Source organism: Maylandia zebra, linkage group LG11 (assembly GCF_041146795.1).
Source record: "Maylandia zebra isolate NMK-2024a linkage group LG11, Mzebra_GT3a, whole genome shotgun sequence".
Lineage (NCBI taxonomy): Eukaryota > Metazoa > Chordata > Actinopteri > Cichliformes > Cichlidae > Maylandia > Maylandia zebra.
Genome location: NC_135177.1, coordinates 24479092 through 24547949, shown reverse-complemented (window position 1 = coordinate 24547949; position 68858 = coordinate 24479092). Strand labels below are relative to the sequence as shown.

General features: G+C 40.4%; 6 protein-coding genes and 1 long non-coding RNA gene across 21 annotated transcripts in view; 3 read left to right on the top strand and 4 right to left on the bottom strand.

Moving 5' to 3' along the window:
• LOC101487547 (uncharacterized) overlaps positions 1 to 3265 on the top strand; it is a 4150-nt gene extending 885 nt beyond the window's left edge. Inside the window, exons 2-4 of the long non-coding RNA XR_001167556.3 lie at positions 196 to 345; positions 658 to 833; positions 928 to 3265. This is a non-coding gene — a long non-coding RNA (uncharacterized LOC101487547). The remainder of the gene's footprint in view (positions 1 to 195; positions 346 to 657; positions 834 to 927) is intronic.
• Positions 3266 to 7647: 4382 nt separating this feature from the next.
• Positions 7648 to 10304, bottom strand: LOC101487258 (uncharacterized). Its single transcript, XM_004550828.4, has 6 exons — positions 10080 to 10304; positions 9493 to 9521; positions 8949 to 9107; positions 8723 to 8860; positions 7863 to 8105; positions 7648 to 7781 (listed from the first exon to the last, which is right to left on the bottom strand). Exons 2-6 carry the CDS (start codon positions 9518 to 9520, stop codon positions 7669 to 7671), a joined length of 681 nt encoding a protein of 226 aa, XP_004550885.3. The 5' UTR covers position 9521; positions 10080 to 10304; the 3' UTR covers positions 7648 to 7668.
• Positions 10305 to 10356: 52 nt separating this feature from the next.
• Positions 10357 to 24168, bottom strand: usp5 (ubiquitin specific peptidase 5 (isopeptidase T)). Of its 4 annotated transcripts, none has more exons than XM_004550825.6 (20): positions 23890 to 24168; positions 23202 to 23330; positions 23035 to 23098; positions 22805 to 22932; positions 21456 to 21601; positions 20185 to 20369; positions 19981 to 20075; positions 17479 to 17672; positions 17185 to 17256; positions 16319 to 16406; positions 16033 to 16158; positions 15599 to 15752; positions 15299 to 15461; positions 15118 to 15206; positions 13650 to 13835; positions 13194 to 13337; positions 12960 to 13102; positions 12138 to 12288; positions 11919 to 12003; positions 10357 to 11194 (listed from the first exon to the last, which is right to left on the bottom strand). In XM_004550825.6, the coding sequence occupies exons 1-20, from the start codon at positions 23995 to 23997 to the stop codon at positions 11101 to 11103; spliced, it is 2544 nt and encodes an 847-aa protein (XP_004550882.1). In that variant the 5' UTR covers positions 23998 to 24168; the 3' UTR covers positions 10357 to 11100. The 4 variants fall into 4 exon arrangements, with proteins under 4 accessions (XP_004550882.1, XP_004550881.1, XP_004550884.1 ...); XM_004550824.6 differs by having other exon boundaries at positions 23035 to 23101; positions 23890 to 24167; XM_004550827.6 differs by having other exon boundaries at positions 13707 to 13835; positions 23890 to 24167.
• A 517-nt stretch (positions 24169 to 24685) lies between these two features.
• Positions 24686 to 34588, top strand: p3h3 (prolyl 3-hydroxylase 3). Its single transcript, XM_004550823.3, has 16 exons — positions 24686 to 25026; positions 26341 to 26525; positions 26754 to 26912; positions 28290 to 28482; positions 28565 to 28696; positions 28801 to 28943; positions 29155 to 29244; positions 29336 to 29388; positions 29477 to 29556; positions 30429 to 30556; positions 30630 to 30725; positions 30797 to 30947; positions 31089 to 31206; positions 33123 to 33198; positions 33287 to 33427; positions 34214 to 34588. The coding sequence occupies exons 1-16, from the start codon at positions 24732 to 24734 to the stop codon at positions 34379 to 34381; spliced, it is 2208 nt and encodes a 735-aa protein (XP_004550880.3). The 5' UTR covers positions 24686 to 24731; the 3' UTR covers positions 34382 to 34588.
• A 4305-nt stretch (positions 34589 to 38893) lies between these two features.
• gnb3a (guanine nucleotide binding protein (G protein), beta polypeptide 3a) lies at positions 38894 to 45142 on the top strand. 2 transcript variants are annotated; one of them, XM_076890077.1, is made up of 10 exons: positions 38894 to 39163; positions 40700 to 40881; positions 41678 to 41786; positions 41903 to 42048; positions 42311 to 42374; positions 42678 to 42840; positions 42927 to 42993; positions 43080 to 43281; positions 43388 to 43604; positions 44028 to 45142. In XM_076890077.1, the coding sequence occupies exons 3-10, from the start codon at positions 41730 to 41732 to the stop codon at positions 44132 to 44134; spliced, it is 1023 nt and encodes a 340-aa protein (XP_076746192.1). In that variant the 5' UTR covers positions 38894 to 39163; positions 40700 to 40881; positions 41678 to 41729; the 3' UTR covers positions 44135 to 45142. The 2 variants fall into 2 exon arrangements, with proteins under 2 accessions (XP_076746192.1, XP_004550876.1); XM_004550819.5 differs by lacking the exon at positions 40700 to 40881 and having other exon boundaries at positions 38895 to 39163.
• Positions 45143 to 46937: 1795 nt separating this feature from the next.
• Positions 46938 to 49970, bottom strand: cdca3 (cell division cycle associated 3). 2 transcript variants are annotated; one of them, XM_004550817.6, is made up of 6 exons: positions 49784 to 49970; positions 49102 to 49256; positions 48395 to 48515; positions 47401 to 48288; positions 47251 to 47318; positions 46938 to 47147 (listed from the first exon to the last, which is right to left on the bottom strand). In XM_004550817.6, the coding sequence occupies exons 2-6, from the start codon at positions 49231 to 49233 to the stop codon at positions 47055 to 47057; spliced, it is 1302 nt and encodes a 433-aa protein (XP_004550874.1). In that variant the 5' UTR covers positions 49234 to 49256; positions 49784 to 49970; the 3' UTR covers positions 46938 to 47054. The 2 variants fall into 2 exon arrangements, with proteins under 2 accessions (XP_004550874.1, XP_004550873.1); XM_004550816.6 differs by having other exon boundaries at positions 49102 to 49253; positions 49780 to 49967.
• Positions 49971 to 51163: 1193 nt separating this feature from the next.
• pex5 (peroxisomal biogenesis factor 5) lies at positions 51164 to 68178 on the bottom strand. 10 transcript variants are annotated; one of them, XM_004550810.4, is made up of 17 exons: positions 67957 to 68178; positions 64242 to 64398; positions 62427 to 62465; positions 62148 to 62265; positions 61911 to 62057; positions 61255 to 61339; positions 60378 to 60468; positions 59963 to 60085; positions 57009 to 57122; positions 56533 to 56616; positions 56094 to 56213; positions 55748 to 55891; positions 55471 to 55541; positions 54871 to 55092; positions 54625 to 54790; positions 54377 to 54534; positions 51164 to 52925 (listed from the first exon to the last, which is right to left on the bottom strand). In XM_004550810.4, the coding sequence occupies exons 2-17, from the start codon at positions 64353 to 64355 to the stop codon at positions 52679 to 52681; spliced, it is 2043 nt and encodes a 680-aa protein (XP_004550867.3). In that variant the 5' UTR covers positions 64356 to 64398; positions 67957 to 68178; the 3' UTR covers positions 51164 to 52678. The 10 variants fall into 10 exon arrangements, with proteins under 10 accessions (XP_004550867.3, XP_004550869.3, XP_004550866.3 ...); XM_004550812.4 differs by having other exon boundaries at positions 64242 to 64391; XM_004550809.4 differs by having other exon boundaries at positions 67962 to 68178.
• Positions 68179 to 68858: the final 680 nt, after the last annotated feature.

Here is a 68858-nt window from a genome sequence, read left to right as displayed (position 1 = left end):
TTGGGCTATTCTTGCAGTGTTTTTCTTGGCTTTATCCAGTGTTTTCGAACTTGGGTCTCCATGACAAATTCAGCTGTTTTCTTTTTTGTTTTTAGTTAAACAGATTTGGCTTATTCTCTTTTAATTTCTTATGAATATCATTTGGTTAATATTCCACAGTCTCACTGTTGCACAACCTGCTATTCCACACAACAGGTTCTTTCCTGAAAAGGAATGAAGGATCTTTCACAGCAGTTCCACACAGAAAGTCAGCAAGCGATGATTTTTTCCGATTTTATCATATGGACTAACTTCATGTTCTGCCTTCCTTTGACCTTAGTGGTCATCTGTTGGTTGTGTTGCTTGGTACGTAAACAGTCACACTTACTACTTTCTTTTTCTTTCTCACACTTGTTAAAACACTCAGTTCTGCATTGATTATTAATTACATTGTACACTTTTGTAACACTCAGTTTTTCATCTTTTAAAAAATGTTTTTATAAGTCTAAATTATTTTTTGTAAATACTTGCTTGATGCTTAATACAATAACAGCAGAGAAAGCAAAATCAAATCAACCTCCTTGTTCATGCATCATCTGATGTAAACATTTCTATGTGTAATTCTGCAATTTGTGTTTATTACTGCAGTAATTTGACTTTAACGAATTTCTCCTGCAGGTACGAAAGGAGCATGTGATCTATTTCACTAACCTGCTCATTGCCAATCTCGTCCACATCAGCATAATGTTCACCTGGCAGTTGAAGCGAGGATCTTTAATTGAACAAGATGACATTATTTGCATAGCTGGTTTGACGGCTAGTTGGTATTTCAAGACATACATTGCTATTGAAAGGTGAATGTCTGTCTCTGTGTGTTCTTCCCTGACATTGTATTCTCTATCCTCATACAGAATAACATACTATTGTGATATCTCTCTTGTGTTGCAGGTGTTTTGTTATCACCTGCCCAAAGTTGAAGTGCAGCAGACAAACTAAGGGGTCCATGCTGGTTTCTCTCTTGATTTGGATCCTTTGTATTGCAACTGTATTTCCTACTGTAGTCTTCAAGAAGTTTCTTATCCTCTATATTTTTGCCCTCCTTCCAGCTCTCCTGTTCATCCTGTTTTTAGTATGGACCTTTCACGCCTTGGCTGCTGACACCTTAGTGACCACTGATGAAAAACAAAGAATTGTACGAATTTTCCTTTTGTTCTTCTTTAATTATTTTCTGATGATCCTTCCCGGTGTCATCTGTTCTCTTGGAGTATTTTTGGATAACGACTGCTTTAAAGTTATCGCTGATAAACTTTTGACATTGTTGCTTCTCGGCCCTTTTCTGGATTTGATTCTGGTTTGTTTCATGCGTATAAGATGCAGATTCGACAACACTGCAGCAGACGTAGCTGAACATCGGCAGCCAGGTTGGGTGATGTCGCAAATACTAAGGGACAGAGAAAATAGGATACAAACTGTGTGAAAGATGTGGATAAAATATGCAAACAAAAACATTTACAAATATTGCTGTAAAGGAGACAACTGACAGGGAGTTTTACTTGATGTATATAAGAAGTGTGTTCTCAGCTAACGTTTCTTTGGTTGTCGACCACCTGAAACTCAGTTACTAGAAGTTACTCTTCACAGGAAGCATCTTAATGATGATTTATGAAGGAATTTTAAAAAATTTAAAATTTAAAATTAAAAAAAATTGCATTTCTTATCTGATGTAGTGATGCATAACAATGTAAAGCTAAAGCCATGAACCACTGTTTGACTTATTGTGCTGTATTTTTTCTACACAGACTGTTGTTCAGATCATAACTTTATGCATGACAGCTTTTACTGTCATAGACTGTGGATTTTGTCAGTTCATTTTTGAGCCATTAATATTTGGTATTGTTGAGTTTTGATTACTATTTGACTGGGTTTCCTTATTTTATTTTAAGATTATTCTAGCATTCTGAGTTCTGTTTTAGAGTTATAATTTTGAAATATGTAGCCTTATAATTTGGTATTTGAGTCTTTGTTTTACTTGACTTTAGTAAAAAACTTCTGTGTTTCTCTGTTTTGCTGATTCTTTTTTGTTTGTTTAGTTACTTCATGTTTTATTTTGTGAGTTCTTTGTCTCTTGTGCCTTGTCTTTAGTTTGACTTCCCTGTGACTTGTTCTCTAGATTGAGTTCAGCTATGTCTTGGTACATTTATGTTTCCATTCTCCCTGACTGTCTTTTTCGTGTATTTAAAGTTAGTGTTCTCCTGCTTTGGGTTTATTATCATCTTCACATAATCTTTTCCTGTTTAATCTGGTCATCTGGGTGACAAGACCCGCTGGAGATTGTAAAAAGAAAGGAAAAAAACTGCAAAACCCCCCAACAAACAAAGTATCTTATTTTTTCTGAAAAACTCGTAACTCTGTCAAGGGGAAACCTGCGTTGATATAAGATTAGAACATGATTTTGTGTCATTTAAATGCTCCATAAGGATATTGTACTCGGTTATTCAGTTTAGTGCATGTTAAACTGGTTGGTTTCCAGTGTTGTTGTGCAGTTTACAGAGCCGTCTGTGGTGTTCATGGTAAAACGCAGATCAAGGGCAGATCCAACGATTTTGATGTTTGTGAAGTTTTGCCACAAGAGTCAGGGGTTTTGTAACTGTAGTTTTGAGAAAAGAAAATCTGTCTTCTCAGAAAAACTGTATTTGAGTGTTAGCCACTTGACTTTGAATTACTGTGTGCTGCATTTTTAGATTTTGAATGTCAACTTCTTTCTATATTTACTGTGTCTGAGTCTGTCATATGTGTTACTTTCAGTGAAACCTTTTATCTTCTCCTCCATTTTTGTCTTCTGATTTCAAATCTACAGAAGAACAATGTTGAAATGGATTTGCCACCAGCTGCTTTACCAACACACAGACTCTTTACTGAAGAAAGTAGTGAACTATTAAATAAATGCATCAGACAGAAAGCTGACTTGATGATTTATTAATTATGAGCGAAATTTATATGTGCCTCACTTGTTACAGTTACACAGCTAGCTTAAACATTATATTTTACAGGACTGCATCCTCCAAGGAACAGACAGACTGTGGTGTTTTACATAATTGTATTTTTTTAAAAATACCTTTCCGTGCAGAATTTGAAATTTCGGTATGCTTGTGTGTGTTTCCTCAGCTGTTTTGGTTTCATCCCACAGTCCAAGTTTACTTAAATTGAACACAAAATAATGTTATGCAAGATAATCTTTTAAGACTTTTCTATGCTAAATGATTTTTATATCATATATTCATGAAGTCTTTCGCACACAAAAATGTAACATTTATATAAAATAAATAAATAAATCAAATTTGTGTCAGCTTGTGTGCACTTGCATGGAAAGTCAAGGGAAAACAGCAATGCTGGTGGTTCATGTGGTGAATGAAGCCAGAATGAAGCCTACACCACCACCCTCACACATCTCCATCCACAAGTTACTCATAGACTCACTTTATTATGACACTTGTTTCAGTGATAAGCCACAAAACTATAAGTTTTGTATAACTATAAGATTCAAGTTCCAATTCAATTTTCAAAATTCATTTTTCTCAGTAACCATTTCTCCATCACATTTGCTCAAGCTGATTTATCATCAGTGGTTTATTGTGTTTTACTTTCTATAAAACTGCAAACACTAAAAATTCACTAAAGCACATTTTCCACAGTGACGCACTCGTGATGCACAATGCTAACCGCAATAGGCAGCGGTGAATGTAATTGTGGTGGTTAACCATTATCAGTTCCAACCACAACTCTCTGCCTGGGAGGGATGTGAGATGGGCAAATGATACTGAATCATTTCTTCAACAGATTTGATTCAACCATGAGACAGTCTACAACATCGGCTGCAGACTCACCCACCCCCACTGCTGCTGTTCCACCTCTGACACCTCAGACACTTCACACCTCCTCTATTCACCCTGCTCACTCCTCCCCACCCCCAACAACAGCATCCAATACACACTCAACACAAGGCTCCAGCCTGTCTCTCTCAACCACCCAGGTTAGGAGGGAACTGAGGAGGATTAATGGCAAGAAGGCAGCGGGCCCAGATGGCATCAGCTTGAGGGTCGTCAGGTCCTGCGCGGACCAACTGTGTGGGGTGATGGAGCACCTCTTCAACCTGAGCCTGAGGTTGGGAAGAGTCCCACAGCTCTGGAAAACCTCCTGTGTTGTACCAGTGCCAAAGACTTCACGCCCCAAGGACCTCAACAGCTACAGGCCGGTGGCTCTGACATCCCACCTGATGAAGACCCTGGAGCGGTTGGTCCTGGCTCAGCTTCGGCGCCTAACAAGCTCATCACTGGACCCACTTCAGTTTGCCTACCAGCCTGGCATTGGAGCGGATGATGCCGTCATTCACCTCCTACATCGTTCCCTCGCTCACCTGGAGACCGCTGGAAGCACTGTGAGAATCATGTTCTTTGATTTCTCCAGTGCCTTCAACACTATTCTTCCCTCGGTTCTGAAGGACAAGCTGGAGAACTCTGGAGTGGACCATCACCTCACTACCTGGATTTTGGACTACCTCACCGACCGACCACAGTATGTGAGGACTCAGGGCTGTGTGTCGGACAGGGTCGTCTGCAGTACGGGGGCCCCACAGGGAACGGTTCTGGCTCCGTTCCTCTTCACCATCTACACTGCAGACTTCTCCCACAATTCCACCCAGTGCTTCCTGCAGAAGTTCTCTGATGACTCTGCAATAGTCGGCCTCATCACTGATGGGGACGACAAGGAGTACAGAGGACTGACTCAAGACTTTGTGGACTGGTGCCAGCTGAACTACCTCCAGATCAACGCCAGTAAAACCAAGGAGCTGGTGGTAGACTTCCGCAGGCACAAGCATTCTCCACTGCAACCACTGAACATCCAGGGTATGGACATTGAGGCTGTGGACAGCTACAGGTACCTTGGTGTTCATCTGAACAACAGACTGGACTGGACTCATAACTCAGACGCCCTCTACAGGAAAGGGCAGAGCAGGCTGTACCTGCTGCGGAGACTCAGGTCGTTTGGAGTGGAGGGCCCACTCCTGAAGACCTTCTATGACTCTGTGGTGGCTTCTGCTATCTTTTATGGTGTGGTCTGCTGGGGCGGCAGCATCTCTGCTGGGGACAGGAAGAGACTGAACAGGGTGATCCGAAGGGCCAGCTCTGTTCTAGGATGCCCTCTGGACCCAGTGGAGGTGGTGAGTGACAGGAGAATGGCGGCTAAGCTGTCATCCCTGTTGGACAACGTCTCCCACCCCATGCAGCAGACTGTGACAGCACTGAGCAGCTCCTTCAGTGGGAGACTGCGGCACCCACGGTGTGGGACGGAGAGATTTCGCAGGTCTTTCCTCCCCACTGCTGTCAGACTCCACAACAAAGACTTTAACTGAACAAACACACACATCCACACATGTGCAATAACACTAAGTGCAATAATCTTTTCTGGCATCGTTGTATTTTTACTCAGTTGTATATAGCATTCGTATTCTATTTTTATCTTATTGTATATTTTTATTCTATTTTATTCTACTGTATATAGTATATTATTTTATTCTATTCTGTACAGTTGTGTACTGTATTTATTCTTATTGTATTCTAATTTTTGCGTCATAACTTTTGCACTGTCCACTTCCTGCTGTGACAAAACAAATTTCCCACGTGTGGGACTAATAAAGGTTATCTTATCTTATCTTATCTTATCTTATCTTATCTTATCTTATCTTACTGCTCTGATTGACAGTTAAATAGAATATGATCTATAAACGGAAATGGAACAATCCAGTCTCCTTGTAATAGAGTGATGCACTGAAACATCTGTATACAGTAAAGATTCAAGATTATGATGGCCGAAGAGGAGCTGCTGAGATTGGATTGTTCATTTTGTCGTACAGCCCGCAGCACATGATTTACTCCCGTCTCACCCTCAGCATCCTCCCCTGTCCCAACAACTGTGTCTTGAAACCACTGGATCTGAGCTGCCCCTCAGAATGGATCAGAATCTTGTCCATTCTGGTCACTCCCAATGAAAATCTTAACAACTTAGGCTCTGCCTTTCCTTCCCTTACACTCTTGCTGCTGTCTTTCTGTCACAAATTATCCCTCACTCTTGCCTTCAGCTGCTCCACCCTGCCCTTACTCTCTTCTTCACCTCTTTTGTCCATTGTTCATTACTTTGGATGGTTGAGCCGAAGTTTTAAAATTAATCTAACATATGTGTAAATTTAGCCTAGTCTGGAAATTAATCATCACACTCATTGATTAAACTGCATAACTTCAGTCATAAATTCCACAATTTCCTTATAAAAACTTTAATAAATAAATCCTTTTAACAGAAGTTTAGTTTACAAATGATATCCTAGGGTTATTTATTGCATCGTTTATTTCTTATCATCTGGGAAGACCATAGATCAGAGTGTTTGATGTGAATATAATGATGCTACCAAATTTCCCGCATAAGCGCTGATGGTGTCCTGTGCAGTGACTGTTTGTGGCTTCTAGAGAGTGAGCTTTCAGACTGATCAGTATTATTTCTCCCTAAAGTATTTTATTTGATGTAAAGTTTCCATGTAGATTTGTTACATAAGTACACTGTAAAATATTAAGTTTATTGAAATCAGTTGAAATGAAAATTTACTGGATTTTTTAAATAAATGTTTTTATACATTCATACAATGACCCTAAACAATGTTTTATAAACTAAAACCCCAGAGCCTGTTTAATCCAAAATACAGATACAATAATAAATGTTAGTTTCCCATGCATGACTTATGTATTCTGTTATGCATTAAGTAAATCAACTTCCTGCCCCTCACCTCACCACATAAAGCTCCTGAGATGCAGAGGCATGTTCTTCAAAGTGCAAAGTAAATGAATGTATGCAGTTGTGCAGAAACACTTTCTTGCTTCACATTTAGGCTGTTGTCTCAACGGTGTCTATTTATTACTTTATAAATTATCTGCAGTCAGGCAGCAGATTGTGCACCAGAAATAAATCAATCAAGTTTAGGGAACATTTTCCAGAGAAATGAACTGGAACTATTTTATTTAAAACTAGACCTAAGGAGAACCATACTGGGCCATACCCTCCATAGTGTGTGCGTGCCACTGTGTATATAAAGGGCCACAATTCCGAGGTTCATAGTATACTAGCTGGGCCAGCCTCCCAGGTAAGGTAGATGTTTATACTTATCCAGCTTCACTTGAGGAGTAGAATAGCTTTAACAAAACTGAAGTCAGAATTATGACAAACACAATAATTAAGAAGTTCTTATTTTTTCCTTGTGTACTTGTGATGGAAATACTTATATTAGTGATGCATTAACTGTGCCTGATCTCATCCTCAGATTGTCTGACAGATGTTTCTTCTTGTTTAAAAGCTTCTAGCTTAAGACTCCTTACATGGATCTATTCATGAAAGACGTTAAATATTCAGTCTGTTCTGAAACTGGTGGCTCGGCCAGTAATTTATTTCTGTTCTAAAACAGTCCAAAGTGTTTTCAGGATAGTCACATTAAATTAAATATTACCTCTATTAAAATGTAGGTTGTGCCCTTAATTTTGAGTAGATTTTGCCTCTTTTAATATAGTTATGTAGAATAAGAAAAAAACTTAGGAAATTCATAATGAACACATAAGAACACAGTTTGACATAAAAACAATTATTTATTAATCACAGCAGGAAGTAGGAAAGCAAAACTGAGCACACAATGGCAAAGGTGGTCTTTGGGCTATCCTTCGAGCTGCACAGTGAAGCTGTTGTTGTTGATGTTGTAGGAGGCGGCTCTGGAAAGGAAAACACACGTTTGTTTTTCTTTTGATCACAATGGAATACAGGAGTCTTCATTTCCAGTATCTGTGTATTACCTTGGACTGTGATGGTCAGATGCTCACTAAGCTGATTGCTGCCACAGGTGATGATACACTGCCAGGTCCCATTATGTGAGCTTGTTACAGGTTTGAGTTGAGCTGTTGGTGACCACTCGGGTGAATCTACCTTTGGGCTCCTCCACTTCACTTCACAACCTTCAATGACACCTTTCACGTCACACTGGAGCGTTGCCTCGCTGCCCAGCAGGAGATCAGCAGAGGGAGTGACAGAGACCGACACTGTCAGCAGGAGGTGAGGACACAGTGAGAAGCATAAAGAGAGAGAGGAGGCCATGATGAACAAGGGACTTGATCCAAATTCATTATACACATGAAAAACCTTCATAACATCAGAAAAAGATGATAGTTTACTACAACTAAGTGGAAAAATGGTAACCTTTATTTCTGCACTGTATAACACTGTAGGCCAGATTGTACAAGCTTTTTAAACTAAGTTAATTTAAACATCTGCCATCCCCATCCCTGCCCACCTCGAGTCCCTGAACAGAGGTGATGATGTTCGTATGGAGTACAAACATTTAACAGGAAATTATGTGTTTGTGATGGATGTTGGATTATGGGAAATGTAGGACTCTATGGTTTCAAGACTTGAACTTTCAGTACTGTAATCTGGATTTTGCTCTCTGCTACTTTGAATTGTCCCCTAAAAATCATGGTAAAATTGCTAGAATGTTCCTGTGTGTGTGTGTGTGTGTGTGTGTGTGTGTGTGTGTGTGTGTGTGTGTGTGTGTGTGTGTGTGTGTGTGTGTATACACTTGTAAAAAGTAGATTTTAAATTGATGTATATTATTTTCCATTATAACTGACCTACAAGAGTAAATCGCACAACTGTTTACCTGAGAACACAGAAAGTGTATGTTCATGACGTGTCCAATCTGCCGAACATGTGAACCGTCCAGCATCTGTTTCTCTCACACTGGAGATTTCCAGATTCGTCAGTCTCACGACTGACCTCTGCACAAGTTCAGCACTGCCTAACACAGAAAATAAAAATATGTTCTAATATAATGTAATCATCACATACTGATGTTTACTGTTAAGTATTCCGAGATACTAAAGTACCTTTGCGAGGGAAGCCTCTCTGATCAACACTATGAAGAAAGTCATTTCCATGATGCCACCGCAGAGAGCGTGTGTAGCTGCTGACCCCACACTTCAATGTGACTTTCCCCCCGACTTTTGCAACAAAAACTTCACCTGCAGCAGAGAGTGCACCCAGCACTGAAAAGAAGACAAATGGAGTCAACAAACACTCTGCTTAGTTACATCAAAAATGCTCAAAATATTAAGGGAACACTTGACAATCCCAGTATAACGAAGTCAGTTAAACTTTAATCTGTCCCGTTTGAAAGCAAAAATCATTTTGAAGCCATTTCACCAGCTTTGGTCCAAATCAAAACGACATGAGAAACACCAGAAAGGCAACTTCCAAAACGGGAACAATTTAAAAGGTGATGGCCACCGAAGTGACCACTGCCCTCTTCTTTCCCATTGTGACTCATTATTCTGTAGCTTCACTTTTCCTTCATGCCCTTCTCACTGCTGAGACATCACTTTCAGTCTGTTCAGGCCTTCACAGTATTTTTCCAGAAGTATCTTTACTCACCAAACACAAACCACACCGGCATCTTCATTCTGAGGGTTTAAAAAATGTTTTACCGTTGAGATTAAACTATGAAACAAATTAAACATGAACATGTCACTTCATACATGGCCACAGAGTTTCTACTAAGAAACCACCACACCCTCTGATCTACTTCCATCCTGTGTCACTTATTAAAAATATTAATCTTGTAGTAAAAAAAAAAAAAAAAAAAAAAAAAAAAAAACCTCTTTGTGGCTTTTAGTTTGTCTGAAACAATATTTAAACTGTTTCCTATAAAACTGCTTCAACTTCGTATGTTCAGCAGAAAGGAGCAGCTTTTAAAAAGAAGGTTAAAATTGAGTAAAGTGAGAGTCAAATTCTCATAAAATAAAATCGCATTTACATCAAAGAATGCCAAAACTCATCTAGAGCTATACATGAAACTAGTTTGGATCATTTGAAGATATTTTGTGTTTACTCCCCATAACTGACAAAAACATAGATTTACAACTTAAGTCTTTTACCCTCAAATATTAAACCATCTATATGCACCAGGGTTGAAAATGAGATTTAATTGGGGTTAATTAAATAAAAGGTTGAGCACTTACCTTAATTCTGAGCACGTTCTGTGTCTTTTAGCAGTTAATGAATCCTCTCTGTGCTTCACTTCAACAACATGAGCACAAAGACAAAAATACTAAAGAGGTTTGAGAGCATCTGAAGAGAAACCCATTCTTTGGTAGTGGTGGGTGCAGTTTAAGTCACTCTAAACCCAAGTTATAAATGCTTAAACTGCACATTTGTCACCAGAAAACGGCAGTTCATCATACTTTTGTCTGTAATCAGGATGTGAAAATAAAAAAGAGAAGCTGCATAATGCAAAAGGACAGACCACACTTTATTTGACAGAAAGACAATTATTTATTTGCCACAGCAGAAGTAACAAAGCATTTCTGTTCAAAAATAAAAACAAAATAAAACAAGAATCACCCAGATATCACCCTCACCAAACTGAAGGAAAACAAGCTGATTTGGTGCTTTTCCTTTTTGTAACACACATTTGTTTTTATTCTTTTTTTATTCACTGACATTTTCTCTTATTGTGGGTGTTTAACTCTTTTGTCCTCACTAACAGGTAGAGGAGTGATGACACCAAGCTGCAATCATCCAATGAAAGAAGAGGGGACCGGAGGCGGCAGTGACTACTGATGGCAGTGGAAATCAATAGTCGGGGTTAACAAAACAAGTGAAGGGACTCAAAGTCGCTAATGTTTGGGACTTGTTCCCTGAAGCAGGTTTTCTGAAATCATTTGCGAGTTAAACTTGAACAGATGGCTGACCGATCATCAAGGCCCAGGAAACAAACCAAACCTGCTCTCTGAACAGACCTGTGGTTTGTAATCAGAGGATTTCAAGAAAAATATCAGCCCAACATCTCATCTGTACATCTGCACCAATTAATTGAGTGTGTAATACGCAAACTGAGAGACTTATTTACACTTTTGTCAGTTGTGAAGCGTGCCAGGACTTTTGCAAGAGCTTGGTGGAGTGCAACTATGAATTTTGTCATGGGTGTTTGTTAGCGTTCACGTATCTTCTCGTTCACCTAAAGTGTAACGCTGCTCTGCTTCATTCAGCCACCCTGCGGTAGAAGTAGAGATATCCCAGGTCTTTGGGAGGCTTCTCTGAAGCGCACACCTTCTGATCATTGAAGATCACCCATCTGTGAGACACAAAGAGAAAATGCAGTTTACAAAGGCCTGTTTAACAGCACCTGCTGCCTCCAAATGAACAACTCAGGTACAGATGTCATAATAACACATTAAAGCAGGTAGTCAGTAGAAATTGATCCATTTTCATTATTCAGACATGAAACAAACATTTTTCCTTTAGTTATGTTGGTGACAGATGGATATAAATCCTTCAAACCTTCACTTCTTTGACAGATTAACACATCAGACCGTGCACATCAGCAGCCATGAAATGAGTTTTGTCAGAGTAGATGTGGAGTATGGTGCCCCCTGCTGAAGCTACTTTATCATTTCAATGCAATTCTTTACAGATGTTTAGCCTGCACTAGAAAATAAATTAAATTCAGGGACCAGGAAGCACATTTAATAAAAAGTTCTTCAGGAATTTCTTTGTGCAAGTGGGGACATGAATGCAGTAAATCACAGTTATTTTGTTGCGGTATTTTTATTGTTATGACAGGTGATTTTAAATTTCCAACCAAAACTGTGAAATATTCCTTAAACAACAAGAAGTCTTGTAAAAGCCAATAAGAACATGAAAGACTGGCTGAGCTAATCTGAAAAAGTATGAAATTACATTTTAAGGAACTGGAACTGATCGTGTTTGAGCAAAAGTTCTGAATACGCAGCAGAAAGAGACTCATGAGAAATGTTAGGAACCACCGTCTCGAACCTCAATGTGTCTAAAATACTTACTGCTGGTCCTTCTTGATGTGGGCAACGTAATGGCCACACATGGTGCTCGTCCCCATGTGACTGATGAATGCAAACAACTCATATTCTGGACAAACAAGAGAAAAATAGATTGACTGTAACACATTAAAGCACTTTATTAACATAGTCTAAACTAACGTGAGCAGACAATCTGATTATAAAGATTATTTCTCCTCTTTCCGTCTCCTCCTATGGACTTACTTCCTGGTCCGTCTCTGACGCGGGGTCCAGGTGGAGGATCCCTGCCACCCTCGCTCTCTGCAGCTGAGCGCCCTCCTTCAGACACATCCATGGACTCCAGGTCATCCAGGTGAGAGAAGATCCAGTCTACTGCCCGGTCCAGGACGTTACTCTGTGTGACAAACACCAGTCAAGAGTCAAATACTTTCTAAGCTTAAAGCTGAGTCTCTGTTGATCACAAATACTTCCAAGAGTCTAACTGTTAGAGAGCAAAGACAGCTGATGAAAGACCATTAGAGGACAGGAGCAGCACAGAAAGATTTCTTAACACGCTGTTAGTATTTGCTCTGGGGAGAAGTAGCTGCTGTGTTTGGCTGCACTCCGAGTCATCAACCATCTCCCGAAGCTCAAATGTGTGCCAAACACCTTTAGGTAGGCTAAGCTATATGAGGTAATGTCAGAACTACGTCACCATTTACAAGAATCTTTCAGGAGTCCCTGAAGAGGGAGGAAGATCGATCCAACCAAGTGCTCACAATCAAGGTGTGTCAGTGAACTTCAAACAATACCTTATGTCCCACCCCAAGACAGATAGATCATGTAATGTCAAGCTACAGCTTTCATGCTGCATGTAGGCAGCTTTGGTCTGGTGTTTTTATATACTACAGATGTTACTTACTACTGCACTTGTTGCAGCCCTGAGTTCATCCTCCCTCTCTCTGTAATCTAACTTTCTTCTCATTGATTAAAAAGGAGACAGCAGAAACTGTGTGCCTCAGATGTTATTAAGAAAATCCCCTCTTTTAAGGCTCAAGCCCTTTAAGAGAGAAAAAAAAATCTGACCGTTGCTCGAAGTGCTTTGGTTGCCTGGTCTCGGCTGAAGCCCATAGAGACGATGGTCGCCAGGTGCTCCTCAGACAGGCTCTCTGTGGGTGTGGTTCCAGGTCCAGAGCTGCAGCCAGGCAACACCAAGGGGGCAGAAAAGTCTGCAGCCAATCAGAAGTAAAAGAAGATGTGAAAAGCAACAGTCATGGTGAGATGGTTTGATTTTTGGCAAATCACTGTTGGTCTACACACCTGGATCATCCATGTGGCTCATGGTCCAGTTCATGGCAGCATCAATTCCAGTGTTCCCCGTGTAATACACCGCTTTCCTGCAGGCCTCTAGTGGGAATCCCATTTCACATAACTGGGACACAGTGGAGTCATCGAGGACTGGAGCTAAGAGAGAGTTGAAAACAGCTGAATTACTTGGATGTCGTTTTTGGTACAACAGCACAAGATTTACAAAAGGAAAAAAAAAAAAAAAAAATTTCGAAAATGAAATGTTGTAACTTATATTAATGTAAACTTAAACTGATGCTCAGAAAGAAACCAAACCAAAACCTTGTTTTGAACCAAAAAATGTTTTTTAAAAAGGCAACTGAAGGACGCGTGAGAACAGAAAAGGCAGAAAAAAAAAAGAACAGAAGGAAACAAAGGTGGGCGAATGAGTGAGAGGGAGGAGGGAAAGAGCAGAAATGACAGACTGACACAGCAGTGGGGAGTAGAGCGAGTCGTCCTCCTCGTTGCCATGGGAACCCAGGATACCTTTAACCTCCACATCTGGTGTCATGAGTGGGGGCGGGGCCACCTCTGGCAGAAGCTCCTCCCCTGGCTGCTGGCCAGTTGCACGTAGCCCGCTCAGGTCCAGAGTATCAGGAACATCGATGCTCACGTCTGCATCAGAGAAAAGTCACACCATTACAAACCACCTGAAGTCACTCATCATCAAGTACATTTCAAAATGTCAACTTCCTGTCAATGGCTAATAATGTGTGGGTTGTTGTTTTTTTTAAACAATATATTTTGATTTTATTGCAGTTTGCAATGTTGTGGTGGTTGTTCCCTAGTGAGAAATCTCAGTTTCAGTAATCAAAATAATTTAAGCATTTTTTTGCAAAATTTTAAATGTCACACATCTACAATTTTTAAATATTGTTTTACACAGAAGCATGGAAGCAGCAAGTATTTGAAAACAATAACAAACAGACAACCACTCCCCCACAAAAAACAAAAAAACCAAAACAAAACAAAAAACAAAACAAAAAACAAAACAAAAACAAAAAACAAAACAAAAAAACAAAAGAAAAAAAACAAAAGAAAAAAAAACACTGCACTCCCTCATCCTCAGAGTGGCGACAGTGTTCCCATTCACAAGTGATGAGGGGTCAGTAGTAATGTAGGCACTGTCTCGTACTACTGTTATGAGTTATGGGTTTTGTGTAAAGATCAAATGATGAGTTTTGTCTGCAGGGTTAGGAGCTCAGACATCCAGAAGGATCTCCTTCGTGTTTAAAGGAACCAGCTGAGTTAGTTTCACGTCGAGCTGGGAGGAGACCCCGTAGTAGACCAAGAGCTAACTGGAAGCAGTATATATCATATGGCCTACGAACACTTCCAGATCACTAAAGAAGAACTGGAAAGTGTTGCTGGGAAGAAGGACATCTGGAATACCCTGGTTAGCCTGCCACTACCATAACATGACTTCACATAGGAGGGATGAACAGATGTATGGACGGCCTTTGAAATCTCAACAATGTAGCATTGCTCTCTTATTTTATTTTGCAGCACCAGCATAGGCTTATTACATTTAATGTTTTTTTTGTTTTTTTTTAAATAAACAGCCTATTTTTGTAGGATCTCCATCACCTCTTTTTCTAATAAGGTCTGACTGAAGCAGGTGACACTCAGTTCGGCTAAAAAAATAAAAAATAAAAAGGTAAAATACTTTTCAAACACCTACTTTCACAAAGCGTTCATACCCCTAATCCCTTACTTGAGTTTTATGCTTTGTTAAGCCAATTAACTCAAAGACAGCCTGGATACAACAAACTTGATTCATAGTAAACCCCTCTGGCGTGCATTTTTGTACACAGAAATTTATAAAGAAGAAAAAAAAAAAAACAAAAAAAAAAACAACATGTTTTCAAAACAAAAATGTAACCATATCTTTGCTCACCCAGTTTTTTAGGCACCCAGTCAAGACCAAAAGTGAATTTCTTAATCTGGATAACCAGGTGGTCGGGGAAAGAGGCAAAGCGGGTCGTTCTGATAAATGAGAGAAAGGCTGTCATTACTAAAGATCTTTTAAAATCTGTTCCAGTTCACTACTTCCATTATGAGGGCGTCTCTCTTCATACTTGGTAGCAGTAGTTTTTGCTTGAACAGCCGAGCTCCAGAAGTCCGTGAGGATCTCTGGTTCGCTGAGAGCCGCCATGCACGCTGTGAAGGGGATTTGTGCACGCACTGTCGGAGCTGACGAGTCCCCCTCCTCACGGCGGCGCTCAGCCTCCTGAAGCTCTTCTGTTATTTAAAAAATAAAATAATAATAATAATAATAATAACAACAACGGGTTTCTCTTTAATGAAATGCTCAAGTCTAAATACCTGGAAAGAACTAAATGTTAACGTTGCAGAGAATGTCCTCATCCGCTGCTCACCTGTGTTGGTAGCCTGGTCCATGGGCACGGGCAGCTGGACGATGTAATCCACCCGCTGTGTGTATTTGGCCTTCTGTGTCTGCTGACACACAATCCGCTCCTCCACCAGAAACCTGAAGGCTTCAGACGGGTTGGACCCAGAGCGGCAGTTTCTCTGTAGGATGAAGAAAATGGACATTTAAAACAAAATAATAAGGAAAAAATGTAAAAGTAAAAGACTTTAGCTCAGTGCTTTGAGCGGGCGACCACATGCCACACGGCTGAGGGCGGCCGGCCTGTATTCGAGTTCGACCTGCGGCCCCTCGCCACATGTCTTCCCCCTTCTCTTTGCCCCCACTTTCCTGTCCTCTCTTCATTGTGTCTATCCAATAATGTTGAAAAAGGCCAAAAAACAAACAAACAAATAAGAAAATACAATGAGAGTGATACTTTACCTCCACCATGTTTATGAAGTGCAATAAAAACTCCTGAGCATCCTGTTGTCGATTGGTGGAGAACTCCGGGTGGCCCCGCCCGACAAGTGCTTTGAACATTTGCGGTGCTATTCCGATTTGGTCTCCCTGAAAGCAAAGCCGGAGAAGAAGGATTTCTCAGTTGTGGGAGTCATCATTGGTTGTACTATAGTCTCACTCACTTCTGAGCGATAATCCCAGCATAAGGGACGGATATTTTTTTAAACCTAGTTTTTTGGATCCAGTATGACTGATTCCTTCTGCTTACCCTGGGTTCAGCTGCACCATTTTCCTCTCCTGGGTCTGGTACTGGTTTGGAATAGTCTCCTGACAGCAGACCATAACCAAGCTTGGCTCTGTAATAAACAAACAAAGCTGACAAGATGCACATCCAACGGGATGCCAGAGCCTCATGCAGAAGGTGGATTTAAATATGGACCAAGATGTATTTTTTACATTTTTATTTCAAATAACAATCTGGAAAATCTAATCATGGAGCTGATATTATTATCTGTGTTGAAAGGTCGCTGCGCAGCTACTGAAAAGCAGAGATTGTTTACAATAAAGTAGATATGAGTTTAATGAAAACAAGAAAATTAGGTAGCAAGTAGACTTAATCTTATTATATCAAACTGTTGATAAAGAGTCAAGTTACATGAGCTGTGTCGACCTTCTGTTTTCACAATAATGGATTTTTCTTTTTTTTCTGAAGCGAGGCTCTTTAGTTGATTTTCTGCTGTGCTATCGAAATAACAGCAAACAGGTGTCGATGTAAGTCTGTCTAAAAATAGCGCCTTTCAAAAGAGAAAGGCAGTATTTACACATTAAAAGACAATTATCACACTTGAAAATGCAGCTGCCAGAAAAGCACACAATAATTGGGTTCGTGGCTGACAGCTGGCACACTGTAAATGTGCCTGTGTATATTTATGCAGATGGCTTATTTGATTCTACTGTGTGTGACACCAATATCAGAAAGCCATATGTGTGTATGTAAATACATGTGCATGAAAACTAAGGTAGCACGAAAACATGTCTAACATTTTAAAAAGAGTCGCTTTCCCTCTCCTGCAGTACAAATGAGGACATTTAATAATTACACAAAAGCTTGTAGTTTAAAATGAGGAAACTCACACTTGGGTTTTGAAGTCCTGGGTTGGGTCGCTCGGTGCTTCATCAATTATCTTGTCGATATTAGACACGTACCTGCGAGGCACGGACAGAAAAGCTTGAAGGAAATTCTTTGGATTCATCTTAAATGTTAATGCAAAGTATCAGACAAATTTTCACCTTTTAGGTGAATATTGACTAAAAAGCAATATTTTTATTTCAGTTTGCTATAAGAAATAACATGCTGGACACAGCTGGATGGTGACTGTTTCAAAGAAAGAAAAAAAAAAAAAAAAAAAAAAAAAGGAGGTTACTGACTTGCTCTGGAAGTCTGGGATGGTGAAGAGCACTTGCATGACAGAATTGAGGTAGCAGCTGTTTCCCAGGTTCTTCATGCCAGTCAGGCCGGGGCCAAACAGGGGGCGCAGGGTGGTCCCCGACTCCTGGATCACCTCCCACTCTCCCACACGCTGATTCACAGCAATCTCCAGCTCTGTCATTGTCCTCTCAGTCTGAAAGCAGAAAAGTCAATGCAGTAAGTATGGTGGCTGCAATCACACTACCTGGACTGGACTGTATCTGGCTTCCGGACTTTTCAGGCAGAGCTCAGTTAATCTGAGTGGTTTAGAAAAGTGTAGGGACTGCACTGTTTGTGAATGAAACATCGGTTTACACCATGTGGAGAAACGCTTCTGTGGCCTAAATACTGAACTGTTAGCTGAAGAATACATTCATATTACTTGCCAAGGCCAGCAGCACCTGCTGTTGCTGTATGAATTCAGTTTGAATCACTACACCGACTGCTCCATCAGTTAACACAGAGGCCATCCAAATGACTATGAATTTCATTTCATTATTTATTTAAAAGGGACAATGCAATTTAAGTTAGTTCTAATGCGAAGCAAGAAACTGATGTGCTACACAGAGTTTAGAGCTGTTGCTAATTTTCACTCAAATTAAAAATTTTAAATACAAGACTCTATGCAGTCCAATTAAAAACTAAGCATACCCTTACTGCTTCCATAGTAATTAAGAGGGTTTAATCGATTAACTGATTATCAGTAACAGATCGGTAACAGTAACAGATTCTCATTGACCAGCTCTATAAAATCAGAAGATTTTACAATTTGTAGGCAGTCACCTGAAGGTCAGGCCACATAATGCTCAGAGGCCCCAAAAACTCAAATGCTGCATCTCAGATTGTACAGGCCTCAGTGTGTTAAACATTAAATTTCATTAAATTTCATTGATTTCATGATTAGAAAATCTATGGCTTGTTTTTAAAGGTTTCCAGGAGAAAAAAAATCTCGCTTAAAAAACACAGCATCGTGGCTTAGGTTTGCAAAGTTGCATCTGAACTAGTCACAAGAGTGCTGAAACAATTTCCTTTGGATAGATCAGACCAAAGAGGACATGCTTGACTGTAATACACAGCACCACATACTGAGAAAACCAAACAGCACAAACATCTCGTTCCAACTGTCAAGCTCAGTAAAGGGTTGATGACTTGTATTTGTTTAGCAGCCATACAACCCGGGCCCCTCACAATCATCAAGTCAACCATGACCTTCTCTGTTACCGAAGTATTCTAGCCAGATATGAGGCAATCTGACCAACAAGCCAAGTCTGGCTGAAATTGGGTATTGCAACAGAACAATGACACAGTTCAATATTGTTTGGTTTATGATGCAGAACTTTAACCTAAGATGATTTCCTCATAAGAAACAAATTGTGTAATCCAAGCTTTTATTTAGATATTTATTCATTGATGCTCCCCAAAATTTAATTTTGATTGTTTGCATGTTTATTTTTTGCCTCATTGAGCCAGTTTATCTTATTCCACTTTAAGCATGTTATATCTTTAATATTTGTGCTGCCATAACTTCTCAACTTAAGATAAACAAAGTATCTTATCTTACAAGTAAAGGGAAGATATGTTGCGTAAGAAAGCAAAATGCTTTGCAAGAAGCTTAATATAAAAGCTTAAAGAAAAGTTTTTATATTAAGAAAACTGATAAACGAGATTAGGCAGTATGACTCATTAATGACACCAGGCAGGCAGACAAGACACTATAATATACAACTAACTGCTGTATTCTGTCTTCTGCTTTACTATCCCACAATTCTTTCACCTCCTCGGCTGTGCAGCATCATTAGGTGTGTACAGAAAAACATCAGCAAGAAAAGAAATAACATTAGAGTACACAGTGAGAGGTACAGACATCTTAGACAAGACAGCTGTGTAGACTGCACTCTGCATAAGAGGGGAAGCAGGTGGCCAAGAAATAAAAGACAGCAGGGATTCAAAGAGGAAACAGGTGTTGCAGAAAAAAAGGAAGCAGATCGATATGATAAGCAGTAATAATTATATTAAAGCACTATTATATTAAGAACAACATAATATGTAGTTAACGAAAAACAAAAGCAGTAATAAATGAAAACCAGATGAGAAGGGGGTGAGATATTCAATAAGAGAAGTATCTTTTTTAAGTATCTTCAGCTCAGTAGCAGTGCGACTTTTTTAGACCTTAATTTTTGCAACACCATACAATCAATGGCTATCTAACAGACAAAAGTAGACACCACCATTATTTGGATGTCTGCAAACAGAAAGGGGGGGAAAAAAAAAAAAGTCCCATATCCCTGTCTAAATTTACAACACTCCAATCATAAAGCAGCAGACTGATCAATACTTCTATCTACACGACCTTGATCTAATGCATAACATTAAAAACCAGGAAGAAATATGACAGCTCTCAACTTGCATTGGTCGATAAGTGAACAAATCCAAAATAAAATCAGCAGAAAAATAAAACTTACTTTCTCCATGGTCATCATGTCAATACCAAAGTGAGCCAGGTGCTCTGGTAACTTGGAATCGAGCACCATGTCGTCCTCATCATAGGAATACACATCTGGAAAAACAAAACAGCACAGGGACAGAGCTTCAGACACATGCATAAGCTCTGTAAAAAAAATTTAATTAACAGAAACCAATTACTATCAAATTGTTTTTTCGCTTACCAGCGCCATCAGGAGTGATGGTACCGAGTTTGACAGCAAGTGGGTAACCGGTCTCCTGGTAGTGGAGCAGAGCATGGTTGTTGCCTCCTGAGCCATCAAAGTACCTGCGGCCACACAGAACTTTGCCATCCGTCAGGTTCATCCAAATGTTCTCCTGGAGGTCACACACCTCACACCGCCAGCCACTACGACAGACAGAAGAGAAAGCCTCCAATAAACACACTTTCTGATATAAAGATAACAGGCCTTTATAGAGCTTAAATGACAACATTCTCTCTTTTACGATGTATTACTGAAACGGGAACAGGATCAATATTGAATCAGTGGATTCTAAATGTAGAAAGGCAGTATCTCGACTAAAATAGATACACCTGTGGCAACTCCATAAGATTTGTACATATAGACAGCCAGTAGGGAAGGGCGGTAAAAATGCTATGAATTTGGCCAACGGTAGCAATTTTGACTATACCGCTCTACTGCGATAGCGCATGTTGATAATGTCATCAAGCTGCGCCTGTTTTGGTCAAAAGCATCGCAGCGGCTGCAAGCATGGAGCTTAAAGGTGGGGAGGAGGAGGAGGAGGTGATCATAAAGGGGACTGGTGTGACGTCGGTCATATGGACCGTGTTTGGGTTTAAGCAGCCGGATGTTAAGCAGAAAAATATCATCTGCAAATTATGCCGGGTACAGTAACAGCGAAGAACATTTTGGAATATGAGGAAAGCCAAAAACTGCGCTCTCCACAAACGCCCAGTCAGTCAAGTGGAAAGACAAAAGACGGCCCTACACACCAACAGACTGATCTTTTCCAAAGGCACATTTGCACTTTATCTTAAACAACTATAATTTTAGAATTTAGTGTTTTACTGATATTTTACTTGTATTTTTTTATTCAAAGATTTTTTCACATTTACCTTCATTTTTATTTGTCATTTAAGATTTTTGTGTTACATTGTTTGGAAAAGGATCGGTTATATCTTAAAAATTATTTGAAAATTTTTGTAATTAATAAGAAAACAAAAAAAACGTTTGCACAATAAATGTTCTTAAAATGACATTCTATACTGTTCAGTCATTTGGACATATCAATATATACAGATGAAAAGAATATCGCAATATATAATTACCGCACAGGATTCAAATTATACCACAATATGGATTTTAGGCCATATCGCCCAGCCCTAACAGCCAGCACATCTTTTATCAAATTTGAAGAGAATATGTGAGCTGCTGCACGGCAAGTTTATTAAATAATAGAACTTTGGCCTCACCTGGGAGGGATTTTGACTCCATTGTCTAGCTGTTTAAGGTCAGCGGCATGCTTCGACTCCTGTCTCACCTCTCCATCCCACTGCTGAACTTGTAAGGTATGAGACACCGAGTCAGCTGCCATGATACCCGCCATAGACAGGGACACCTAGGTGGACAGCAGGGGGACAAATTTCAAGAAAATCTCATTTGAAGTCCACTTGCTCTTAAGCACAGAAATTTTTCTTTAAAGAAAAAGAAAATTCCCAAACAGACTGGAAGGAGGCAAAAGGTTAGATGATGATAAAGAGATGATATAGCAGCACTATGCATCCTCTGCACACAAACAAACAGGCAAGTATCATGAAACAACACCAGAAATTATTCCACCATGGTAACAAATACAGCTCAAAACAATAAACCAAACATTACTCAAAGAATACACATCTTACCACCTACAATCTAAGTGATTTGATAAAACTTCAAATACTTGATAACTGACAATAGAAAAAGCATGAACTCTGGAAAATGTTGGCAGTCAGGTCTGGACATTGTCTGAAGTGAGGCAGGCAACTTGAGATAATCCACTCTGGTCGTGTTCTCACTACTGGAAATACTCTTGTGAGGTTTAGGCGAGACAGCTGCCTAGGCAGAGCATGTGGAGGGCAGGACACATCATGCCCACTGTCACTGTGAATTCTCTGGACAATTATTTGCACTATTTACACATAGGAGCATCCAGAGATCTCACACTTTGCACTAAGGGGCTGACGTGTTCAAAAACTGCTTATCATTAAATCTGACTGTGTCACAGTTGAGTGCTCACATCCAACTCAATTGGGAAACAAGAGAAAATGCCTCGTTTATCAACCATAAATCATAATCTACACCTATATGCATGTCACCCAAGTTCTAGTATTAAAGGACTGTTGAAAAGGTTCACTTGTTTGCTAAGATAATGTAAGGCTGTGTGATTATGGTAAAAATCATAATGATTATTTTGGTCAAAATCTTGGTGCAGTATTATTTAACAAAATTATAGCAAGACTTTTAAAAGATTATGGATTTATTCAACTTTCAAAAACAAATCAGTGGATTTCCTTTCATTTTAACTATAATTTGATGAGGAAAAAATACATGTGAACATAAATAACAAAGAAAAGGGATGGGTTTCCTATTTCATGCCACACTGTGAAACAGGATGTGGCATTATAATTATTTTGCATTAGGTATCTTGTTTGATAACTGAGCATATAGTAAGGAGATTTCCAACATTTGAAATTAATAAAGCACATCTTATCTTACCGTTTACTGACATACAGACAACCTGGGGAAAACCTGAACAGACTAGAAAACAAACAAGACCTCTCACCCGCTCTCTTACGACATCAGGCATGGTGGCCAGGTCCTCGGATGTCACCTCCTGCCTGTCTGGCAAAATCACCACTTTTACGTCCTCCTCATATTGCTCCTGCTCTACATCAAACCCTCCTTCAATACCTGAAAAGAACAAAAACAACAAGGGTGGAAGCATGTCTCTAGGAAAAAAAACCCATACAGTTAGCCTTTTTTCTTTAAATACATGCATGCTTATGCACTCACCTATAGCCAGTCTGGTGGGCTTTTTCTTAGGTGGGTGTCCAGAGCCAGAGTTACCATCATCTTCCTTCTGTTGGCATTGAGAGTAGGTGAGTGGACATGTAAAAGGATGGTGCTGATAGAGACAAATGTAATTTAGATCACCGTATTTTAACCATAAAGTGTCCCACCTTGGCCTTACGAGTCCGGGTGATGTGCAAATAAGCCTTCTGACCAGTACGAGCATGATGCCTGTCAACATACTGACTCCCCAAACCCAGGAAACTATTCATGCACACATACAGGCCTCCTTCACTCTCCTGTAAAGGAAGCACAGACAGTGTTTAATGCTTACTGTCCTCTCTGTTTATCTCGCACCACTTGTAGTAGACTTGCAAATTAAAGTTGGATGCGATCTATAAGTTAAGCATGTCACAGCATCAGTTGCTACAGTGAAAGTAACTAGCACTCCTGTCAATTTGCTAGCCTTTGCTGTTAAGCAATGCTCGTTTATTTTAAAGTCCACAGAAAAATAGTGTCTGTTAAGTGTGACACACTGAGCAAAGTTAAATTTACATAATCAATGGTCCTGTAACAGTTGTGACTGACTTAGTTTGACAGCTTACTCAGTTATTAAACCCACACAGCTAGCTAACAAGCTATAGCCGCTAAGTTTCCATTACATTGCATTATTAGCTTAGCTTGAGGCTAACCTGCTAGTTAGTTGAAATGGGGAAAACGTAGAAAAACAGAGCATTAAAGTGAGACAGCACTGGCAAAACGTTACGTTAGTGTGAATCACGAAAGAGGAAGGGAATACAACACAGCAACACTGTCCATCGGCTGAAGTTTTGATTTACAAAAGGAAAAATGGCTCACCGGTGAGGAAAATGACAAGGCGCATTCGTCTTTGTGGACGCGGTCCCCGGGTTTCGGGACCCGAATTGTGGACAAAACCGACATCAAAAGCTCACCAACGTCCGCCATGACGAAGCTCGCTAGTTCCACCTTGCAGTGGGACACCTGCTCTGAGTTTGGACACCCAGCCTCTTGATACCCTGGCTCGGAAGCGCGTCTGTTGTCTGGCCCGTGTTGTGCTGCCTGTGTTTGCCTGAATGAATCATGAGACGCTGCCTTGTGTTGAGGGAAGGCCGTAAAGAAGTCCCGCACACAGAGTGGCTGCTGCTCATTACCGTAATCCACAGGATATAGGTACGCGTTCTCATTTTTGTAATGCAAAAACGACTATTTTATACTTGGTATTTCCACTGCCGAGTCGCCTTATGAAAATGTGAATGTGCGTTAGTGCTTTATTAATTATAAGAAATGATTACTTTCTTCAAAATACAACCAACAACTATTAGTTTCACTTCAAACTACCAAAGTTGTTTTACATCTGTATTTACGGTAACGTCGGTTGCGTACTTCGGGTTCCTCTCGGGTGAGGTACAAATACTGTAGCTTCAGACATAACAAGTTCAATCAAGTCAAAACTCATCAATACCGCAAATCCAATTTGACAAACTCAAGCAAACCCAACGGTAGTCGTTAATAAACGCGCAGTGTTGTATTACATGTATTAAATTCATTAAAAAGTACATCAAAATTCAAAAAAAGCCCCCACTTTCTTAACAGGGAGGAAACTTTGTGGGTAGCTCTCCCCTTGGAGTCCCTCCTCTGCTCCCACCTTCGCCTCCTCTGCTGGGATTGCCTGTCGGACCATGGCGCTTCAATCGGGACGTTTGGCTGTATACGTGGCGTTTAATTGTGTTATTCTCGCACTGTTTAGTTTTACCTCAACGGCTTGGGCAGGAGGCAGCCCCAATGTTATGTCACTTCTGCAGCCGTATGATTTTCTGTATTACAGCGGGGTCCGCGCATATTTTAGTGGGGAGTGGGGCAAAGCTGCAGAGCTGCTGGAGAAATCCATCGTGACCAGGGAATCACTGTTCGGGGTCCGCAGGCAGTGTTATGACGACTGTATGGCAGCAGGGACAGAGGCTCTGAAGAAACTGGGTAAGCTGGGCGGTAATATAAATTATATCAGATCAATTACTGGTAATATGATGATCTGTCTGAACAATGCGCCTGAATGGTGCTGTAGAAGCTCATTAACAGTCAGTAACATGTTAATTACATTAAACTGCATTAATAAATTAGCTATATAACACTGGTGTAGACCAGTTTTGTCCCTGCTGACTAATATTGGCATATCAGCAAAAAAATTGGCCAATAAAGATAATCTGTGACACAGTTTTGGGCGACTTGGATGTTTCAAAACTGTGTAGAGTTAAAGCTAATTTGCTTCAATGGAACAAAAAAACACAGACTAAGTGTCGGTGTCTGAATCAGCTGTCAGCCAGTCTTTTTATTTTATATCCTGGTATTAATGTCATCAGTGCATCATGCAACATATTAGAACAGATTTTGTGAAATTCAATTATTCTTTTAGCTTCTCACAACTGACATAATTACACTTGCTAGATCACAAACACACCCTCAGGGATGAACCTGAAGGGCTATGTCAGGAGGGGCATCTGCTGTGAGAAATAAGGGAGCAGTCACTAGTACCTTCTTCCATACAACCTGCTGAATGTTTTCAAACCTGCCAACTTTAAGGAAAGGCCAGAAATGACTGACCTACTCAGTGAATATGTAAAGTAGAGCATTCATGGATTCATGCAGACGAAATAGTGATGTGTACCTATGCTCTGAAGAGAAGAGGAGTAGAGGTAGTAAAGGTAGATGAGTTTAAATATCTGGGGTATCCAAAGCGACAAACAGTACACAAGGGAGAGGTGAAGAAGGGAATGCAGGCAGGGTGGAGTGGGTGGAGACGAGTTAGAGAGGCATGGTTGAGATGGTTTGGACATACGCACAGGCGACATAGTGGCTATATATATTGCAAGGTAAGAAAAAAAGAGGAAGGCCACAGCAGAGGTTCATTGTGGTGAAGGAGGCCATGCAGATGGTGGATAATAGGGAAAGAGTGAGATGGAGGCAGGGGATTCATTGTGGTCAGCCCTAAAGGGAACGGCTAAAAGAAGAAAAAGATTGGACCTATCATGTAGCCAGACAGATAGCTTTGAGTCTGTGTTAATTACTAGTTGGAAACTAGATTTTATGAAGTTACTGGCAGCTTCACTCTCACTTCTCGGTGTCTAAATGCGTAGCTAAAGAACAATGTGACCTCAAGAGCTCAAAGAATGTGTGAGATAAGCTTTTTTGTGTTTTGTTGTGGATTGATTGCAGTTCTAGAACTCAAAATTTATAAAATATATGCCACAGGCTGGGACCTTATCATTTTTTCAATGGTGTGTGTGTTGTTAGACTCTGAACACGGGACTATGTGGGACCTCTGGGCCTTGGACTGGGTGCAGCAAAAAGCTGAGTGTTTGAGGTTCTGCATTGGACGCTCTGTCACACATGTTGGACAGCTTCCTGTTTCTGCTGATATAGAATACGAGTTTGGCACTCGCAACCCTTATAACTTTCTGCAAGTCACCTACTACAAGGTAAGCCATTCTTTACACAGCCGTAAGGAGCTGCTGCATAATAAAGCTCCTAAATTGTCATTACTTCTACCAGTACTGTGCTCCAAATTGTCATTTAGAGGAAAGCACCTGTCAGTATTGTCTGCAGCCATAATTATAGTTCAGCTCACAGCTGCATAAATAATCACAGCAACACCCTTATTGGTCTGTAACAAACTTCATTCAGTCTCTCATTTTCCTCCACATCAGCTGGAAAAGTTGCAGAGGGCGGCATCGGCAGCTCACACCTACTTCGTGGCCAACCCCTCTCACCTGGAGATGAGAAACAACATCGAGAAGTACAGACGGATGGAAGGCGTGACCGAGGAAGATTTTCAGGACAGAGAGAGTCACAATGAGAAACACTGGGTGAGGAGGGAAGAGTAATGGGGCATACAGTGTAAGTGGGAAGAAACTGGGTTGCACTGCTTAGAAAAATCAGTCAAATCTGAATAAATGTACTGTCTGACCCATTCAGAATCAGCTGATTCTTCAGCATTTTGGAGCCCTCATACCTTCATAAGCACAGAGGAGAGACACATGACATTTCTATGTCTTAAAAAGACATTTAAAAAAACTGAAGGCTGTCTTACATCCACTCTAAATGTTGCAATTTAAAGCAAAAATGTTGTGATTACCTTAAAAAATTATCTTAATTCAACAGAAATTCTAAAAAGCTGCTTCATTGTCATAAAATCTGTAGGCGAAGATAAAGAACACTTATCTAAAGAGGCTTAATGGTTAGGTTAACAGTATTTGTCAGCACTAGTCAAACATATTGCCTTACCTTCCACCTTCTTTCACAGCTGCTAGTGTTGCTATTGTCCAACTATAAGCAGATAGCACGAAAGACCAAACTACTTATCTTTTTGAAGCACTTTAAGTCCTCTGGAATGAACCAATAGTTCTCAGTTTTAGTTTCTAAAAAGCATAAAAGCTTTGATTCACTAGTTAAGCAGTGGAAGAGTTTTTGCCCTTGCTAACTACGTAGTTAATGATAGCCGATATGCAGACAGGTTTAAAGGCTTTGAACAAACATATCAGACTTTTCTTTAACTGATTGATCCTAACTAAGCCATAGCTAGTCCTCTAATAGTCCTCACTCTGATGTAAGTTCATAACTCAACTGCTAATGAAGTGCGTTCAAACAGAATGGTTTTAGAGACGTCACTGTGGAGAGTCAGACGTGGCCTGAGGGACTGAATTTCTCTGTCTCACTCTCACCTTCACTTGTCTGTTTTCTAGCCGTGCAATCCAGATGTGAGGTGTCTGCCTCTGCCTCTCATTTTCACTATCCAGCCACACGTGTTATATCACGATTAGGCATAAATGCTGCCTGTAATGACATGCACATATCTCAAAAGTAAAAATGTACTTCATCATCAAACGCTAGCCTTTAGCTTTGGGTAACACTTAACAATAAGGATTGTAATAATCAGTGTGTAAACCACCTATAATTCAATAGCATCTCATCGTTATTGATAAGTGTGTGTTTTATAAACGGTTAATCTTTTTCTCCTCAGGTAAATGTTTGTTAATGCTGCTGTAAGGATTACTTAGAGGAGCACTGAGAATACTTTTGCACAGCAATTTTAAAATAGTTATATTTAAAAGTGTTATATTTCTTAAACACTATGATATAAAACAATACACAACTCATTAGGTTTTGTTTTTTTTAATTAGCAAGCAAATGGTGACTGTGTTATTTCTCTGTGTTAATCTCTGTCTCTGTGTCACTGACTTCAGGTCCTGTATGATGCTGCACTGCAGCTCGAGGCTAACTCTGAATGGAAGCAAGCAGCAGAGAAATGGAAAGCTTGTGTGAATGAAACCCTGCGGCAGACAGAGGAGTGCAGGGTGCAGTGTGAAGTCGCTTCCCAACGGCTGCCTGAGGACAGGGGAGTTGACAGCGTTGACGGCGTGTTTGAAAAGGCAGCAGGTAAGAAGCAGGCAGAAGTTTTGAGCCAGACAGAAAGAGACCAGAAAGAGCCAAATGTCACCAGTTTTTGTTTTCTGTCCAGCCCTGTCCCTCTCCCTGCTCTCATGCCGACAGTCATGCGTGACTCAAGTGGCCACACGACCTGGAAGGATTTCTGCTCAGGAGGACTTCCTGCCAACACAGCTTGAGCATCTGCACATCGCACAGTTTAAAGGTCTGATTTTTTAGGTCAATGTGAAGGTCACACACGTGATTTTATTATTCATCTTAAGACTGATGCACTACTTTGCATTACTTTGCATCCTCGATTCCCGGCAGCTGGTGACATAAGCGGGGCGTTGCAGATGCTTCGCTCTCTCCTGCTGTTTTACCCCTCTGACAAGGACTCCTTAGACAACCTGCAGCTCTACCATGAGACACTAGGGGGAGACACAGAGTCACAGAGCACACAGCCTGCTCAGGTACCATTCAAACCACTCAAGGTTCATTATATTGAAATGACCACAGTGGTGTAAAAACGTAAAAAGTCATAAATCCAATAAAGTAATCCAAGTAATTTAAATGAGAAATACATTTTTTCTCTTCTCTTGTTCAGTTATTTCAAGCATTAAGTTTCAAATTCATCTTTAAAGTCATGTTTAAGCACAGATTTGTGTGTTTTTTGTCACACAGGAGATTGTCAGATACATCAACCACTCCTTGCAGGAGAAGAAGCTGTTGTATTTTGGTATGGAGAACCTCGACTTCACTTTCACAGATCCAGTAAGTACTGATGCCAAATGTGCAGTGCAGTGACAAGAGAGCCAGCTATAAAGCATTTCTTTGCTGAGATTCTTCATCACCCTCTGTGCAGGATCTTTGGACTCCAGAAGAAGTTGTACCTGAATCATTGAGGGAGATCTGGAGGTAAAAAAGAAATCAAAGGTGAATCTGTCACTAGTGGAAACTAATGAAACAGAAAACTCCATCTGTATCTTTTGTGTTTTACTGTTAGAGCTGAAAAAGAGAAAATAAATGAGAAAATGAAAGTGGGCGAGCAGCAAGAGGAAGTGGATGACAGTGGGTTTTTTGCAGGTGAGAGACTGTATTTTCCCTATGCTATGTGTCTTCAGCCTTTTCTACCTAGGGCATCATGGGAGGAGCTCCTCGTCACCTTAATTACACTTCAGCTAGCTTAAAACAAGGAAACACGAGTGTATCCATGACAGACATGCCTGTTTATCTGGCATGTAACCATTAACATCCATCTATCCATTAACAAGTGAAATAATGAATAACATCCACACGTACCTACAGGCCTGTAGGGTTGTGAGTAAGGATAAACAGATTATAACAGCTCACACATCTTATGTATGTGAAAATAGAGGATCATTTAAATGTAGTGTGTCACTGTTTCCTGGCATCTCTGTTAAAGATGACACACTAGAAGACATTCTACTCTTTATATTACACTGCTTAGACTTTTCTAAAATATAAAACAGGGAAGGAGTCACTTATAGTCAAGTGGAGATTAACCTGTCTGCTGCTATGGCCATCAGGGAAAGTCACCAAAAAGTCACAAGCTTTGTGGGTTTTGTTCAATATTGTGGAAACTATTACAAAGAAATTGAAGCGGCAGTTTATACCGAGAAACAGAGTTTTGTCTTATTTGCTTGAATAATTTATCAGTTTCACACAGAGGAAAACGAGGCGTGAAGTGACACAGTTTCTATGGATCTACTGAAACCTGAAGACCAAACAGACCAGTGCCTGAAATAAAAGTAAAATCAAAAAGAATACATTCAGTTTGTTGGGATCTGGTCGCCTCATTACACGCTGTTGTTATAGAAGCAAAGATTTTCCATTTGGCAGCTTCTGCGACTTCATATCACCAAAAACACAGTCGTATCACCATCTTCTGGTGACCCACTTACTGTCTTATACTTTCTTATTTGTCCTCTCTGCAGGAGGTCCGGTGCCTCGGGTGGGCGTGACTATCACAATGGATGACGAGATGCTGAATGGCACCAATCGAGTCGTCCTGGATGGAGTCATGACGGAGAAGGAGTGTGACAGAATACTGCAGTTAGCATCAGTAAGTTCAATCAGTTTTTTTAACGCATGCATGTGAAAACCCCTAACTTACACATTTACATGGTCTCTCATAGGTGGCAGGATCTCTTGGAGATGGTTATCGAGGACGGCGGTCTCCACACACTCCTCATGAGACGTTTGAAGGTCTGACTGTCCTCAGGGCGGTGAAGGTGGGTGGAAATGATGTAACTGAAGCAGGTCTACGAGCATCTCGTGACCCTCACTGCTGTTTCTTCCTCAGTTGGCTCAGGAAGGCCTGGTGAACCAATCAGATGCCAAGCTGTTACATGAGCTGGGTGAGAGAGTGCGAACCGTGCTGCACTCCTACTTCAGGAGCCCCTCAGGACTTTTCATCACTTTCACACACCTGGTCTGTCGCACTGCTGTCACAGGTAAAACCAACAGTACTCAATACTAGGATAATTGGAACAGGTTCTCTAATGTGTACCCAAATCATCCACTCTATTCTTACTTCATTACTTAAAGTTAAATGTGTTATTTTGTTCTTGTTCTGTTTTTTCTTTTTAAATCAGAGGATCAGAAGGGCAGGCTGGACCTCTCTCACCCCGTCCACGTTGACAACTGTCTCCTCGAGCCGGAAACCAAGCAGTGTTGGAAGGAACCACCAGCTTTCACACACAGAGACCTCAGGTACTGAAAAAACATCTCTTCGTGGATTAATAATAAATTTGGGCTCACACTTGCTCCATAAATAATTTTAGAAGATGTTCTCAAGCCATTTTATTCCAGCAAATATCCACGAACAGAATGTTTTAATACGCCTTTACTGGTAAAATGTCACTTAGATATCATCAGCTTATAACAGTGAGAGAATGGTACATGTCATCGTTGCCAGAACAAAGCTGTCACAAACTGAACAAAGAACTCTGTGATCCAGAGACTTGTGTCTGCTCAGAATAGTTTTCTGAGAAACACCTTTAGCTGCTTGAGGAATGTGACATTTTCAAATCATTATATAGAAGATGTGAACATCGACGTTGTTTCTCCATTTCACAGCCATAAGCTACATTTGGGAGTGTTACAATATTAGTATTAGAAAATGAAGTCAACTTTTTGAAGCTCTCCTTAGCAAATAATCAAAGGAAAGCTAAAACATAGCATGCTTGTATCTGCAACTAATTTTGCTGTTTAAACAATGATGTATCCCGAGATACTGGTGCTCAAAAACTGATTACAGAAAAATATCTTGCTGTGTCTGAAGAGGACAGGTGGGAACATTTCTTAGATGTTGCTGATTTTATAGGGAATTACCTAAAAAGCATTCGTTTGCACTGCAAGTCTTAAACAGTGTTTCAGGGGAACAATTGTGGCAAATATCAAAACAACCAGAGCACCTGTCGTCACTGATAAATAGTTTTGTTCTGTTGTTATGGGGAAATAATGACACCTTAGAGCTACGTGAACCGATGGAGGTGGAGGGAGAGCAGAGAAAACACTGCTCTACAACACAATTACTCCATAAATAAATGCAACTGAAAACTGAACGTGACACTTAAAGTTGGTGTCAGTCTAAGGAAAAAAACGTTAATAATTGGAGACTGAAATGGCTTAGTTACATTTTGAGCTGAATTTTTGGCAAAAAAAAGGCCCAAATGGTTGTAGGTGGTAGTGTTTCAATGTTTCTGCTTTGACCAAAGGAAGGAAATATGTAATTGTTGCAAGTTCTGTTTGTCTGTCTGTTTGTTTGTTAGCACTTTAGTGTCCACAGTTTTCAAGATATCATTTTCAGATTTTATGAGATGGTTATGAGGTGGATGGAGGTGGGCTGTCTGAGTGCTCCTGTTATGAAATGTAACTGTCAGTTTTAACATTTTGTGACATTATTGAATTGAATTTTAGTCAGTGGCAAATCACAACAACCGTCACCTCAAGATGCTTTATATTGAAAGTTAAAGATCCTACAACAAAACAGAGAAACCCCAACAAGATGACCCCCTAGGAGCAAGCACTTGGTGACAGTAGGAAGGAAAAACTCCCTTTTAACAGGAAGAAACCTTCAGAAGAACCAGCCTGTTACAGATTAATTGTTTCTATTTCACATTTTAAAACTTTAACCCTGGATTTGACCTTCCTTGTGGCAGGAAATCTGCAGTGCTGCAAAGTAAAGTTACATTTCTTTTTATTTCAGGGGTAATGAATTTATTTTATTTTTTTGGACAATTTTCTTATCTAAATGTTATATTATTTTTGCATGATTGATTAAACTGACATTTCTCCATGGCACAGAATCTCACCTAGACGCAACATCTTCACCTGCCTGTTTCTTCATCGTATAGTAAACAATGAAGAAATATTAAGTGGCCAATAAATGGATGAAGAAATGAGAAGTTTTAGTGAGAAATTAAAACGGTCCACATAGGTGTGAAATTTAAAAATAAATAAATGGGATTAAAATGTAAAGTGGAATTAGCAGGACTACATAACAGTGTAATAACAAACTATAATAATCAAATGACTGTGCGTGCATTTATGCTCAGATTTCAGCCTAATTCTTACACAGCAGGTTACTTTTACAACTGAATGACAAACATCTCTCTGTCTCACAGCGCCATCCTCTACCTGAATGACAACTTTGATGGCGGAGAGTTGTTCTTCACTAACAGAGATGCCAAGACCGTAACGGTAAGTCATTCTAATCTTTTTATTACTATTTTAAGTCTTTAATTAATATATTTGTTGGAGCTGGTAAACTTGTCTTCTGTGCCTTCAGGCTCGAGTGAAACCCAGCTGTGGTCGACTGGTGGGCTTCTCCTCGGGTCCGGTAAATCCTCACGGTGTTACCGCGGTGACCAGAGGCCGGCGGTGCGCCCTGGCCCTCTGGTTCACAAAGGAGAAGCTCTACAGGGACAGGGTGAGCTTTATGACAGCACAGAGCTGCCATGACCTCCTTCTCCTCCTCCTCAGGTCTGGCCGGTCACCTGCAGGCGTGTGGTTGATGATGTCATGATACCGGTGTTGGATAACATGAGCAGCTGGGGCACAATGCAAATCTTGTGGCTGTTTGCATGTTTTCCTATTTACTGTGCCTGGTCTGTGGTGATGCCATGACATTGTCTTTTAGGTTTATCATAAATGCAATCATTTTTCATGCCCCTGACAATTTATAAACCAAAACATGTTTAGTTCTTTTAATAAGCTGTGATTTTCTGCAGCGAGGGAGTGCATCCTCATCAGTGATAATAACAGAGATGTAAGGAGCTGCGCTGAAGAGCTGCTGTCGAGCCAAAGAGACTATCGAAACGACTCAGTTTACATAACTTTTAGCATCACGTAGATAAAAGAAAATCTAAATTTACATGTAGAAACACACTTTGCTTAGATGAACAGGGGGTTTTCAGCTCCAGCCTTACATTATCTGCTTGGCTACATTTTCATTAAAGTTTTGGTTATGCAAGCAAAGTTTCATTAACTTAGTTTATCCCGCATTGGTCATTGTTTGCCCTGTGGGCTCGTGTTGAGCAAATGAAGCTCACTCTAACAGAGGAGAATCTCTTTTACAGAAAAATTGTCCTGAGAGTGCAAGAAGAGAAGTTGAAATTATTCCAACAAAGATGAATGTTCCTCCCAAACTTTAGTTTTATGTCACTGTGACTGCAGGAAGTCAATATTTGAGCTGCATTTTGGTTCTCTTCCTCAGGAGCGAGAGGAGGCAGAGGCCGTGTGGGCTGCAGATGGACACAGTGTGGTGAAAACGGACGAGGAGAAGGAGGGAGGTGCCACCACTAGCCGTAACGCTCGGAGCCAAGTGACAAAGGAGAAGAAGCGAGAGAGAGGCAGGGTGACGGGGGGCAAGGATGAGCTGTGAGGGCCAGAATGAGCCCACACTCCATCATTTACCCACACGTTCACCCTCTTCATGTTGCTGCCTGGTGGTGTACAGTTTGCATCTGTGTATATACTGTATTTATACTGTATATGATGAGGGTATATGAGAGAAATAATGTCCTGTCGTCCCTCTAATGTCAATCACTGCCCTAAAAACCAAAGAGAATAAAAAAAGTCGTAAATGTGACTCTGTACAGGTGTATCGTGGGTATTGTATGCCAAATGCATGCAAGTGCTGAACAGAGAGCGCATTAGATGATGTGAAAACAGGTCTGTGTAATCTATTAGGTGATTACTGCACACCCTCTTTAACACCCTGCTGATAAAAACAATTAAAAATAAACAAAAAGAAGGTTAAAGTTTATTTAGTCTGTTAGACAAAGATAGGATGATAAGATAGGAACCACACAGCAGCAGGAACCTGTGAACACAGTGACGCTGTCCAGAAACTATCGTTTGAGGCAGTAAAAGAGGGAGAAAAGGACCAGAGACAGACAGCGAGAGGTGTGGAGGGAGGGGAAAAAAAGATAGAAATAGAGAGATTACTGTTAATCCCTCATAAATGAGTGCATTTGTTTATGAAGCTTAAAAACATCTCCCATTTAGAATATGGAATAGTAATCCGGGAGAGATGATTTAATCATTCACATCCAGCGCAGTGACACTCGACCACCTTCTCCCATCTTATCCTCCCCATTACAACCAGAGCCTCCACTCAGCCCCCCTCCTCTGCTTTCATCTTGTGCATTAGGTGCCGACTTAAGTACCATTCATGGCCCATATTAACACTCTTACTCCCCCCTGTGTTATAATCCCCTGCTGCTGGAATTGGGTCGGTGGGCCCTTTTTAATGCAGCCTTGGGTTTAACCTCTTCCCTCCCTCTCACATTGAGACCACGTAGCGCCCAAAACACCTCCGCATTAATCTTCACTTAAGTAGTAGTTAGTCACTAAAAAGCATTTTATGCATAATGCATTTTAATGCTTTTTAAAGGCACATTAAAGATCACAGCCGTCTAATGATACCTGCGTATACAAACGAGAAATGTACACATCAAATTTCTATGTTTTTACATGAGCAGCAGAAATTATGTAAGGCTCAGCCGCATAGTTATAAAACTGGTGTTATTATAATTAAGTGCTGTGTGTAGTGAGTAGCAGACAGGATACTCATCTCCTATATCACATTTCCTACTATTTGTGATTATGACCCTAACCTCCTATTGGTTGCCTGATGATGATGTCTGGCCTTGGTGCCTTACGTAATTTTGAAGAGTAGAGTAAACAGAAATAATAAGATTCCAGTTTTTATTTTACATTCCTGTTTATAGGGGTAGCCTGTATCAAAAGTTAAAAGAACAGCAGCAGAGATGCAACATTTCAACACACAAACTGCTTACATACAGTTAGAACAAGAAACTGTACTCTGTTTACAGCAGCTTACTGTTACTGTTGAACCCTTCAGGGTAGTTGCACCATCAGACACAGTCTAAGGTGAAAAGTCTTCGCAGTCATTTGAGTTTGCTTGGAAAGTGGAAGGAGATTTTTTCTCCTCGACTCCCCTGCAGACGGCTCAGAAAATCAACTTTGAGTTGAACCCAGAACCTTGTTGCTGTGAGACGACCTCGTCTGCTAATCTCTGCATCAAAACACTGCCAGTTTACACACGAATACTGAAAGAAACTTGTCAGAAAAACGAATGCTCGTCATTTTAATGTAAACAGTAAAACCTTGAAATATCAGTCAAATTATACCCACACCTGACTGACAGATGTTTTTGTCTAAGCACAAACCGCCTGCTGAGAGTGCACAGATATTGCTTGGGAACATATGCAAGGTGAATATACACCCACTCACTTGCTATTTCATTTTCAAGTTCATCTTGCTAGTATCGGGTTGGATCCTCTTTCACCTTTAGAGCCGTCTTAATGCTTCACGGCACAGATTCAACAAGATGCTGAAAACATTCCTCAGATATTTTTCACCATATTCACATAATAGCATCACACGATTGCTACAGATTTGTTAGCTGCAAATCCATGATGCAAATCTCCTGTTCCACCACATCCCAAAGGTGCTCTATGGGACTGAGATCTGGTGATTGTGGAGGCTATTTGAGTACAAGTGAACTCATTGTCAAGAAACCAGTTTGTGAGGATTTGAGCAAAATGGCACATTATAAAGGGAAGGATATGGTCAGGAACAGTTCACAACTTGGCTGTGGTGTTTCAGTGATCCACACCTGGTAATAAAGTCCCCCCACACACACACACACACACACTGTTACACCACCAGCAGCCTGAGCAGCTGTTACAAGGCAGAATGAAACAATGCTTTCGTGTTGTGTCAAATTTTGACCCCACCACTCAAACACCACAGCAGAAATTGGGACTCATCAAACCAAGCAATGCTTTTTTAATTTCCCGTTGTCTAATTTTGGTGATCCTATGTGAATTGTAGTCTCGGTTTTCTGTTCTTAGCCAGCAGAAGTGACTGATGATCTACTTTGTAGCACCAACAACTATGCTGTGCTCAAAGTCATTTAAATCAGCTTTCTGCTCCATTTTGATACTGGGTTTGAACTTCAGTAAGGGTCGTCTAGACCATAATGAGTTATAAAAACATCAGCAGTCTAACAACATGTTTGTGTCTGACACATTTGTCATTTAATCCACTCACTCCTCCCACAGATCAAATGTTCAGAGATCTCTTTCAGCGTGTGCAAAGTAAACAAAACAAACTCTCCTCTTCTTGTTTTTATTGTGCTGTGCAGGGACCGAGTGCAGTGAAATTTTCATCTCACTCGGGGAGGGATGCTCACCTTTTCTGCTTTCAGTTCAGTCGGTTTAACATCAGTAGTAAATGTAATAAAATCATAGAAGATTATAAGACTTTACAAACCACTTTGAGAGTTTTCCTTGTAGTAGAGCGCGGCATTGTTAGTCTTTAAATAGTAACCCATAATCGGACACTCTTTCTGTCTTTATCCCGCCCTGTTTCTGTGCCTCTGCTAACAAATCCCTTGTTTTGCTCTTTGTTTTTTCTCTCTGTTTCACTCGCCGTTTCACAGCCTGTGCTTCCCTGACTCCATTTCTCCAAATCAAGGGTCAGCACCACTGCCGTTACCACAATCCAGCGAGCAAAGGTCAACGCTTTTAAACTGCAGAGCTCAATTTAGCCGCGCTGAATCACAGAATGAAGCCAGGAAGCACACAGCAAAGGCTTTTCTGCTCCAAACACAGATATGTTCACAAATGTGCAAACAAGGGATTCGTATTGTCTGATGGCGTTCAACTGTCCGAATCCGTGTCAACAAGGGTTTGCCTGGAAAGTAGCAATGTGATATCTGGGCTACTTGTTCTATATTGGAACAAGTAGGATTTAATTTGTTCATGGGCAGGATTTTATGTTATATTTTCTAATTATTCTTTGCAACTAAGTGAAGTGTGTTTTAGAGAAAGAGCATTAAACAAGGTCTTAGACTGGGATGTTTTGCATGTTGTCACTGTGTACTTGTAAACACCCCTAAGCAAATTTGTTTTAGGACTAGTTTAGGATTTGAATGTGTTCTTCTTGTTCAGAGGACACTCGGTATTTGACACAAATTTCAAGGAGAAGTTACAGACACTGCAGTACAATAGCGCTGCCATACATTTTTCATGAACATACTTCAGCTACAGAAAGTAACTCTCAATAAAGTGACTCTCCTGATCCATGTGAAAACCTCAGTGGGAGAAAGGAATGGGAGCTCCCTTTAATAATGCAGTTGGGATTCAGCACCTGATTCGGTGACTTTCTCCCAGGCCTTTTGGGTCAAACGCAGTCTGTTCTCGTCGATCCGGCTCTCTGCCTAACAATGCAATGTCATGATCGTGAGTGCAAGCTGCGTTGTTTCGTAACTAACACAGGTGATTTACTCTGTTAGATAATGTGCAAAAGCTGTGGAGTGGCACATCAACAGATGAGTGACAACAGAAACCTCTAAATTTAGATGTGTGGGCAGAACTCGAGCAAACCGAAGGGATATTGTGGCTCTTTATCTCTACCTTTAGATGACAAAGAACATAGGAGACAGCTATAGTGGCGCACGCTCTACACACTGTCAGGAAATGCCCATGGTTGTTGGTCTGCTTGTGTGTAAGAATCATCCATTCCCCTTAATCCTGCAGTTATTCTTGCTTTATCATTGTAGCCAGTCTGATCCCTACACTGCCAATCTCCCCCTCTGCCCATACACTTTCTAATATTAGCTTCACCTCAGGTTTACAAAACACAAACCCTCCTGTCAGTCATAGATCTTTTGAAAACTATCTCAGCACCATAAAAAGCCATGTTCCCAGGTCCTCTATTTATCCTCTTCTCCCTCCCCTCCACGATTTCCATCTCTTAGTCTTTTGACTTGGATTCACCCCGGCTCATGTCTTGTGACCCTACAGACATGCTCTGCACCTTGTTTGGTTTCACCCACTGTTTCTTCTCCCTTTCTGTCTATTTCACCATCACCCCCCCTCCCCCTTACTCTTCCATCCCAGGGTTTATCCCCTCATTGCTGATCTCCCTTCATCCCTCCAATCCTCATTTGTTCCTCATAGGAGCAGTGAGGCAAGTGAGGAATACCGCACTGTCCGCGATACCAAAAGCGAATGAGTGGAGGAAAGAGTAGGAACAGACAGGCTGAACTTATGACAGCAACCTGAGAGAGGCCGCTGCAGGAAGAGGGATTGAAGATCTACCAGAACACCTCGATAGCAGTCTCCGATTGGTAAGTGGATGGTCATGTGTTCCTTTCAGCAGACATTGATGTTTTCAGTTTTGTGGATATGCTGCGGTGTCATGCTTCATGGGCATCAAGGGTCATACAAAACGGACCTGAACACATTTCCGGCTGATATCTTTTTAAAATGTGTCCATATTTGTGACGTTTTTAAATGTGGTTGTTTTGAGTGTTGTGATTCCTACACTTCAGAAAAGAAGTGTAAGAGTTCTTCTCAAGCTGGAAACCTGCTGATTATTAAAACAGTCTGATTAAATATCGAGTATGGAGATGTCACATTTATACTGATACACACCCGATGTCTTTAGCTGCGTTTCATCTTTTGCTTACAGCACATGCAGATGAGGGATTTGCACGGGATCAGCATACAATAGTGATTTAATTGTATGCTCTGATAATCTGAATAAAAAACAAACTCCTTTCGTGGTCTGACTCTTAATGCAATCGGACATAATCTGCATGACAGAGCTGCGTAAAGTTATTCCAGTTATTATTTTCCGTGTAAACTTAAGAATCAAAGCATCGGCTGTTTGAAGTTTTAAGAGTTGGAGAAGTGGTCGATGGCATTTATGCAACGTGAAAAAAATGATCTGTTACAGTGTGCCTTTTACAAGAAGTCATATACACTGTTGGTGGAGAAGGGAGAGGTGCTTTGGCTGAAGTCAGGAAGACATTTTCACTGTGATGCGAACTGAGTGTTACGGTTTAATTAAAGCCAATGAAAAACATCTTAATAGTGACATAAATGTTATTTCACATAAACTAATAATTCACTGCCATTTAACAACTTCTTAACATCCCCTTTAAGAATATAAGAGGGAAACTGTTTGAGGAGCTCTCTGATTCAAAGTCGAATCACTGGCCATACTGATGGGCCCTGCCCCACCTTTCAACAGCTCTCCCTCTGCCCACCTCCTCCATCTGCCCCCTACCTCATTCTCATGCCCCTATCTGCCGCCCCATCCCTTTCTCCATCTCTTATCCAGATGCAAAGAGCAGTCAGTAATCGGATGAGAGCAGATTTGATTCAAAAGGCATCCCTTAAAATCTCAGCCAGTAGGATTTAAAACTCACTCTCCTGCCTCACCTCTTACCCTTCACCCCCCCCCCCCTTATTTCAACCCCCTGCCTCCCCTCCCTCTGCCTCCACTTCTCCCTCTGTTTGTGTTAATGCACTCCACCATCCCACCACCCTAGCAGTCAGTTAATCACACGGAACAATGGCAGGGTCCCAGGAACACAATGGCAAAAGGGTAATAGCACGACTAAAACACTCAAGCGTCATTAAAACGCTCATTGCTGGAGCAATTTCCACATCTGGAGCAAAGGCTTTAAAATCCCCCTTGGTTCAGAAACTTCAGGGACGACGTATCAGTAAGCAGTTTAAGAAAGCTACACCCAAAGTGTAGCTGCTGCGGCTGGTGTGTGTTTTTGGAGCGCCGCATCAGGCCATCATCCATTTACTTTAGCTTTACACATAAAGCCCAGTGGCAAACAATTAAATCAAATCTCTTTCTTTTACAGAGTCACTCCCTCCTTTCCCTTCCTCTCCTTTTCACTTCAAACAAATTAGAGGCAAATCCACTTGGTCATGTGTTTTGACAGGGACACTCATTCAAATAGTAGAGGGGAGAGAAAGCGAGAGATTGCTGCAGGGACGCAAACGGTAAAATCAGTGCAAGTATTCCCTCCTGTCACTTTTTAAGGTAAGATAAAGGAAATGGCATCATGAAAACTGATTGCTTTAGAAAGAAAAAGAAGTAACTTTTAATATTTGTACAAGAAACTGAAAAGGGTGTGTTTTCTTTTTAAAGTTTGTTTATATTGTGGTGCTTCACCTGAGAAATTAACGCCGTGCTTTTCCATCTGAACTTCTCTGTGCCACTTTTTGACTTTCTGGCTGCCTCTTCAGTTGTGCGTTGATTACATTTGTCACACTTTATGAGTCTGACCATTAGGCGATTGGTTGTACCGCTAAACATTGCTCATTTAATCATCACATTAGCAAATTTAATAGCCATCAGCAGCAGATGAGAGCTCAGCTGGAGTGTTAAATGGCACAAATTCCTCTACAAGTGTTGTGAATTTGCCGTGAAGCTGAGAGGCAGCGAGTGAGAGCTGATACGCATCATTACAGGACATACTGGTTTGTGTGTACATTGAGGGTGAGGATCTTTGCTCTCACATCGTCTGAAGAGCAAACTTTAACCGGGTGAATATTCATACGGTCTGCCTGTGCGTGCGTGTCTGAGTGTAGGTGTGTCTTGTGGGTTTCTCTGTATGTTCCTGCGAAGTTAGAAAAAGTTTGCAAAGCTGATGGGGGTGGTTTGACTTGCAAAGCAGCACTTACCTGGAGACCTGCAGTAGGGAGGTTAACAGGTAAATGCAGGTAAAATTCTGGGATGGAAGGATAGCGCGGGTGACTTGGCAAAGATTTTATGATTTCTTGGTGACTGAGTTTTGTTCATGCTGCTTCACCGGAACTCTCCTTCTTATTCCCAGGACTACGGCCTCTTCTGACATCTTCTCTACAGCCCACTATTGATTGATCGCCATGGGTGAAATGGAGCAACTTCGAAAGGAGGCAGATAGTCTCAAAGACCAGATTACCGTAAGTTGGCCACAATATATCATCTGTGGTAGATCCAGCATAATACACATACTGTTCTGTCTGACGTGTGTTCACATATTATTCCTGACGGCACTTTGTGTGTGTGTGCTCTGCAGGCAGCTCGCAAGGCGGTGCAGGATACCACACTGCAGGAGGCAGTAGCTGGGATCACAGTGATGGGGCGTGTCCAGATGAAGACCAGGAAAACACTAAGGGGTCATCTTGCCAAGATCTATGCAATGCACTGGTCCACTGATTCAAAGTAATTACCCAACATGCTGCACAAATTGAAAGAACACCTGCTTTTTTGTTTGTGTTGCAGCCAAGATCTGATAGTTTTCTAATAATTTTCTAAATAATTGTGAGGAAAGTGAGAAAAGTCCAGATATGCAGAAGGGAGATGGTAAATTAGATTTGCTTTAAACTGAGTAAATTGATAGGGGGGAGCATATTCTTAATGTTACAGCCTCTGCTTCACATGTTTTGGGTTTCTTTGCTGATTTTAATCCACATTTCTCCCCCAGGCTGTGTGTCAGTGCCTCGCAGGATGGAAAACTCATAGTGTGGGACACCATCACGACCAACAAGGTAGGAGAGGCCAAAGGGCAGGTCTATTACTACAATTCCGGTAATAGGAATTTTTGTTTCCAGCTATACCTAAACCCAAAGTAAACGTGGTTGTAAACCTTGCAGGGTGTATTCACTCTCAAACACACCAAAATACACAAGGTACTTCTCACTGTGCCTTGAGCATCTCTCGCTCAAACATTAAGACTTAAGCACATACCTTTAAAAGTTACAGGATCTAAATTTCCATCGTGAGACAACTAAATACACAACAGTAAATTCAGAGGCTGAAAACAAGCTCTCCTGTCCTCTGTGTAAACCTAGGTGAATGCCATCCCCCTCAAGTCATCGTGGGTGATGACCTGTGCCTACGCACCTTCTGGAAACCTTGTGGCGTGTGGCGGTCTGGACAACATGTGCTCCATCTACAACCTGAAAGGCAAGGATGGGAATGTCAAGGTCATGAGAGAGCTGGCAGCGCACACAGGTAGGAAGGTGACAAGAAACAGAAATTAAACGCTCCTTTGTGATGAGTCCTGCAGTGCCCCATGTGGTATTTCTGTGGTTGTACAGGTTACCTGTCCTGCTGTCGTTTCCTCAGCGACACTGAGATCATCACCAGCTCAGGCGACTGCACTTGGTAAGAATATAGTTCGATTTACTGAACAAAAGAAAGCTTGAATTTATTCTTTTGCACTTTAAATTGAATTAAACTTGCCTTTCTAGCGTACTATGGGACATTGAGACGGGGACCCAGAAGACTGTGTTTGCCGGACACCAGGGAGACTGCATGTCCCTCGGCGTGTCCCCAGACTTCAAGTTTTTCATCTCAGGGGCTTGTGACTTCACAGCTAAGCTGTGGGACATCAGGGAGGGCACCTGCAGACAGACCTTTGGAGGTCACGAGAGTGACATCAACGCCATTGGGGTGAGAACAAAGGGGGAAAAAAAGATTTCCTTTTCTATTGTGTGCAAAGCTCTCAGCGCGTCCTGTCCAAGGAGGCACGCTTTCTAACCACTTCTATTTCCTCCAGTTCTTCCCCAACGGTAATGCAGTGATAACAGGATCAGATGACGCCACCTGCAAGATGTACGACATGCGAGCTGACCAGGAGCTCATCACCTACCAGGACAGCAGCATCATGTGTGGGGTGACCTCTCTGGCCCCCTCCCTGTCTGGACGCCTGATACTGGCTGGCTACGACGACTTCAACGTCAACATCTGGGACTCGCTCAAAGCCGAGAGAGTCGGTGAGGAACCGAGTTACTCGACTTTTTTTTCTCCATCTTTTTTCTGCTATATTCCTTTCACTTAGTTTCCAGAGTGAGTTTGCTCTCTTCTTTCTGTCATTGTGGTTTCAATACAGTAATATAATGCAACACAAACACCTGACACACAGTCCCATATACACCCCAGGGACAATAAATATTTGAACCAACTCCTCTTAATGCTGCTGGACAAATCTGACCAAACAAGAAAGACTAAAACTACATTTTCCGTCTATTATTAGTTTTAAAAGCACACAATATTCTTTTAGTTACATTTCCTTGTAAAGTTTAGTTTTGCACATAAGTGAACTAAAAGAAAAAACTGGGAGATAAATCTGAATTGGAAGTTTATTTCAAAATGTTTGACCCTTTGACTCATTTATTTCCCTGCTTGCTGCTGTTCAGGTGTGCTGGCTGGTCACGACAACAGAGTGAGCTGCATCGGAGTATCCACGGATGGCATGGCGTGCTGCACGGGATCCTGGGACAGCTTCCTCAAGATCTGGAACTGAGGCTGTTCATTGCAAAGAGAGCACTTAGTGAAGTGAAGAAAATATAAAGAAATTGAGGTCTGTGGGAGGGGATGAGGAGTCACATGGGGTGAGAAGAGGGTATGTCAAATTGTGCCAAGTCCTATCTAACGGTGGAGCGGGGTTGTAATGTGAAGATTTTCTCTCCTCTCCATCACGTTGCGCTCCAAACTTTCTTCTCACGTTATGGGGGAATTCTGGGTTCGGGGGTCTGAGCAAATGTCATTCCCATCAGTAGTTAATTCTACTGTGGTTCACATGGATGCACATTAATTACAGCAATTTGAGAACAGTTGCCAAATGGAAACGGTAGCACACAGGATGAGATAGAATTGAATACGTCCAGATGAAGCATATGTTGTGTTGGGTAACTTACTAACATGCTGTGATTTCTATCATAGCATAAGTTAAATCATATAAATAATATGAGCTTTATTGTTTCAGACTGTTGTTTGTTGTTAGTTTTGGTAGATTCTCTAGATGCTTACATTTACTTCCTGTTCATTTTCTTAACTTTAGTTAAAATGGAGTTCTAGCTTGCAGATGTCTGCATTAGCGTGTGTTTTTGTATGTGATCGATGGACAATATTTACCAGGATTTCGGGTCTCATCACTCGGCCTAACCCCTCGGTAGCTAGACCTGAAAAGTCCTTTGGGTAAACTGCTGAACTGACAGATGGGATAATAAAATGATTTTCATGCTTCGCTAAGCACTTACATAAAAAGATGACCCATTTGTCTCAGGACAGGACTCTTTGTATGAGTGGTACATGGATGGTAATGGCTGCCGTGCTTATGAGTAGTACATCTGAATGTGTATATAAGTGCTTACTTTTCCTCTGCATGCAAACCTTTAAACTTGAAGGACAGGTTGTGTATATAAAAATGAAAAAAACAATCTAACTCTAATTTAAACGGGCTCTTTTCCAGAGTGGATACACACTGTACAAAGTGAAGCAGCACTATCTAATAAAGATCTGCATTACACAAGTCTAAATGTTTATTTCTGGCATTCAAATCCTTCTAGATACGAGTGAAGCATGTGAAATGTCAGCCACGCTTCTGTTTTCTTTGATTTCACTGTAGAGAAAATGTGAGCATTTATTTGTAGCGTGACTTGAGTTGTCTAGACAAAAGCATAAGAATGTAGTTTCTCTTAAGGATAAACAGGCTCTTTGTGCATTTAACAAGCTCAGATGTGAAGCCTTGCAGGCTTTTTACACACAGCTGCATGCTAAACAAACCCTGATTGATTTTATAAATGAGCAGATCTTTAAAAATCTGCTCTTCATCTATCTCACATATTGCATCCAGCTAATTTAAAAACACCAACTAACCTAACATATATGTCTTTGGACTGTGGGAGGAAGCCAGGAGAACCCAGAGGAAGCACACACAGACGCAGGAAGAGCAAGCAACCCCCACATAGACATGCACCAGTTGGAGCTCAAACCAGGGACCCTCTTACTGTGAGGTGAAAGTGCAAACTGCTTCAATCAGCCTCACTCCCATCCACACTGTAAAACCTTCACCTTGACCAACCTCTTTTATCCCCATATTATCAATTAAAATTAATCATAAAAAAATGAGGATGATATAGCCTCAGGTAAAAATGCTAGAATAAAGATCACCTGTCAGACAGATGCAGGGTTGTTGCCTCAGCTCACCCCTTTATGGAATATTCACAGAGGCCTTGACTCATAGGAACTAATAGCTAAGGAGAACCATATAATGGCATTACTCACAGATGATCTTATCATCCAGATTTAACTCCGCCCATACTCATGTACATGTGAATATCTCCAAAACACAAGTTCTCTATCAAGTTATAATACATTAATTATAATACAGAGATTCAAAAGGGAATTTCACCAGAAGATGATGGAGCGATTGAAGGTACACATCATACAAATATACCCCTGGACAAACTGTGTAGAAGTGTGCAGTCACAGCAGTTCATGTACAAAACTACGAGCATGCCAATGGACTTTAATAATGTTGACACTAAACACTTTAGAGGACATATTTGGTTGTGATATTTTCAAGGATCCCAGTGACACTTTTGGGACTGATACCTAGTGGCACGATTAAATATGACGATATTCCTCCCTTTTGAATATTGCATGTAAAAAGACCATAAATAGGAGCTGCTCCTCCAAGAACAGATCATCGGCTGGCCACATGATCTGCCTGCAAGTCAAACATTTAGAGTATAGAAAGACTGTTTACTACTGTGCTGTTTATTTATTTCCTGTTACTCTTTCCACACCCTTCTCTCTTCTGTCGTTTCCTTGTGACAAAAAAGTAAAAATGAATAAATGTAAAAACTTTAAAAAAAAAAAAAGGGCTACATCTAATTAATGCTAAAATGTCTGTTTTTCCTAAGATTTTATTAGGTACACCTGCTATAGTGCTCGCTAGTGCAAATGTCAAACAGCCAATCACATGACAGCAACTCAGCAGTAATCAAGGTAACCTGCTGAATGAACTGGTAGCTACATAGTGCTTTTTCTTCACTCAAAAGCATGCCTTGGGTATAGAAAAGACACTTTACACTCACACTGATAGGCGAGGGCAACGAAGTGTTCACCATTGCCTAAGGACGCTTTGTCAGTTCAATGACATGGGAGCTATGCAATCTTTGCAAACTGGAGAAATATTAAATTTCAAGTGTTATTTCTGAATATAATTTAGGTGTTGACGAAGATTAAATGCGCACAAAAACGAACAAGAAAACTCTCCAAATAACAGATAAGAGTTAATCAGTAAAAATTTAAAGCTCTAGTAGGTTTGCAAATTTTATTTACACAACAACAAGCAGTTAAATATATACAGGACAACAAATAGTTTGTGGAAGCTATACACATAAAAGCACATTTTAAAAAACAGTGCGTGCAGTGCCTCATCGGTTCTCCTTATCCAGACACACAGCCAGCACTCGGCGGTCCATCTGTCCAGCCCTCTGCTTGTCGGGAGTGGACGTCTTCAGCTTCATCTGGGAAGAAATCAAAACGTGAATTTCCTGTATTTTTGGACAAGTAAAAACACAGATGTTGCTTTCATGAGCCCATATGTGGGTAAATTACAGCTACAAATACCTGAGCGCGCTGGTCTCTGGGCGAGTTGGTCTTCTTGAGGATCTGCAGCGGAGAGCGGCCTTCAGTACCTGAAGAAAAAGAAAGTTTAAAAAAGGAAAAGCAGAACAGTCTCACCATAAACAATCAAAAGGTGACAAACTTCCTACACACCTTTCTGCTTCAGTTTTCCAGACTGTCCTTTGTTTTCGTTGGCTACGTTCTTAACGGCCACACGGACGGCAAGAGGAGACGAGCCTCCTTTTCCACCGAGCCCCTGCACTCCTCTTGCTCTGAGCCCAGACGGACGAAAGCCATTTCCCAGCCACTGTGGTTTGAAAACAGTCTGGCTGGGGCTCTTTGAGTCAAAGGTGGGGCAGCGGATGCCGGTGCAAGCCTGTGGCTGCTCAGGACCACGAACACATGGTGGACCGGATGGAAGCAAATTAGCTTCTTTAGCGAGCTCTTTAGTTTCTTCCTTCTCTGGCTGTGCAAGGGAATCATCAGCATCAGTGTTGGAGGGGGCAGGTTCAACAGGAGAGTCTGCTTCAATGGTAGCAGAAGGAAGGGCGTAAGCGTGATCCACACCATCCCCAAGTGGCTCCACCTCTGTGCCAGGTTCTGGGGATGAAATATTTTCATGATGGACCTCTGCAAAGGCTCGGGGGGAGGGAGCGCCCTCGTGGCAGGTTATCAGGCTCATGCTCAGTCTCTTGTGAAGAGGAGACTCTCTTGCTTCCTCAGCCTCCTCCAGGCTAATATCTGCTTCAGTTTCTATCTCCACCTCCACCTGAGGCTCTTCAGGAAGCACAAAAGGACTCAATTTCTCTACGCTCTGGAGAGGGGGCTGGACAGGTGGCACCAGTAAGTTAGCATGCTCATTAAGGTTGCTGGACGGCTGTGGGCTCAGGAGGGGCTCAGTCGATGCCAGCTCTTCACTTATAAAGTCCTCCTCTTTCTTTGATGCACCACTGAAGCCTTTCTGACGACCTTCGGGGAGTTTCCCTTCAACCTCACTGTGGAAAATCATACCCAGGCGACGAGCAAAGGACCCGACTGTTGCTGGAAAGATGAATGAAAGGAAGTCATTTTTTTAGATTTGTTTTTTTTTTTTTCAATAAAGTGAGAAAAGTCAAGCTGAAAGTTATTACGTTTATATATTACTTACCTCTCATAACTTCTCTCACAGGGGTGCGGGTAATGCCAATGGTAGGTGAACGTGGATCACCGAACACCACAGGGCACTCGCTTTTCATCTCAGCGGACGTTTTGGACACAAGCTGCCCAACCTTGCAAAAATATTCAATTATTTTATGTTTGATTGCCCCACAGTTTACAAAAGTAGTATAGAGAATAAAGCAGGGTCAATAATTATCAGTGCCTCCCACCTATTCCCCATCAGAGGGTAATTTTTTAAACTTGCATGTTGTGACATGCAAGTTTAGCAGCTAAACTGCACCAGCTTTGTGTTTATTACACAAAGGATCAACGACAAGCAATGATATCTTGGATCTGTTTTCTGATACTTTACTGGAGAAAACTTCAAAATGTGGATTTTGGGTGAACTTTCTACACTCATCCACACCATCTGGGAAAGATGGAGTATAAGCGCATGTGAAAAGTCTCATTTGTTCCCCTCACACCTTCTATAGTTTGGACATATCACACTGATCAAACAAGAAGCTTTTCAAAGTCTTTGAAATGTGAGTACAGAAGAGAGTTTGGATCAGAGGGCCTCAAGATCAAAGTAAAAATGTTCATGCCTTCATTAATAAAAAAGAATGACTGCACATTTTCTGGAGTTCAGACAGTACATTTTTTTCAGACTTTGTGTTTTTTTTTAAAATATATGAATGGATCCACCAGGTAACCCACCTGAATAGGTGTTCGTTCTATGCCAGCTGAGGGGGAGCGAGGATCGATGAGGTGACTGATGTGAGTCTTTTTGAAGGCTGGCTCTGGTTTTATGGCTGCAGATGCAGTCATCTTACTCTCACTTGATCCCATGATCCTTTTTTTAATGTTACCTGCCATTCAGGTAAACAGAGTTCTATTCATTTATTTATTCATAACATAAAAACACAGCAAAAATACAAAGCACAGATGTACACATATTTAGATGAAATACAATAAAACTATGTATTATTCTCATTCATCAATACATTGAAAGGCTCGTTTCTTGGTGTATTCTTCATTCTTACAATCACACAACGGTAAAAACTAATGCTTGACAAGGCATAAATAACCTGTTGTTAAACATTGTATTTTAGCTTATTAGCTGATGGATTAGTGCTCGTGACTTAAAGTTAACGTTAGTTTTTAAATACAAAAAAATCGTAGCTCATCTTAAACACGACTTTACTACTATATCTGTCACTATGGACAATTTGTATGACATTTACAGAGCTGGAAACCATATTCACATCTACGTATGTTAGCTAAATGTTGCAGTTTCACGTGACTGCACCGTTAACCGTTTAAAGTATAGCAAAAGAAAAAAAAACACAAACTCGGTCTACATCATTCGGACGTGTCATTTATTTCACTACTCACCTGAAAAAACGACAAATACAGTGGACCAAGCGTATAGTTTATCCGCCTTTCTCCTATTCCACACTTCAGATCAACAGGAGGAACACACGACTTTTAAAACATTTAAATGGCGTGGTTGCGCTTATGTTATTTTTAAATGAACCAATCAACTTTCTCTTGCACTTCGCCTTCTCGACTCTGATTGGCCTAGAGGAATGCGAAGTTTAAAAGAGGGCGGGGTGGGCTGCTGATAACTTAAGGAAACGTTTTGTTTTTCACTTGTGAGAGAAAATGAATTTGTTGGGAAAGCTCCGGAAACACGAGTTACGAGTTTTCTTTTGAATATGACTTGTTAAAGTAAGTATGGAGGCCGGAGTGTGCCAAGAATAAATAAAACATTGAACATGAATAGCGAGTTCGCATTTAGTGAAAATGAATAAAATCTGCGCATATATAATAATGATAGTCAAAGGTAAAAACAATGCTTGATATAACCCTTCAGATTTCCAGATAGATTTAGCATAAATTTTTTAAAGCATTTAAATTTAGATTTTTTACTTTGAGTACCTGTATGTTAGGGAAGTGGATTAAAACAAACAAACAAACATAGGAACTGAATTAAATGTAATGCAAGTAATCATGAAATCAGGTTACTTTTCCTGACAACCTCAACAAAAACCTAAATGAATGAGCCAACGTCATTGGTATGAGCTCTGAAGATTTCAGGCTGTACTATATCACTGGTCATATTAGAGTCTGCAAGTGTACCTAATCAAGTGGTTGTTAAGTGTATGCACTAAAAAAACCCCAAAAAACCAAACCACTACAAAAATTATAGAATTACCCCCCAAAAAATAAATAAATAAATAAATAAATAAAATCACTTTTTGGTAAATTAACTGTTCTTTATTAAGTGCTGAGCACTCAAAGCACTTTATTACAAGGCTCATTCACCAATTCATGCAAACTGTTTCTATGCATAAGCACTTTTAAACTAACATTAGCACACACTCCAGTGTGCATCAGGCCCACTCAGGGATCAGTATCTTGCATGAAGATCCTTAAACTTGTAGACCAGATGACCTGCACTACCTCCCAAGCCACAGCATTTTGTATTTCACAAGTTTTAATAATTTTGCATTACTCACAAAAAACAAAAAAACATGTTAAACAAATTAAAATCCTTATTATTAACTCTGAGGAAACTTTAAATGCAATGCCCTGCTGATTTGGCAAGTCTTCCCACTTCTTAGAGCTGACATTTTGATAAAACCATCTTGCTCTATAATATGAAAATCTAATTTAGTCTAAACATTTAAATTGCAAATTAGTCGATAGGACCATGAAACAACCCATATACCAACAAGAGGGGGTCCAAATTGAAATAAAAGGATAATAACAGATGTCTGGAATCAAAGCTTTTATTGCTGAATATTATATTAAACATTGCTGTCAGGATATAAGTAGCCTGAAAACAATTATAGTGCATCAATTATGTTACAATACACAGTATGGCATAGAGCATTATTTTACAATGAAGCAAGTAGTTTTACAGGAGCAATATGAAAAAGAGCACAGGAACCCAGAAAAGCCACTCTCATTGACATAATGTCTCTCACCCGACCCACACACACACACACACAGAGACACACACACACCTTATCATTTGAGTAACAGTCCCGCTGGTTATCAGTTCATTATCCTGGCATGATAATGATTACTAAAAAATTAAATAAAGTATAACAAAAAGAGCTGTAGCACTTATGACTTGTATTTCTACTTTACAATGGCATAATCTGTAATCCTTCCGCCTGCTGAGCACCTTGGATCATAAGCAGCACTCTTTAATGTCAGAGGTCTTGTACCTTGATTATACATAACCGCAGAGAGTACACACATCTGATAATTGCTGTGTTGTTCCTCCATCAGGACCATCACTGATCAATCACACCGTTGCAATCAGGGATGGTTGCAGCTCTGGAGGTAGAGCGGGTCGTCTGCGAATTGGAAGGCCTGGTTAGATCCCTGGCTCATCCAGTCCTTTGTATGAAGAGGCATGTGAATTGATAAAACAGGGTTTGTAGTGTACAAAACACTAGCTTAGCTTTGCACCTGAGGGGGGAGGGAAAAAAAGATGCTTGCCTTCACTAAGTTCTAATATGATCATTTTATACACCTAACCAAAGTGACTGAAGTAAATACTTTTCAAAATGAAAAGCAGTCAACTAAGTCTCAAATGAACAAGGACTACAAGCCTCAGTCTCCTGGGTGAAAGTCTTATGTTTCACCCATTCATGAACCACAGCGTTGTCCCTACCAGACTCTTGTGTACATCTTGTTCCCAAGTTGTGAAGCGAATACAACAATGTGATTGTCCGGTTGCAATGGTGGTCCTGAAGCAAAGTTAACGAGATGCTGTAGGAACAACATCAACACAGTAATAATAAACTCAGAGGCCACCAAACTGTGAATAAAGACAGGGAGAGGACTGAGTGTCTTAACACAAACTAACATTGCTGGATGGTGAACAGATTAGTGATTAAACCATGTTTATTCTTGTTTCTCTTCTTCTCTGAGAAAGATTTTCAAGTTAAAATCATTCAGTCTGGTTCTCTTGATCAACAAAGGAGGAAATCCAGTGACTGCTGAACGTGTGAAACAGTTCGTGACTGGATTACTGCTGCCTGCTTCTCTACAGGTGAAGCCTGATACTGCAACACTTTTAAACACACATGTACACATGATGATGATGATGAGCACTTTGATCACTTCACAGTGTGTTCCTCGATCATCTTCTTTTAACCGTTAGCTGTACCATGTCCCCTTCATTCCTCCATTCAATCAGCTTCATTCAGTCACTCATACATTTACCTCCCAGCAAAAAACATTCACACTCAATGAGCCCTCTCCTGGCAGGTTTTCATTCAGTCCCACCATCCACCTCTCTCTGGCAGAAATGAGCCATCAAGGTGTCCAAGTCTCGCCTGTCGGCCGCGGCGTACAGAGCGCTCTCTCCCATCATGCTGAGAGCCATGCGCAGGGTGGACCAGATATTGTCGGACATCATAGTGGCCGCAGCTCCTCCGGGACCCCTTGGAGCTCTCGCTCCATCCTCTATAGCCTGGCGCTGGAGAGATAAAGCTTCAAGGAAATGCTCCACTGCCTCTCTGTGGAGTTAAAAAAGTGAACAGGATGGATTTATGTTCAATCTGCAATGTGCTGATATCAACCTGAACAGACAACAGTAATAAAAAAACTTGTGTAAACTAAGTTCACTTTTGCAAATTAAGGTCCATTTCTCACTGGTGTACACTCTAGTGGCCACTTTATTAAGTACACCTGGTTAAGCGCTGTATAAGGCAAATATCTAATCAGCCAAATGGCAGCAACATTTAGCTTTTTAGACATGGCGAAGATGACCTGCTGACGAGAGATCAGAGATCACAATCCAATACAGCACCTCTGGGATGTCAGGGAATCATTTCGAAACAGACGAAAATGTCTGAGGAATGTTTCCAGCACCTCGCTGAAGGTATACCTTATAAAGTGAATGTCAATCATCATCAACACAAACCTTTGTGAGATTTATTAGATTTCTTGCACGTCTGGTCTAGTGTAGCATCTTTTGTGTGTGGTCTAGCTGTATCACATAAGCCCTTTTTGCATTAGTAGCTACTCTGATCTACTTGCCACAGATCGCTACGACTCGGATCGACTGGTTTTCCATTACAACCCAGTGCGCGCGCTTGTTGCCATAGCAATGCGTCTGGGCATCCTGCAACGTAATTAATATGCAACACGAACGCTACAACAAAGGTGGACATTGAGCCAAGAATATACCTACTGCTCGGTCTGTGGCTTTTTGTCAAACTCGGGGAACACTGCGGTTTTTTGTAGCCATTTCCCTCGTTGCTGGTTTCAAAAATGGCAGTTTTAATTTTCGTGAACGAGATGCACTTATGACTCATTGAGTGATGCTACTGACGAGCCAATCGGTGGCATGCAGCGTGACTTCTAGTACCTGCTTCAATCGCTTGAAACCCTGGCTGAGCAGGTACTAATAAAGTACCTGGTACCAGTTTCTATGGCCTCATGGAAAACCCTGAATAGCATGGTGAACCGTGCTGAGTTGATCGGAGTAGGTACTAATGGAAAAGGGGCTATAAAATACCTTCCACTAGGAGGCAGATTTAACTATAGACAGCACCCTAGTGGAAGGTAAAAACATCTGGGAAGCAGCATAAAATTGCTAAAGTTCAAAAGTAGCAATCTGACAGAATTTGAAAAGGCACAGAACGCATTTGATGTGTATGTAAGCAGCAGAATGTCAGTGTGTTTAAGACAATTTGAAAAGGGTATATCAAATGCTGATTTCACATAACATGTTTTTTAAAGGTTTATCTAAATGTAAACTGCTGGAATAATTCCACATCTATCAGAAAACTGTTCTGTTAAGAGAGCCACACTCAGGTCATCAGTGGTAAGGTTGTGAACCTTGACACTCCCCTATCATAAAAACCAGCTTCAGGAGGATTATGCATTTAATCTAAAGATTTTACTTCTTTACATGCCAAGACTCTCTAGCAAAATACACATCAAAACAGCACTGTTGTCTCACCTATGTGCCCCTAAGTTTACACAGCTGATTCCCAAGTTATAGCGACTGCGTATGAAGCCAGGCTGCAGTTCCAGTGCTCTCCTGTAGGCGGCCACAGCCTCTTCTGAGCGGCTTCCGTTGGCTAGCGTGGCACCCAGCTTATTCCACAGCAGATAGTCCTTATGGGGACAGAAAAACAAAGAAAGAGCTCAGAAACTGAGCACATGACATGAAGCCATTGGAATTTCTACAAAGGCTTCTTCACCAACCTGTGGAGTGACGGAGAGAGCAGCGCTGAAACAGTCCACCGCCTTGTCATACTCTCCACTGAGGTTGAAGAGGACGCCGAGACCACACTGAAGCTGAGGGTCCACCTGGGTAGGGTCAACATTGGCTGCTTGCAGGTACATGGACTGGACGTCGGTAAACAAAGACCTGCACAAGGGAAAAGCAATAAGGAAAGGGCAAAGAGAAAGAGGTATCTTTGTATTCTCCTAAACGTGCGTGATGCTCACTCTGGCAGCAATGACCCGAACCTCTCTCTGTCCTTCTCCCTTTCTTTGGAGCTGTCTTTGGAGCGTTCGCGCTCACTCTGCTCCCAAACAGAGTGGTATTTTGGATTGTGCTTTAGCCAGTCACGAAGAGTCTCACAGGCCTGCCTGTGCAGTGACTCATTGGTGAAACTGACAGCCAGCGCCATGAGGGCAGTCAGGTTGTCGTTCTTCAGCTCTATACACCTATGGGAAGAATGGTGGTAATAAAAAGAAGTAGTCAGACAGAAAAAACACGACTATTCATTTGGCAAAGAAACTCTTATTTGCAACGACAAGTGTTAAAATATGGAGGTGCTTTCCTGGTTGAAAATATTTCTTTTGAGGTGACACTCACATTAGTATGCATTTAAAAAGGTCTTAACAAAAATCTATCCTCACTTTAACATAGACTCTGTGGTGGAAAAACACATTTTTTTTATATGCAAAATGTGTTTTATATGCTTACAGATACAAAAACTATAGACAAGAGACAACACCCAGATCTAGAGTAATAATAATAATAATAATAATAACAACAACTACATGTTTTACAACATGTTTTAGTCAACTTTGACTACTGACCTGCGGAGGGCGCTGATGGCGGCAAATTCTTGCTCATTCTCTGCCTGACAGGTTCCCAGATATTGCCAAGCCTGCAATTTAATGGGGGAAAAAAAGACACATGGTATTATTTCAAGGGCCTTCTGTTGGAAGCAGGAGAAAAACATGGCTAAAATTAGAAGTAGGGAGACCTTTTGGCCCACAATGTTATATTAAGTAATAACAGGATGTTCTAAGAATTAAAAAAAAAAAAAAAAAAGTGTAATGCAAATGAGAACACAGCCTTTCAGAGTCTTACCAGCTGGTTGTCTGGTTCCTTCTGCACAGCACTTTCAAAGAACCGGACGGCACCAGGGATGTCCCCTGCCTCCATCCTCTTCAATCCCTCTGACAAAGGGTCCGGGTGTGATAAGTAGGGGTTCTCCTCTTCAAACTGATAGCCCTGCAAATGAAAACAAGGAAAACATTGAAACTGCTCAGAGAACTTGTGTGTGTATATGATTTTAATTAGTACTTAATAGGGTATATGAAACACAGGAGCACATTAGACATTGTGCATGACAGCTGTATGCGCAAAAATGCTGAAATCTTGCAACACAAAACAGATAGCAGCAGACGCCTGCTCTGAGCAGGCTGACGGATACCTTGTCGTAAGAAGTGCTGAGTAGCTGATCGAAGTCAGACAGCCAGGGATGACTCTCTGCATCTCTCTTCGCCATCTCCTCCCACTCCTGCTGCAGCTTCTCCCAGAAATCCACATCACTCTGACAAAATGACAGACACGCATCATTACTTCACAGCGTATTGGAGATAACTTTGACCTTTTTCAACTGGAAGACGCTGCTGCATCGATGATGCCTTATAGGATGGCCCTATATTTTTTTCGTTCCTTAAACAGGATTAAGTTTGTGGGTGTTTAAAAAAAAAAAAAAAAATCAAGGGCACCGTCATGCCAATCATTCAGGAAAGTTTCCATTTTCAAACCTCAACTCCGATGACACTCAGTGCTTTAACCTCTACAATACTACTTATTATACTTGGCTTTGGGTTGAAGGTTTTTATTGTCACAGACTCTTGCCTCACCTCCACTGCGGCTTTCGCTTGTTGAAAATCAGGTCCTGATGTAGCGAACTCATCTACCCAGGCTTCAGCTGACTCCTCTGACACCTGAATAACAATGAAGCGCAATGGCAGTGGTTGATAGGAATCTGTATGCGCTGGCTGAGAAAACTGTTATTAGAAGGGGAGAACCGGGGCATTCAGAGAGGAAAAATATAGAGGGGAGTGAATGTGAAGGAGTAAAGAAATGAAAGGTGGAAGAACACAGAAGAAACCATTTTTCTCGTACTGCTTCCTTTATCTCCTTCCTAATTAACTCCCAGTTTTCTCCTGAGACAGTAAAAGCACTAAACAGCAACTAGATGCAGGAAATCTGAGACTATCTGAATGGATGGGTAAGATCGAAATTGTTAACACTGGTAGCAAAACATACAAATAAGTAACTACAACTGCAGCTTAAAATAAAACATGGATAGCTGCCGTGACCACAGAGGTCGTACCTGCCTGACGACTCTGGCCCACTGCTCTGCTTGTTTAGCTTTTACTTTGTCAATCTTCTGATTCATCTCTGGGGGTTCCAGGGGAAGACTCCCTCCCCCCGTCTTCATCAGGAACTACGGAGGGAGGGGTGGCAGTAGGGAACGGGACAATGTTTCGAGGAAGAGGAGGAGTTGGTATGGAGGATTTTTACAAATTTTTTGGAGGGGTGGGCAAAAAAGGAGTAATTTGAAGTATCAAGAGGAGCAGATGAATAACAGGTGTTAATGAAGGTAATGGTAAGCCAAGAATCCAAAGGCAGGTTAAAAAAATAAAAATAACAAAATAAAAAAAAAAAAAATAGGAAAAGCACAATTCAGAGTTAGAGGGCGATGGCATAGATGTAATCATAATGTAGCATGAATATGGCTGACAGCTACACATGCACAACATAATGTGGAAGCCATTTAGGCCAGGAAAAGAACACGAAACAGATGTAAAGCAGAAAAAAGCAAACTGAGATATCAGGTCAAATTTTGGACTTACAAAAGATTAAATTAAAGTACAGATTATAGCTTAATTTATACTTCTGCGTTGAATCTATTTAGAGCCTACGGTGCAGCTCCTGCTGCCAGCATGTGCATCTATCCCTGGTGTTCCTGCAATGCTCTGCAATTTCCTTACCCAAACACTAGCTGGGGGAACACAGATCACAAAGTCAACGTTCAAGCGTCTTACACCTGCATTCTATCTGGAGGCCACCAGATGGCGATAGCAGTAGTTGCAAAACTACTAAAAAAAAACCCAATCTTCCTGTCTTGACCTGTGTAAACACTCTCCTGATGAGTTCATGGGCCCAGTCACTTATTTTGGGTCATACTGAATTTAAACAAATGATGATGATAGTGATGCTATCTTTTAAAATAGAGGATTATCATTGGTATGAACCTGCACACTCACTGGCTAACCACCTGTCAAACAAGCAGTTTCACAGTCAGACTTTGTCACAGGAACCTTCTTGAGGTAATTGTTTTTGGTTTGTTTTTTGCAACCAAGATCCCCTCTCTTACAGTCGATTTGAAAAAAATGGCAACAGAAGAAGTAGCCAGAGAAGCTTAAGCCCAAACGGCGCCAGTAAACAAGACTGTGTTGATGATGCATTTATGGAGATACATGGTTACAGCATAGAGCTTCACAGTAAAAAGTAAAAACATCATAGATTCAAGGCAGAAGTATAAACACCCAATTTCTCCAAATTCTGACTAGATTAGTAAAAATTAGTAAATAAAAAAAATAAATAAATAAAATTTAAAAAAAAATAGTTACTAACAAATCAATCTCTAGATCCAATTTAGGAGGTACAAAAAATAAAATAAAATAACCCAAACCTTCTTATTTATACTCTTTTAATCAGAATAATTTAAAAATCCCTAAGGAAATTATGTAAATCTCTAAAATTGAGTAATTTGCTGCTTTGCAGAGTATTTTTAACTTTCCAATTACATGATTCATTTATGCCCTCAGTGGTATATTTCTTTGTGCTGTATAATGCTTTAGACTAAGAATTTTTAAATAGACTTCTTCTAGAACTTTTGTTTCAGGAATTAGCCCATTAATATAGCAGGAATAACATATAACTGAATATATGTGCATTTTAAATATTATATGTGTTGATTTTGTTGTAGTTTTCCCTTCTAATCTCTACATTACACACTTGTAATGTTCTGCAGCAAACTATGGATCACAAACCTAAAATGGCAAGACTTAGTCTTGAGACTAAACCTAACCTTTTCAGGATACAGAATGACTGAATAAAACAACATCACAGCAGTTCAGAATTTCTGACATAAACACAAACATAACAATTTTTTATATATATATATATATATATATATATTTTTTTTTTTTTTTTTTTTTTTTTTTTTTTAAAGAACCTATTTGGTCATTTTAGTCACTTGTGGGTTAAAGATATTTAACTCTGATCTATATTTTTGGGGGGGTTGTGTGTATTTTTGAATGCAGTCAGAAATGTTATGCATTTACTTGACTAATTATTTTGTCTTGTTTTTCTGGATCAAAGATACAGCTTAAAAACCAACTGTTCAGAGTATACCTCACCTTTCCCCCATGATAGCTAAGTTAGCAGTTAAACATTGTTGTGACGGACCTTAAAATCCCAAAAGAGCCTCTATTAATTTGAAACCTTGATTTCATAAGCAGTAATGCCCCATGCTTTGTTAATACAGTTTCCTCTTGGTTTATGCTGGAAACATTGGGAGGTACTGGAATCTTTGTCTCTTGAGTCACCACTTAGCCAGTCTGAATGCATTTGAGATGCATCGTCTTACATCCTGAAGCCATATTGGTTCAACTGATCTAAGAGAAACATGAAATATCCAGCAGACAAACAGTCTGCAGCAGTATTATAGCTCAAGAAATCAAGCTTTCAAATCAATAAGGCTCCTTTGGGATTATAAAATCTCTCATTAATTCAGTCAAGTGAAAGGATTACGCCTCCGTACTTTTGTATCTGTCGTCTTGTAGAGAAATACATTTAGAGAGAAACTCGATCTGGCATCAGCCTTTTACTGCCTGAACTGATCGAATACAAAGCAATGAAGTTGCACCTTCTGTGAAATCCAGAACGAAAGGAAAATCACGTCAAGATGGGAAAACCCCAAATCTTGGTCGTGCACATTAAAATCTAAATGCTCAAGAGGAGAAGCTGACAGTTATGAGAGCCCTTTCTCTGCAAAAACAAATTCCATCTGCAACACTGCAGCCTGGAGACTCATATTACAAGCAGACTGGTGGCTGCTTCTGGTTACATTTGTGGAAAATTTTACACTGCAACAGATACTGGGGTGATGAGTCACAAGGCTTAGCCTATACTGGGCAACAGTGAACCAGTGTTCTACCCCAACATACAGCGTTCACAGTTGTAACCATCCTTTCCTCAGTGGGCTGCGACTCGTACCTGGTTGAGGTTGGAGGCCCAGTTCTGAGCATTCTCGGCCTGAGCTTTATCTGTGAGCTGTTTGTCTGTCTTGCTCTCCACTGTCACAGTGCCCTCGCCAATTTGCCTAATGAATCGCAGGAACTACACAACAACAAAAAACAAATTACAACAACAACAAAAAAAAAAAAAGGCATTTACTATTACTAATTCATCAGTTTTACACCAGTAATGCTAGTTTCTTCCCAAACCAGCAACTTTCTTCCCACACTGAGACAAAAGCCATTAAAAACCACAAAAATCATCTGTGCACCACATGCTACAGTCTCAAGGACCTACTCTACAAAAGAGTTAAAGAAAAAAGTGAAAGAACATGGTGATAGACATGTAAAAGGAAATGATGTGTATTACGGTGTCACAATGACACACTGCTCACCTCTGTGTTTTGTAACTTTGGGTCATCAACCTTTGAGACAAGCTCATTGGCTGTCTGCCTCAGCTCGTCTTCTGCTTGATACTCCTTAGTCCTGTCAGATTAACAATAAAAAAAACAAACAAAAGAAAACATAAATTTAATGCTATAAAACTAGAAGGTCTTGAGCAAGACTTTCCCATGATGTTTTAAAGTGGTCTAGAACAATAGTTCTCAGGGTTTTTGAAGGTCTTTCAAAGCCTTTCTTTGATCATTTGCTGTTTTTTCACTCATTTCGACATAAAATAGTTTTATTTTTGTACCAATAAGGTGAAGAATGAAGTTAGTCATAGCAAATACTGCTTTTCAAGCATATTAGAATTGTACACACGATTTTCAACTTATATTCTGTATTTCAATGTATATTTACAGATGTTTCAATGACACCCATTTCCAATATTTCATAGAATATAAAATATAAAGCAATGATGATGGCTGGCTCAAGACTTTTGCACAGTACTGTAGGTTGGAACAAATCACTTCAAATATAAACTGCATTTTACACTCTCGTATTTAGAGCCCAGTGCACAACGATGATTATACAAGGACTCTTTAAATCAGCTTTCACTTCATGTTCATCTGCTTCACTGACTTCTACCAGAGATTTAATGGATTAACTCAACACTGTCAGACAAGAGAATATCAGGTTAAATGTTTAACAATTAAACAGAAAATTCACTCACCAAGAAGAGAAAATTATCACAGTTTTTCAAGTGCTTTAAGTTCTGCCAACAGCACTCTTGTCCTCCTTGATTCTCCCTCACATGTCTACCCTACATTTTCTACATGTAATGCAGTGCTTGTAACCCCCTTCCACCCCCCGGCTCTATCCCCTGCTCACCATTCATTTGCTTTGTCTCCAAGATCCCCCAGCCACAACTTCTCCTCAGACTGCTCCAGATACTCTTCTGCCCAGCGGCCAGGATCTAAAAATGAGAGAAATTGAAAAATTAAAAACACAGCAAACATGTAATAATGACATAAGCTGTTTTCACCCATGCAGTGCGCCTAAAAAAAAAAACAAAAAAAAACAAAAACCTTTGTAGACGCCTAACAGAGCTGCATGTGAGAACTCAAACGTCTGATTCTGCTGGATCGGACATTAAATGGTTTATAACTGTCAGCTCCCTTTTAAACACCCTGTGCCTGAACGCGTGTGAGAACAGTGCAGGTAATCATTCGGTGGACTCTCAGCACTCTCAACAAACAGGTTATTTTTAGCAGTGAGTAAATTTTAAAGTAGATCATCTCTTGCTTTGTGCTACATGTGTGAAAGGACAACCTTGGAAGAAGCTTGGATGCAATTCTGCTGACACTGTCCAGAGTTCATGAGTCAGAACAGCTACACTATGAAGACTTTGCCCTAAAGATATTCACTCTGATTTGAGCAAAAAAACGTGATGATATGAGACAGAGTGATGATAACGGCAGAAAGATGATTAGCTCATTATGCAAAAAATGCAGAAGGCCAAGAAAAGCAATGAAAACAAAACATACCTGCTGCCTCGGCAATAAATTCTTTCGTCCAATCAGCATCTGCGGCATCGCCGAGCGCGATGAGCCCCGGGGCGGAGGCAGAATCAGAGCCTTGGAGGAACTCCTCCACCCAGTCACCAGAGAGGGCCAGCGCTGCCACATCAGGAGCTATGACAAGGAAATACAAAGAAGTTCAAATTTACTGGAAAAAAGGTTTAGAAAATCTTTTAAACTTCATCAAATAATGATGAAGAGCACCTCTCTGTGGAGCTTGTCTGTAGCTCTGCTGGTCAATCTGCTGCATTTCCTCCAGCAGCTGACCCATGTCAAAGGTCTGTGGAGGGCGTGGAGGTTCCTGAAGGAACTCATTAACGAGCTAGAACAAAAACATTCATTTTATATAAAATCTAATGGTAACTCTTAATGATTAGAGTACATGCTGAGGAAACCTAAATATTTTGGCTTTAGGGTATAAACTTGAAGTATATACTGTACAGTCTTAGAGCAAATCATTAAAATTGAAAGAAAAGCACTTACATCTTCCTCAGTTGCAATTTCAATGGGAGTGGGATGAATCTGCAAAAAATAATAATGAAGTATGGTATCTATTAGCAAAATGTTTTGCACAAAAATGTTAAATCAAGCAGCTCCAGAGATAAAGGTCACAGGGAGCTTGAAAATATATAAAGAAAAGTTATTGCAAAAGCAACACTAGTGCTTTTGCTGTAGCCTGATGCCAACTGCACATAAAATTCTGGAACTTAACATTAATATTTTTTAAAGGCCAATTAGCTCTTAAACTGCTATATAACAAGGGCGACAGAGAACAGTGTTAGATTTTCTAATTAAAAGGAAAGATATACTCTTAAATTTACAGCCCTACAACAGATTGTGTTAAATCTTGTATTCTTGTAGCAGAGGCACTCTTACACATTTACTGTATGCTTTGATACAGTTTCTGCATTTTAAGTTAAAAGCATGGATCCAGGAAATATTGTTCAGATCCTGACTCAAAAAGCTCGATCAGTTACTCATAAGAAGGAGCATTTCTATAAGCATCTCGATGCAAAGTGGGTGCAGGGTAATGTTCTGTTTTGCTGATGAAGAACTTGCCTTCTGTCTTTGACAATGGCGACCACCTCAATTTTCTCAATAGGATAAGAATCTGGGCTCTCCTCTGGAGCAGATCATAATACCTGTCAGTATCTGCATAAATGTTCCTTTTCTGTGGCTGCTTCTTAGTTCAGGTTCTTTTCCTTGTCTCTTGTCTACGGTGTGCCACAGGGTTCTGTTTTGGGGCCTTGCTCTAGCTTCAGTCCATTTTGAGCACTTTTAAGGACATCTGCTCTCATGTCCACGCAGATGGAGAGTTGCACGCGCAATCGGAAATTGTTATTGTTATTATTAAGATTCTGGTTTTGACTTTCAGAGCTCCACATGGACAAATACCTGAGTACTCATATTTTCGTCTTTTGTTTTGATGTTCTAGCATTTTTTTTGTGAGGTACTTTGTGATTTTTATCTTGAAAGATCCAATATTAGTAAAATTTTACTTACTTGAATTCAGTTTTATGTTGTTCTGTAATTACTTTGCTGTGCGTCATGCAAACAAGGGCCCCTCATTAGCAGGAGTAACAGAACATGGACGAACCCAAGAGCAAAGCTACAGCTGTTAATGGTATTTTCACACCTGCTACACCAACTACTTTTAATTATGTTTGTTACTTAACCAGAATCTCCTGTCAGGACTGAAAAGCTCCCACGAGATGAGGCAGGTTCTCTCTCATTTGTTTGTTTGGTAGCAGAGATGTTATGTAAAAAGAAGCAGAAGGAATTGCTGGAAAGCTTTATTACTTTTAAAGTAACAAAGTTTTGTCAGGAAGTTGATTAGTATTATTTGATAACAGTATCCCCATTTTTTATCATCTCCACACAGAAAAAGAAAAAACTAGCTTGGGTATGAATGAAACATCCGAAAAACTCTGAGATAAAATGAAACAAATGCAAATAAATTTTGTTGTCAGGTATTATTTCCCTAATGCATACCACTGAGCAAATTGAAACTCTTGAATGTAATTATTTGTTACATTTTATTTTATAAAGTTACAAAAGGAAAGCTTAAGTATAGTCTATTGTTGCCTTAAATAAAAAAATAAAAAAAAGAATATCAGGCTCTTCCTCACAGATAAAAATGAGTGTTTATTAATTTAATGTTGAAACTCAAAGCCAAAGTTTGCTAAAAATCAATAAAGAGACTGAAAAATAACAGGGACATTTCTAAGTGACCCCAAACTTCTAAGCATATCGTGTAGACTACAGAGCTCAGGGCCTGATGTCTTACAAAATACTCACTGGAGGTGCTGTGGCGTTCCGCCATGGCCCCCCTTCCTTGGTCATGTGACTGGTCAGCTTCATGAGGGGATTGGCTCCCCCGCATTCTGCCTCCACCAACTCACGCATCGCCATGGCAACACAAGGATGAGGCAAACCCAATAAGACCACCTGCAAACTGAGAAGAAGAGCCATAAATGAACCACTCATATTCAGTCTGTGTTCAAGAAAAGTATTGCTATGAGAAGAGACTTATTACAGTTTTATTTTGTCTTCAGCTTAGCTTCACTAAGTTTCCCCAAATGGGTTGGCTTGTTTTACTTTAGTTTTGACTGTTTACTTTTTTTTTTTCCCCATGTAAAGTTTTCAGTTTAGGTTTTATTAGTTTCACTGTTTTTGTTCCTTTTGTTGGTGACAGATCAGAACAGATATAATACAAATACTTGTCTTACAAACATTAAGAAATTCCAGTCCCACTAAACATCTACACTAAATGCTCCTCAGTGAGAAACCCTAAAACAAAATACATTTTCTATACATTTATTTTTAGTTGGTTTTATTTATTGTATGTAGGGCTGGGCTATATCATACCGTTCACGGTAATACCGGTGTAATTTTGGGCAACGATAGGAAAATGGGTAAAGCGCGCATGCGCAGTGCCTATGTTTACATATGCACATGGCGGCGACGCAGAATGAGAGGGGCGAAAGTGGATCGTTGAATGAAACGGATGAACCAGAATTGGTTTGTAAAAATGCTGCAACTACAGTGGTGTGGAACTGGTTTGGCTTTCGTCCGTTAGATACACAACAAAGCACTATTTTTTTGTAGAGCATGCTAGCAGGCCGTCGTTATTACCGTGTTTTTTGGAAAATACGGCACACTTAAAATCAATCCTTTGATTTTTCTGAAAAATCAACAGTGCCCCTTATAATCCCGTGTGCCTTATGTATGAATTCTGGTTGTGTTTACTGACCTCAAAATGATTTTATGTGCACGGCGCTCGAAAATCAGTCAAATGTTTTAGTACGGCTATCGTAGGCAGGCGCCAGTCAGCAGGTGGATTCAAGGCCACTTTGCTTAAAGATGGCACCACTGACCACTGCACCACCATGCCATCCAATTATCATTTTATCTATTACCATTTATTTTCTTTTTTCATATTTAGTTTTACTGTGATAGTCATGCAATGGACTATGTAGAGTGAAGCACCTCAATGGAACAATTAAAAGACGCAGATCCTAAAGCATCCAGTATGAGGTCCAATTTCTAATTAGACACTTAAATATTAGAGAAACTAAACAGTTATGCACCAATAACTGAAAAACCATCCCCCAAAATATAAAATGTTTTAATTTTTAACACTCGACATATTCAACCCTGAAAGATTTTTTTTCATTATTATTATTATTATTATTATTATTATTATTATTATTATTATTCGGCACCAGAGAGTAATTTTAAGTTCAGTTAGTCCTTCACATTGTTTTGTGTCCCTTCCATCACATCTAAAAATAATTATTCAATTTCCTGACCCCTTTAACAGCTGACAGGCCGAGCGAAATCTTCAGGCTGCTCAAATAGCCTCATGAAACGCGCACAAATTCAAGCTCCATCTGCTGTTTTTCATTTCATCTTCTGGCTCTTAGTGAACCATTAATAATGAGAATATGATGGCTCAGCAGGCACAGGCATCCACAGCATGTTTCACTTAACTCATCTGGTACGTTCAGGAGATTTTAGCTTTTAAGAGCGTTTACGAAGATAAAGAACATCAGCATCACTATACTAACACACTGACTACATGTAATACTATTTTATTTAAGCAAATCTTCTAATCAGTTGAGAAATGCTTATTTTGATAAATGCTACCACAAATACTCTGGATTTGTGTATGCATTACTGTTAAAAGCTCTTGAGCCACCCCTCATTTCTTTATATTTTGTTAGGAAAATTGAAAATACATGTTTATTTATACATGATTTATTGAAATGTGCAAACATGCATTGAACTATAGAATATAAGCTGAGAAAAAAACAAAAACAAACACCCACCAACAAGATTTGTACTACTCTAATGAGCTTTAAAGTTAATATTTGAAACTTTGTTATGCAAGCTTTCTTATAATTTTATTAAGTAGTCTTCAGGATAAGTTCTCCTCTTTGGACGTTGGCTGCCTTTTGTTCTGTTCTCTGTCAAGACGATCCCAAACTGCTTCAATCATTTTGAGGTAGATGCTCTGGGGAGGACAATCCATGACTGATAAGTGTTTTGCTATCCAGGCAGTGAATTAAGCTGCTGTCAATCAGATGCTTTCCAAATGGCAAAATCTGATGGATATTCTGTGTTTAAAATTCCATCAATTCTAACAAGATCCCAGCACCACTGCCTGAAAGGGAGGAAAAGGTTCATACTCACCGTTGTACCACACTGACGACAGTTTGAATCAAAAATTTCAATTTGGATTCATCATTCTAAGATTTGCTGCCACTGATTTTCAATCAAGTTCTTGCATAATTTGGCATACCACAGCCTTTTCCACTGACACCAGGTTCTTCATGGATTTTTTCCTGATTCTTCCAGCTGCTTGTACTATAGTTGACACAAGACTGGTACATTGCTTGTGTTAAGTGCCTTTTATATGCTTGAATGATGGATAGTGGGTCAGTGTTAAGAGACTAAAATAAAAAAATTGGTCAGGTACAATTACTGAGCTAAAAATGAATGAGAAAAGAAACAAAACAACCGATATCTAAATAAAAATACCTTCAGAAAGCCTTGAGAACTTGAGAAGTGTTCAAGACCACTTTGATATATTACAAGAATGTTTGGCTCCTCTGTGAAGCAAAATATAACGAAATGAAGAGCAGCATGTTTGCACAACACTCCATATCAGGTCTAAAATAACAGCTATATAAACTGCAAACATTTCAACTGATCCTGCTCCATCTGATGATTACTCACCTAAACATTTAAAAGCAAAATAATAAACAATACCGTGACACTGTTTCACTCTGAAATGTAGTCCCAGATGTATGAAACTCTGCTGCTGTACTTCAATGACCCCTATCAATTACACATGCTGACCTCCCTGGAGAGGAGGAACATAAAAATGAATTCCCTTCCTAATCTCGCATGTGAGCGTCTACCTAAAAACTCTTCAGTGACTATTACACAACACCTTACAGGTGGACTGTTGTTCTTGCTGTCTAGGCTGAAGATTTAAAGGCTACTTTAGTCCCACCGCTTCAAATGGCTGCTGTATTATGATTAGGGTCAAAGTAAGAGGATCAGACAGAGATATTAATACACACATTACCAAAGACGGGCCATTATGACACCTGTTTATTGACTACAAATCCACGGAGACGATAGGAATAGGCGAAGGTTGCCTTTGTCACACATAGTCCACTAGTTATAGATATCAACTAAACACACCTGCCTGCATTGTTACCTTCTGGGAGCACTGTGTAATAAAATAGAGCTGATCGGAGCTAACTGCAGCTTCAGCTACAAACAGCAACATTAGCTCGATAAGCGATACTCTGTGTTATTTATGTAACCAGCGTGCGGTTCATGAAACCTAAAGGGAAACGGAGGACGCTCACGACCGTCCGGAACTCAAAAAATATCAGCTGTGGCTAGCTGGCTAGCTGCAGTAGGGCCAGTGCAGAGATCACTCCCGTAGTGTGCACCCAGCGAAGAAGCATGAATAGAAGGGAAGCATACTGTTCACCTCACCGCCGACAGCTGCTGCTGTATCCGAGCGACAGTCCCTCACTCCGGCGGTATGTCCCCTCTTGTCCCGCTCTCACACCTCCGTCCGAATAAATTTTCCAGTAACCGTCCGAAACCAGTCGCTGAGTGCTATTAGCTCCCCGCTTTTATTTACCTTCCTCCCCCATGACCCACAAAACCCTTCACCGCTAGCCTGGCTCGTGAACGTTACGCCAGTTACGTATTCTTCAACTGGTTTTACGCATGCGTAAGGAAGCGTCAGCGCCTGGGAAAAAAGGCGTAAAGAGCCTAACGTTAAAATGTAACATGCCTGAGAACAAAGTCCGCTTCCCGGATGAAACATGTATTTGTTAAAAAAAACAAAAAAAACACGAAAGTAACGCGCAGTGCTGTGCAGAAGTCTTCAGCCAACCATCATTTCTTTATATTTTACTTCCAAAGAACCTGATTTCTGTCTTTGATAGTAGTTTTGAGAAATAGTTCTCCACGCTTTTAGAGATTTTCACTTTTTCTCTTTAAAAAAAAGGTCATTTTCAGCCCTGTTCTTATACCAAACCCTTTCAGAGGAACGTTTCTACGTTTTAGCCACTAAACACTGACATATGAATAATGTAAGCATAAAAACGACACCTAACAAGGTTGTGTCTGCATATAAAAGACAATTTAGCCAAAAAACCTAAAGGTGTTTTATCTTTATAGAGTTTGTTACTAGCAGTTTATCATAAAACCACATCATTTATTCTTATTTCTTTACTTGAATCTGAATAATGCCAAAGATAACACAATTTGACAGACATAAAGTTATTTATTTCATATTCTGTATAGTTTTTCATATTTATATCCTGTCCATATCCTGTACATAGCTTGTACTCACTACAGCCTGTACATACTTATAGTTAT

Bases quoted from the DNA above. Each gene is read 5' to 3' on its own strand.
- LOC101487258 (XM_004550828.4), bottom strand. From the start codon at position 9,520: ATGAAGATGCCGGTGTGGTTTGTGTTTG. The intron at 9,108-9,492 runs GTGAGTAAAGAT...TCTTCTTTTCAG, and splicing joins GCCGGTGTGGTTTGTGTTTG to TGCTGGGTGCACTCTCTGCT. The intron at 8,861-8,948 runs GTACTTTAGTAT...TTTCTGTGTTAG, and splicing joins GAGAGGCTTCCCTCGCAAAG to GCAGTGCTGAACTTGTGCAG.
- usp5 (XM_004550824.6), bottom strand. From the start codon at position 23,997: ATGGCGGACGTTGGTGAGCTTTTGATGTCGGTTTTGTCCACAATTCGG. The intron at 21,602-22,804 runs GTGAGAGGTCTT...CTGTCCACCTAG, and splicing joins CTGATGTCGTAAGAGAGCGG to GTGTCCCTGTCTATGGCGGG. The intron at 16,159-16,318 runs GTAAGCAGAAGG...CTTTGCTTTCAG, and splicing joins ATGGTGCAGCTGAACCCAGG to GGAGACCAAATCGGAATAGC.
- p3h3 (XM_004550823.3), top strand. From the start codon at position 24,732: ATGGCGCTTCAATCGGGACGTTTGGCTGTATACGTGGCGTTTAATTGT. The intron at 31,207-33,122 runs GTACTGAAAAAA...TCTGTCTCACAG, and splicing joins TTCACACACAGAGACCTCAG to CGCCATCCTCTACCTGAATG. The intron at 33,199-33,286 runs GTAAGTCATTCT...CTGTGCCTTCAG, and splicing joins GAGATGCCAAGACCGTAACG to GCTCGAGTGAAACCCAGCTG.
- gnb3a (XM_076890077.1), top strand. From the start codon at position 41,730: ATGGGTGAAATGGAGCAACTTCGAAAGGAGGCAGATAGTCTCAAAGAC. The intron at 42,049-42,310 runs GTAATTACCCAA...TTTCTCCCCCAG, and splicing joins CACTGGTCCACTGATTCAAA to GCTGTGTGTCAGTGCCTCGC. The intron at 42,375-42,677 runs GTAGGAGAGGCC...GTGTAAACCTAG, and splicing joins ACACCATCACGACCAACAAG to GTGAATGCCATCCCCCTCAA.
- cdca3 (XM_004550817.6), bottom strand. From the start codon at position 49,233: ATGGGATCAAGTGAGAGTAAGATGACTGCATCTGCAGCCATAAAACCA. The intron at 48,516-49,101 runs GTGGGTTACCTG...TATTTTTGCAAG, and splicing joins TAGAACGAACACCTATTCAG to GTTGGGCAGCTTGTGTCCAA. The intron at 47,148-47,250 runs GTATTTGTAGCT...ATTTCTTCCCAG, and splicing joins CCAGAGACCAGCGCGCTCAG to ATGAAGCTGAAGACGTCCAC.
- pex5 (XM_004550808.6), bottom strand. The intron at 60,086-60,377 runs GTGAGCAGTGTG...GTTGTTGTGTAG, and splicing joins CAAAGTTACAAAACACAGAG to TTCCTGCGATTCATTAGGCA. The intron at 54,535-54,624 runs GTTGGTGAAGAA...TGTCCCCATAAG, and splicing joins CTCTCTCCGTCACTCCACAG to GACTATCTGCTGTGGAATAA.